At 42.4% G+C, this 68,008-nt stretch overlaps 2 protein-coding genes across 2 annotated transcripts; one reads left to right on the plus strand and one right to left on the minus strand.

Annotated features, from left to right (window-relative positions):
* Nucleotides 1–24,563: 24,563 nt before the first annotated feature.
* Nucleotides 24,564–49,959, plus strand: LOC149274424 (PHD finger protein 21A-like). Its single transcript, XM_089505526.1, has 18 exons — nt 24,564–24,617; nt 26,143–26,175; nt 26,948–27,013; nt 37,839–38,036; nt 38,522–38,770; nt 39,264–39,353; nt 39,639–39,923; nt 40,423–40,518; nt 40,924–40,975; nt 41,252–41,331; nt 41,617–41,677; nt 42,653–42,675; nt 45,288–45,443; nt 46,867–46,942; nt 47,387–47,490; nt 47,825–47,950; nt 48,841–48,900; nt 49,744–49,959. Exons 1-18 carry the CDS (start codon nt 24,564–24,566, stop codon nt 49,957–49,959), a joined length of 2,025 nt encoding a protein of 674 aa, XP_089361652.1.
* A 3,715-nt stretch (nt 49,960–53,674) lies between these two features.
* LOC149274425 (xylosyl- and glucuronyltransferase LARGE2s) lies at nt 53,675–59,281 on the minus strand. Its single transcript, XM_089505502.1, has 14 exons — nt 59,182–59,281; nt 58,687–58,901; nt 57,876–57,958; nt 57,015–57,138; nt 56,682–56,853; nt 56,488–56,592; nt 56,217–56,329; nt 55,999–56,124; nt 55,633–55,785; nt 55,045–55,199; nt 54,645–54,923; nt 54,303–54,449; nt 53,959–54,154; nt 53,675–53,872 (listed from the first exon to the last, which is right to left on the minus strand). Exons 1-14 carry the CDS (start codon nt 59,279–59,281, stop codon nt 53,675–53,677), a joined length of 2,166 nt encoding a protein of 721 aa, XP_089361628.1.
* Nucleotides 59,282–68,008: the final 8,727 nt, after the last annotated feature.

A 68,008-nucleotide genomic window follows, 5' to 3' on the forward strand; every position in this document is an offset into this window, starting at 1 on the left:
AACCAAAATCCCACGTGTGTATATGAAATAAATATAAATACTTCCCACAACGACACTCTTCCTCAAAGTGTATACAGAAGCAAACCAGGAATAATGGAGCGCATATACATAGGGGAAGAAAAAACAAAAACAACAGTGTAATATTGTCAAAAAATATATATATTCATAAGGTGTAGGTTCCACTCACAAAAGGACTGGAGAAAGCAGGCTCATTAAATGTCAAGCTTCTAAAACTGTATTCTGTAAAAGCAAACATAAGCATCCGGTGTATGGTAGTAAAATTTCTCCAATTTATTTTCTCTATACACCGGATGCTTTATTTCTACATGCTTTTGCACAATACTCTTTGAGTTGTGCCACATCTCCATTGTAAGTGCATTTTGATCTTTTAAGATCAGTTCATTGAGGATACTGCACCATCCTGGTTTATGTTTGCTTTTACAGAATACAGTTTTAGAAGCTTGACATTTGATGAGCCTGCTTTCTCCAGTCCTTTTGTGAGTGGAACCTACACCTTATGAATATATATTTTTTTTGACAATATTACACTATTGTTTTTGTTTTTTCTTCCCCTATGTATATGCGCTCCATTATTCCTGGGATTTTTGGAAGGACTGAAGTCAGGGGGAAAGACGTATAAGCCGGGGAGGGCATTCCAGAGAATGGGGCAGCCCTTGAGAATTCTTGCAAGCGTGCATGAGAGCGAGAAACCACAGTAGAGGTTTGACGGAGATCCTCGAATGAGCGGAGAGACCGGCTAGACCATCCGGTAGACTTGCTCTGGGCTTCTTAGATCCTTGATACTTGGGGGGAAGGTCCTAACCATGGCGATAGAACCTTAGTTCTTAAACCAGTCCTCTAGACCCACCAATGATCCAGGTTTTATGAATCATGCCCTGTTGGACTGGGAGCCACTGGTTTAGGAGCCATATAAATTCCGATTAGCCATAACTACCAACTAGCAACCCACCCTCTCCATCCAGCTTCCTCATGTCCCGCTGCGCATGCAGTCTATCAGGCCTGGTATGGATTGCAGCTCCAAGAAAAAATATATATTCTGGGAAAACTTTCCGCCCTCAATTTTCTTTACCTTTGGTCACAGGTGTGCGTATATGCTACTGCCTAAGAACAGAAACCTTGTTTCATATCAAGTAAATCTGCAAATATATAATTAATTAGTGCTCTACCTACATTCAACCCCTTCAGTGCCAAAGGCAAAGCACTTCAATATTTTATAAAACCCCTCTGGCAGTCAAAGGGTTACAGCAGTTCGCGAACTATGCACATCTTATTGTAACATGTCAAGACAAAATGCGGCGTGAAGGATCCAGAAAGAGGCAAAACCTTCTCTCCGCTTCTTTCTCTCCCCTTTCTTTCTGCCCACCTGCCTGACAATCTCCTTTTCTCTAGTTCTTTCTTTTCGTATTTGGTTTAATACTTGTGGCTGGCCTGGGCTTGCTTCTTCTGTATTAAAAGAGTGCGGAGACGGCAATCCCGCAGGGTGAGAGAGGGAGGAGGGAGAATGTGCGAGAGCAATGGGAGTCACAGGATGCAGTGGAGAATGAATTTATCATATAATGATTGATAAAACTAAGCGTTCGCAGACAGTTTCCAATCAGGCCAAGACATACAAAAAGATTTGTCGTTCTTTATTATCTGCGTCTTGTTTATTTCACATGAATGTGCATCTTACTCATTTCATGGAAACAAGAAAACCTATTGAGATTGGAAATTCCAAAAAAAGGAATTTTGACTCTTTGTGCGCCAGATGGTTCATATTGCTGAGCGGAGAACGCAACGGGGGAGACGTATGAAAGTTCGGGTCTGCCAAAACCAACGCAAGCGGGACAGAATTTGTGCCTGCATAAATGCATAAAATTGGGAATGCGGCGCCAACCTAGGAAAAGGCATTTGAGAATTGGGTGGCGCTTATTAAGGTATTTATTGGCAGACGACGTATACATTTTTTTATAAATGTTCAACATTTTTAGATTTCCTTATAAATCTGGAATTCCAGGCCAGCCTACCCATGTGCAGTGGTCTGGGCTACAGAAAAAAGTGAATTTTTTATGTCCACAGGTGTAAAACTAATTGAGATATCTTTATGCCAACTTTAAAAAACAGAAGCAAAAATAAGAATAAGGGATTTGTGTTAAAAGGGACCCGTGAACCAAATCATGAGCCTTTTTCGAGTCATAACTAATGGCATTAGAGAGGGTACAGCGGATGCTGAAGCTGTGCGTTCGGGGACCCCAGGAGCTTCGCAGCTTCTGCTGTACCATATCCTGGTGATCAACCAGCGTAACGAGGACATCCATCCATACGGCTGGCCAAATATCCGTACCTAGAAGTCTAAGAGACCGTCTCGCTGACTGGCAGGAGAGACGTATGATTCCATGACCTCATCCTCGTGTCTGCTGCCTCTTTTAATTAGGGTAACAGTCTAACCAGTGCTCCGGCATGTGATGGCCTTGTGGAAGGGAAGACATGGCTGGTGTTTGCCCCAGAAAAGTTCTTGGTATCCATTACATCGCACCTTATATTGATATATATTAACGTATTTTCACAGTATATATTTCCACAGACTACAAAAATATGCTAAATTTGTTCTAAATATTATTCTTTTATTCAAGGCAGGTTGGGCCCTCTGGCAACCACGTCATAACTATAGAAACTCAGCAACATCCAGACCCAAAGTCATAGGGGACTTTACACCGTGTGGAATTATCTTTTATGGTGTAAAGTGGATGAATGGGGAGACTTGTGCTGCTGCTGACTCGTCTCTCTTTCCCTGTTCTTCTACAGTCTGTATGTTGTTGGAGGCTCCTGTAACCTCTCCCAAGAGAGATCCGAGCTAAAGAAGGTCCAGGTCTCTGCTTTCCCAAAAGATCCCAAGGCATGACCACCCTTGGACACCCTTTCGATGGACAGTACAGACGTACGAAGTACCGTACCATAGTGAAAAGCCATTATTTTGCCTAGACTGGTTCCTTACTCATACATCTAGACTTTGCTAGTCTTCAGTTTTGTCTTCTAGAGCCCCATTTGTTCCATGCATAAGGCTTCAATACCAACATGCAACAGAGATATAAGAGGCAGCCCCGGCAAAGATACGTATCAAATCTTCACCCAACTCTAGCTGGTCGATTGGCAACTCTTTCTGCTAATGTCAGGGTCCCATTGACAGTAATGCGGGTGTCGATAGTATCTTGAATCTCGCAAACCCTCTATTGGGTGTAAGGAAGAAGTAAAATCACCTTGTGCTTAGAATTTATTCTTCCTCATTGAGATAAATTAAGCCGAGAAGAAATTCAAACTATGTTGGCTGCAAGCCTATGATAAATTAGAATACCGCTGCAGCTATAATATTATACGACAGATAGCTTCTTGGTTTCTAGAACTTGGTCTGTATTGTATTTATCTAACCCCTTTTATCCTTCTTGTATGGCTCATACTGTCTTGCTCTTCCTTCATTGTTTTTCGCACACTCCATTATTTTACATTTAATTATTTTATTTTTATCCCCCCCATATTCCTTTCCCTTTTTAGGCTAACCCATTGCGCTACTGATTTTTGTCCCTTCTCCTTTCTGATGTCTCTCTCTCTGTTGATCGTTCTTCGTATAGGGGTGATATATTCAGAGCGATCCTTTCTGGGTCAATCAGTCACTGGAAGCCTGGGGAGCAGCGTAATTCATCTCAGATCTGAGTTTGCAGCTGCCAAAAAATATAAAGAAAAGTAGCGAGAAAAAAAAGAAAAAAAAAGATCCTTCCACACTTTGCTCACATCTGGAGGAAAGATTGTAAGGAGGAGGGGGTAGGAAGGAGAAGAAAGGAAGATAAAAAGAGACGAAAGGGTGAACATAAACAGAGTGAGAAGGGAACGGGCTAATAGTGCAAAGAAATATATCTACTAACAAGGGCTTTTACAGTTACACAATGTTGCATCACACCAGCTTGTGTGATCTTTATCTCGCTGATGTATCTATAGGAAGATATGCAAGTAGATGGCCTAGTCCATGATATATATATTATAGCAGTCCTGGCCGTACAGCACATGCTCTGCACTCCTCAGAACAGACACAGACGTCATGATGGCTCCTACAGCAGATGTAGCCTATTAAGAACGCGTAATACAATGAGAAATAGTATTCTATGTCAAAGATCAATAAGATATTTGTTTTAAACTAGGAAGAGCAACCATGTGTGGCGTTAAGACAAAAAATGATCTAGATGCCTCATGTAGCGAATCAGGTGTTACTTTATGTTCCTTGACCGTTGGGACCTTTCTCCTCACTGAGGAGGCACGTGGGCCAAAGTGGGCAAAGTGTAGGGTGTGGACAGAAAAGAGTGGATGGAGTTATAACTAATCCAGTACACTTTTGTCTTCTTCAGTGCTTATAGAACATAGGGTTCTAGGCATGTCTAGGCTGTGTAATAGAGAATGTGATGCTACATCTATCTTCCACATCAAGCACCACTCCCAACAAAGAAGGCTGATAGGGAATATGAAAATGCAGAAGGTAGAACTCTGATCTGGTGCCCATCGCACTAGATTCTTGGTTGGCCTTCGATTTTCTAGTACCAATTTTTCTATGCTTCCAAAATTCTAAGGCAACGCTGCAAGGAAGATGAAACCAGTTACTGCTTCTGCTTGAACCAGCGAGGCATTAAGGTAAATTTGGGAAATCTTAATTAATTTAATGGTCATACAGGGTTAAAAAAAAGCCCCATAATGCACATCAGTCTATAGCTAATAATCACAATCCCACAAAAATCTGCAGTAGTACATTCCTAAATGATTACACGAGTTAACAAAACATATAAGAGCACATGAGATCATCAGCGAATGAAAGAACCATGGAAAGTGCATCTTGTGCAGGAACCGCAACAATTCGTAGGGTATATGGCGTACCATGTAATATAACATGCATGTGTGTTTGGTTCTCCTTATAGAGTAACCTTGGTTGGGGTTGGTTCCTCTCATGCCAACACTGATGGTAACAGGTATTGTCCATGACTTAGCTGTTGTGTTCCAAAGATTTGGACCTCCCCAGCCACCACTGGTTTTTAACCATCTTGTGTCGCATACCCATGGATGGGAGGCCATCTCTGGACACATCTTCTGCTGTAGCTGGTTTGTGTCCGTGGAGAGGACTCGGAGCATATATTTTATTTTTAGACACAAAGCAGACATTTTTAAACATATTTCTACAATCCCAGACTAAATTATAAAAAGATAAAAAGTATCAGTTGATGTGACACCATTTGCAGAAGAACTGACCCCCTGAAGGGGCGACTGGCTTCGCTGTTAACAGAACATGTTTCATCTTGTGCTGGTTTTTATATCTAGATAGCAGCGGTGCTCAGGGTGAAAAAGTCATTGTCTAATTGATTGCTAATGACAAAAAGTAATATACTGTATCAGCTGTCTAAGAATTTTTAGCCTGAAAGATTCTTTCACTGATATCACCTGTGGCTGCAGGGGCCGGTCCTGGTCTGCCGTAACACGCCTCGCTTGTTATCTCACAGTGACTGCAGGCTCCTGGTTCTCTACTTTGTGGGTTAGGAGAGCTTTCTGTGCTCCTTTCCTTTCATTTTCTCTTTTCTTTTTTTATCCTTCCAATTTTGCATTCTCTTATTCATACGATAACTATACCCAGGGTTCTCCTTATTACATGTTACACGCATCTAGTCTTAACATATATGTCCTGCTCTCCAAAAACACGGCTCCGTAAAATGCATGATTTACGTTCTCTGGCTGCGGACGCCCGGGACACACAAAGGAACCATGGTTAGATCTAATATAGACAGGCATATTCACTAAAGCTCTGATATCACTGTGAACTCTGATGGGGCAAAGCTAGTTCTCCATTCTCCATCTTCAGCCGTGTCCATTGTCACCTCTGGCTGCATCTCCGCTTGTGTTCTATGGGGTTTTCTCCCTATGCCCTACCTTTTCGGGCATTTTCAATGCCTGTGGCTGTAGCCGGCTGCAGTTGATACTTCTCTAGGAGCCTCAAGCGGCTATCCACGCAGACAGACAGATGTGTCCATGAGAGATATACCCTACGGACAGGGGTGCACAACTCCTCAAGACCTGCAAACAGCTCGGGGACTGGACAGCACTCCCCTAGACAGTTGCCTAATAGAGACTCCGGCCCTTTCAATGTCTAACCAACAAACCAGCAAATATATAGCAAAAGAATAAAAAAAGATCCCAGCTCCCTGATAGACCACAGGAACAGAGGTTCTTGTTACACCCCCAGCAACGTCTCCAGTTAAGAAAAGGCATTAGTTGCTTTCTCCAGATCTTGTTATCGCGCCGTTAAGACTAAATGTTTTAAAACTGGGCTCAGTGTTTTTTAAATCATACTCGATTTCTGTTGCTATGGCGTAACATATATTTTTCCTTCTGACCCCTTTTCCTAATGAAAGGTGATACAGGTCTCTGGAAGCACTTTGTCAATTACTCGGCACATTCCGCATGGAAATTCAGCCTGCATGATGCAGAGGCTGCCATATACCGACACATTTCACCGCACTTCACCGACCACACAATGTAAAGAATAAAACTAACCGCCCCTCCAACATTCTGCTGCATGAGATTTTTTCAAGTGGTCTGGATGGGATCCAGGGGGTTGGGAGACCCAGTTGGCATATGTTTCAACACAGTAAGGATTTGCATAGAGATCCTGATTTTGGACCATTTTTGTGGTACAGTTATATAGGATACCTAGGATTGTGTGCATGGGGGGTAGGTTCTAGTGCTTGGTGGCACCTACCTGATGTTTCCTATAGATGTCCTTATTTCGTAGGTCTGTATGCACAAGTTGCTGGATCTGATTTTGTTGCAATGCTCCGGCGTCGCCTATCCCAGCCAACCCTTTGATGGTGTCAGACACCCCATGTGTGAACCCGCATACGATAAGGTCACATTTTGTACCTTTTTTAGCAATATGCAGCTTCCATACAAGTTGTCGGACACCATTTGCCGCCTCTGCATTTGCTCGATGACATCTCAGGCTACATTGTGTGAGCCGTCATGGCGGCAACGTTCCAAGTGGAGACAATCACGGCTAGGGGAGTACTCGTGTTAAACATAAAGGTAAGATTTACGATTTCTAAACAATTTAAGATAAATGCCCGGTGGGCTGGTGGCCAATGGGCCCACACTTTACCTTTATTGCTGTTCCTCCGGCCCTGAGACCCAAGCAAAGGGAGGGGGCAATGCTGTGGGAAATGTCAAGTTGGGTTGCCATATCAGCTATTATTTCCAGGTATATAGAGTTTTTTACACATTGCTGATCACCACCTATAATGCTACCCAGCAGTATGTGGAGATGTATTAATCACTGTACTGATTACACATCCCCATAATCCAAGGAAGATATCTGGCTACTAAAAATCAAACAATGAAGAACTTTCTATTCACTCACGGGCTTTGCTGGATGATTGGAGTTTCTATTCAAGACAGATGATCTACTGGGTGGAATTTCTTCCCGGTGACCTGATGAAAAGCCTCATAACTTGAGACGACGGCTCCTGATTTCAGTTAAAGGGAAGGAGAAAGCAACTAGACAGAAGAAATAGTAAATGAAGATGAAGCCGATTCTAGAGTTTTTTAAATTAGACCTGGGGGGGGGTTGGCTTATTTTTTTACTCAGGGTCCCTCAAAGCCTTAATACAGCAAAAAAATTCTTTACATATTTTGAATTTTTAGAAACTGTTTTCCTATCTAAATAAAGGCCTTACCTTAGGTAGAAGCTGCAGCTCCACGATTTGCATAAAAATCTAAAACGCAACATATTTAAACAGGAAAATAATATCTTTGTAAAACTTTGTGACCCCCCCAACCCAAATATTGTAGATACTTTTTTTTTGCAGTAAAATTCAATGAACCCCAAATGCATTTAATGAACTTTTCTTTTTTTTATTGCTGCCGCTGCACTTTTTTTTTATGCATTTACTCAGATTTTTAAGCCTCAATAACGTCGTAGTCTGCATTCACAGGCCGGTGTGGGAGCCGTGACATCCGAAGGCGCAGACAGGTTTAGTACGATAATGAATAAAGAAAAATATGCTTATTTAATACTTTAATAAGAACAATTTACTAGAAGGAGCAACTCCAAAAGTTAATTGAAACAGGTCTTTCAGCGAGGAGCCGGGAACATGAAAGGACAGGCTGTCAGATATCAGCCAAAAGTGCAAGCTCATCCAAACGGGGTAGTTATAAAGCAGCCTCAAGAGACATCTGGCACGCAGAGTACCGTAAATCGCTCGATAAATAGTGGCCGTTCCTGACGAATGTCCAGCAAGACTCACCAAAAGGGAATGCCAAAAAATACATAGATGCCCCCGGTGGCCATGTTGGAATCTGTAAGTAAAAATGGTTATGGTGGTCCTTACCGGGGCAAGCGTCTCCCTCTCTTATTGCATGAGGGGTCTCTCTTCCAGTGGAACTGTCAGTTTGCAGGTTATCACCACAGTTGTAACACCTATAAATAAAAAATATTCTCTTAATTTAACATAAACAACAATAACTTGGGATAAGAATATTTGTGATAATAGCTTTATGGATATTCAGGTTAATCGCTAGCTCCGGAGGCTCGTATGCAGACTGCTAAACCCATTCAAGTAGAGAGCAAGAAGTGGGTTACAGCTTCCTACGAGACAATAAGACCCCATCTCCATTATTCTGGAGGAATCGTGGGAAATGAAGGAAGAATTGCATAAAATACCATGAAATATGTACTAAAATGTGCAAGCTTCTAATATGTTACCAAATGTTACCCATGTATGACCAGAGATCATAGCCATTTTTTTTTAGCTTTTTAGGATAATTTGGAATGGAATCTAGACACAAAATGTAAAGAATAGGCTATTAGAATAATTATTAAACGGACACTTTAAAAGCACCAGTTAATGCACAAGTAAACTAAAACTATACTCAAGCAGCAGCCGCATTACTTTACGGAGGTGCGTATTAAGTCAAATAAAATCATTTTCGAAGCTTGAAAGCAGAATACAGAAAACATTTCATTTTTTGGTTGGGATTCTCAAATTTCCCCCCCGGAATCAGAGCAATTGGTAGATATTTGCTGACATCTTTTGGTCAAAATAAAGAATTGCTAATTAAATGCGTGCTTTACTTTGTACATTGACCGTTTTTCTGTGCGTTAAAAATCTGCCCTTGACTTCTGTAGCTTCTCCCCAAACCCAATGACTCCGATTAAAAAGTTCTAGCCGAGGCTGTACAGGCGTCCTCATTACCCCTATATCCTTCCAAAACTAGAGGCATAAATGAAGAATATCGGCTGATTAAAATGCCTCTATTGTCCCTAACAAGAAATGGATATCTCTAGAGAGAAAATGGAGTCTTTAGTTGATGCCAATACTTTGTATTGGGCCAACATAGATGAAGATGCAAAGTTACATAGACTTTCAAGACCTCAGAGGTCTCTTCTTCCATCTGAAGGTCCCAAAAGCTGATGTGATATTACATTCGGTCCAATAAAAGGTCTACACTTTGACTACAGTCATTGATAATATATTATCGCATATGGCACAAAGATACAGATTAGCTTTAAAACATTTTCCCACTTTTTGTACCATTCTTTCGCTGACTGTAACAAAGCCGGGTGTAAGAAAATAGCCTCGACCGGACAGACGGAGGTAAAAACTCTGTTGTGGCAAAACACCAATGAAATATTTTCTGGACTGACATGCGGTTTGGTGAAATCCAGTGTCCTAAATGACATTAAGTGCATCTGATCCTCTACGGCAAGATCTGCAATCTAGACGGTTTAGAGATGAAATAATTTGCGGCCGCGGGATTTCCTAGAACTCTGAGCCACCGGTAAATTATTTCGCGGAGATTCTGATCCCGAGACGTTAGTCATTTAAATATCTCTGGAAAACAACTTTGCCGCGGAATATTTCCATCCATGCAAATTGGCCCAATCAGTCAGATATTATGAGGATTAATCATACTTTCCTAATCTTAATTTGAAACATTAAAATGTAAAAAAAAAAATGTTCCAATATGAAAGCATTTCTGACATTCAGAGACCCGCATGTCTAAACACTTTCAGTTAAATTGCACCTTATAACAGCTAAATTGTTAATTAACCGGGAAATGATGAGATCCCGTCATGTGTCTCAGGGGCGTAATTAAATGTTACTTTTTAATGGGATAAACGTCTGCTTTGGGCATAAATCGTCTTGTACTTTCAGGTACAGTTTCCAGAGGTTAAAGAATTTTTTCCCCTCTAGGCGAAAATTCATTGTGACCCATTATGTGCCCCACCCCGGGGTAACACCTATGCAGAACGCATACTCGCCATACCTGGGAACGCCCCAGGGCTGATTCTCCACTCCTCGCCTTTCCTGATGGATATGAAAGTTGGTGGAGTTGGGTCAGGGAGACAGGGGATGGGTGGAGGGCTAGCCTACAATAGGGGGAAAAGAGGCAGAAGTAGGGCATGGAGTGGGGGTAGCCCTACTCTACTTCTCATACCTGCAGAGGAAAAGCTCTCCTGGAGCCCTGTAATCAGCTCAGTAATAATATTCAATTAATTATGGCGGAAACACCATAGAATTTACTATAAATAACGCATTTCATTAATACTGTGAAAATATACATTATATACAGCAATTTCTACTCTTCGCCGTTACCGATCCATTTCATTTTCTTCTCTCAGAGTCCTCTCTGCCCCATTCTCCATCCCCTGCCCTCTATACCTTTACCATTTCAGTTGCCTCTCCCTGACATCCTTATCACTTCAATTACCCCCTGCAATACCCACGTCCCTTCACATTCCTCTCAGATGCCCCGCGCTTTTATCAATCAAAGGGCAGATATGTGCATTTTATTACAGGGCCAGGCTGTGTTTCCCCTTCACACGTTCCTTAACCCCAACTCCTTCCGTTCTTTTAAGATAAGTAAATAAAACAAAGTTACTTCTGGAAAGCAGCGATCCCATCAGTTACTGTATCGCACCCTTTTTGTAATACATTCTACGTGAATACTTCATTCGCAAACAATAATTTCTTAAAACATGATAGATTATCCGGGGCGGACGTCCAAGCGGAGTAACTCATGGGAATGCAAACACTGACCCGCCGAGTAGCTGCCGTGTGAACTGCGCTTAGTAGTGAGCGGCTCAACGCTTAGTGATTTACACTGATTGTACTTGGTGTAGGAGCTTAGATGTAATGTATAGATGTTTTATATTACAGTAGATTAGTGGAAGAGCCCCCCACAGATGTGGCTGCAGACAGGCACTTAAACACGCATGGGATCGGCATACGGCTCCTGAATCTAAGACGGGACCAGCGACTGATTAAGGTCTGAGTCTTTACAGCAAGAAACTTGGCCAGATCAGACGGGCCGAGGGCTCTTATCTGCCGTCACATCCTCTGTTTCTATGGTTAGCTGAGGACAGATGAAGAAGTGGCAGCAGGGTAACGGGGGGATGCTGTGCTTATCAGCACCACACTCCTTCTCTCCTGTCCCTGCCGGCGGATCACACGCTGCGTCTCTTAATAAAGATGCGATCTGCGACGATTCACTGGAATTGCGTCTCTCACTTTGATCCTGGAAACGGGAAACGTAACCCGCGTGAAGCATAAAATCCTCGCTCCCTGCTATATATTTTTTTAAGGCTTGGTGGGGATGATAGAGATTGTGCCAGTCCGAGTAGCGTGTATTAGGTTCAGTAAAGCTTTATGCCTACCCCATGCATGTTTAAACTCCCTTACTGTATTAGCCTCTGCCACTTCTGCTGGGAGTCTGTTCCATTTATCTACTACGCTCTCAGTAAAATAAAACTTTCTTACAAGAGAAAAAGTAGAATTTGACGTCAAATCAGATCCATTTGGCACATCTAGTCTGCTGTTTTTCCTGATCTTGCCCGAGTTAAAAAGAAGATCGGATCACTTTTCAAAAAGCAGCGCTTCAGATGATCGCACAAGCAGGAGCGCCGCTGCTTTTATTATTTATTTTTTTTGCTGACAAATCCTTCCTTGCGTTAGAAATGGGATTCTCCTGCTCTGCGCTGCCTTGTTACCCTCACGGTAACTCCACGAGGGGGCAGCATCGGCTTTACTAGTGAAACAGACACAAACGATTCACGGATGGGAGATCCTCGCATCACTTGCAGGTATTTTAGGCGTTTGTATTTTTAGCTCCCATAACACAGCATATCTTCCAGCATTTCCGAAAACAAACCCTCCGCCTGAATAGATGCTCCATCATCACACCGAACTTGTGACCTGGCTTTTAATTCACGCAGCGTCACAAAGGAAATGCAACGGATAAAAAGCCTACAGCATGAAAGGGTCGAGCAATGTCACAGGTTATTACACATGGTGGAGCGTGAATAGCACAAGCGGCAGGTAGTGCGGTCTCGGGAGCCGCCATAATGGCCAAAGAAGCCAAGGACGTGTTCACAGCCTTCCGGCGAACGGAGGAAGAGGTTTCCAAGACAATCTGCGGCCCCCGACTGGCACACCTTTAAAGGAGAATTTACCGCGAAACGTATAGTTTGTTAAGAATTTCCACCCCATTTCCCACGTCACAGCAGCTCCGCACTATTCTGACTATTTATTGCTTTATACAGCTTTCTAGGGTCCAACCTGGTGGTCCTCTACCCCGTGTCTCTTTGGATGAGAGTTAAAGGTCCCGTTCCCGGTTAGGCTGGACAGTAACAGAGAGCTGTAGTGTGTCAAGCAAATCCATTTTAGCCGGTCTGCCACTTAAACAATTCTTTTAAGGTTCTACGGCAATAACCTATCAGCGCCTGCTTTTGTGTTACATGATGATTAAGTATTCCGGTGTATGAGGTGGAGCTCAGCGGGGCTGCAGACCCGATTTAATTCCCCCGGTGTCTGGGACTAAGGCCTAACCCAACTTCCTCTGATAAACCGGACTGTGTTATATATCACTGGCTGATATTCCCGGCCTTCCGATCCGCCAGGAGGCTCCCCGCGTGTTATCTGTTTACCTGTTATCAGCTATTCATAGAAGGGAAAATATTGTCTTTTGAGATCAGTCTGATCTTGCCGGAGATTCTGCCGCTGCTGCCGAGACTCCGGTCCGAACACACTCAGACCCTGCTGGGGAAACACATGTTGTAAATATTTTATCACCGGGTACTTTGTGTTACCGCGCAGGGTTGAGAGGGAGCTCTGACAAGCATCGTGTATCTTCGCAGGCTTTAATAATGCCCCCCCCCCCAACAGCTCAGAATTGGGATTAACCCCTTGAGTTTAACAACCAGATTCTGATTGCGATTTGCGGTGTGTGTTTCAGCAAAAGGCACATTACAGACAGGGACGATGCTGCTTACTAATCGTCTTTGGTCGGTTACTTGCTTAGCTCTCATTGATGATTTCCCTCTCTGAAACCCAACACCAGGGAGCTTGAGAACTCGAGATCTCATACATAGTGCTGCTCCATCATTCAGTGTTCTGCTCGTAAACTCGTCAAAATATTCAAATGCTGTTGTATATCAAGAACAGTTCTAGGGCAAGACAATAAAAGTCAAGCTCTCAGACAGCAAGTTGCTATAGCGATTGCATGAATGTATCCGCTTTTATACGTAACCTGCATTATTTATTATTACTCGATTCTACGATTGACTAGATACAGTATTCTAATGTTAGTTGTATCATAAGGCGTGAAATGATTAGAGTTTAAAATCATACTTTTTGTGTTTTTGGAAAAATTGCGCTCCCTTTAATTTTTATTTGGTACCAAATATTGCGTTTCAGATTTTGGGGAGGAAAGATCTCAAACAGTGCAGGAAGGGTATTGTCCACGCACAAACATTACCTCCGAGGGATCAGATGTGCTGCAGATCCTCACCACCGCTTACTATAGCTTAAAATAAAGAATGATCGTATTAAGTGTAAGTAACCCTCATTTCAAAAGAGCAAAAACCTCTATGGTCACTTCTCCACATTTAAAAACTTCCAGAAATAGTCTTTATAAAGATGACCCCGGGCATTATAAATAACCTTTGTGGGGGGAAATTCTAAAGGTGCATCAGTCACCATGGAAACAAGCAGGATGCTCCTGTCGATTGTGCCACATTTAGCACAGTATGGCTGTTTTTCAAATACGGCTCACCTTGAACAGTTATAGACATGGTGGCGATACTTGATTGAAGTGGGAAGTGTAGGAATACTCCGCATATTGGACAGGATTCCATCCTCGTCGGCTGTTATTAGCACCGGTTCTCTATGTACAAAGTTTCCAATTGTGGTGTTCCCTTCATCAAGTGTTACTGGCAGACATGTAAAGCAAACATGGGGGGCAAGAACGCCAATGCCGGTGTGAACTCCAAAGTACCAAAGTTATCAATAATCATTTCTATCTGTAGCAATCAATAGCTAAGGGTGATGAGTATGGAATAAAGTTTTAAAGGTACTGGTGGGACTGCTGAAAATGGGCAGATTGTTTAAGAATGGCCACAGTACAGGGTAGGGATGGCCACAGTACAGGATAGAAATTACCAAGTATAGGATAGAAATTACCACAGTATAGGATAGAAATTACCACAGTATAGGGTAGGAATGGCCACAGTATAGGGATGGCCACAGTACAGGATAGAAATTACCACAGTATAGGGTAGGAATGGCCACAGTATAGGGCAGGAATGGCCACACTACAGGGTACAAATAAGCAGGGCTAATGTTATGTATGTATATATATATATATATATATATATATATATATATATATATATATATATATATATATATATATATATATATGGAAACCTAACAGGCTCGTTAGGAAATATAATAGAGGAAGGAAATAATTTAATTTCGTAGAACACAAGCAACACAAACAATAAATACATTTGCCTTCTCCCTATAGCACATTATTTTCCAAACAAAAGTTTGTAGAATATATAAAAATGAAATTCTCAGCTTTTCCTTTCTCTTGTACAATTCTTCTCTGTCCTTTCTCTGTAATTCTCACATTCACATCACTCCCCTCCATACTCGTGATTGAACATGAATTTTTGTTTGCATTTTGTTGCTTTTTAACTCACACTCCTACTCACACTCTCTCAATGTCTCCCTACCTTCTCTGCCAACCTCTTCGTGTCCCCATCTCGTTTTTCCGCAGCTCTGCTTCTTCTCTTGCCTCTTCTCGTTCTTCTTTCTTCTGTCTTCCTCTGATTCTCCCCAGTATGAGCTTTGTTAACCAGGCCTCCCAAAGCTCTTCTGCAAAAGGGTGGAGCCTCAGCTCATACACTCTCTCTGCCGATTGGAGGAACGGGTCAGGGGCTGTCCCCGTGCGGTGCGCCATGGCTCCGCCCTTTTGCAGAAGTACTCCAGGAAGCCAGAATATTGCAGACAGATCCGTGGAGAAAGAGAAACCTCTCTGCTCCGCTTTCTTTTTCAAAAGTGCTCCTGGAGGCCTGGTTAACAGGGCTGACACCGGAGCTGATGAAGAAAGAAGACACAAGAGAAGAAGCGGAGTTGCGGAAAAGGAAACATGGACATGGAAGTGGTTTCCGGAGAAGTTATGGAGACATTGAGAGTGAGTGAATGAGAGTGTGTGAGAGAATGAGTGAGGGTAAGTGATAATTTATTTTCCGAATGAAAAAGCCCTTCGTCCGAAATGAAAGAGCAGGAAAAAAAATTGTTGTCCGAAAACGAATGGACTAAAAATGAAATGAAAAATTCAGCCAAAAACGTTTTTTGGTCCAGGTGCAAGTCTTTTAGAAACATCAATCCTAATACTATTGCATTTAGAAATCCTGTACAATAAATAGTTACTTAATTGTGAACATTTCTGTCTTGTTTGTCATTTTTCAGGGAATGCCTAATTGTCGCTGGTGGTTTCCCTAGAAACTGAAAAAAAGAGTTCTTAAAACTTTTTGTGCTGTTGTTAGGGTTACAAACCTCCAGACAAAAGAAATGACATGTTTGTTAACGTGTAACATACTAGGGATGACAAGTAATATATAGGAGACTAAAGGGAACCGCACCTTTAAACCAATACCGTATTGATGAGTATGGGGACATATGGGGTTGTACCACGACCCTCTTCTGTCGCTGCACTTCATTGGCTTGCGTCACACAATGCACACTTTGGCGCACCTTGACCATCTTTTATCCTGCTAAGGTCCATGAAGATGTGATGCCAAATGAATGACAGACAATTTGTTGCATTCTTTTAATTCTCTTTATTCAAAACTCTTGTGGGTACACTCTATAAAACCCCTTGTTTTTATTTAACCAATGATGTCATCAGAAGTTTTATTTACAGAAAATGAAGCCAAATACTAACCTACAATATTAAGGTCGGATGCTCAGACCTTAAAATTATTAACAAAACAGAATGATGTGAGGAATAGTTATTATTTTTATTTAATATTCTGACGAGTATATGATGAATTGGGTGTTATTATTAACTTGGCTATATTATATATTATTATTTAAAAATGAAGATATATATTACATATAGTCATTATTAAGAACTAAATATGAAATTATCTCGAAAAGCATCTAAAGTGAAATAAAAAATACAATACGGTAATTTTAAAATATATGAATGAAAAAACCAAACTGTATAATTTATATACATATATGAAATACTTCAAATTATATAAATAATATGAAAATACAATTCTAAGTACAGTTTAAATTGAAACTAATTAAGCTACAGGATTGAGGAGCAATTAATTAAAACGACTCGTCCCAACTTATTTATCAAGTGCTGTGATTTATTTTGAAAGTTTCTCTAATTTTCCAGGGATACTATTATTTGCTATTTCTATTTGTTCAGCCAATTTATATTTAATATTTATTTTTCTGGCTAGCCATTCTTTAGATTTTACTTTTTTGGTTAAAAATTATGTATTTTCCCCCTTTCTCTCCCAACACCCAAATCTTTTTTCATAATCCCTCCTTTCTTTGTGTCTAATTTGCTTTCATCCCATCTTTTTCCCCTCCCTCTCTTCACCCTTCCAGTCTCCTTGCCTCCCCTCTCTCCACTTCTCTTTACTTTACTTTTCCTCACTTTACATCCGGGTTTTTTCCCTAGGCAATGGGTGCCGCATCACACCCCGTTCCTTAGGCAAAGTGAAATAAATTCGCTGCACCGACACATAAAATAGTCCCTTCTTTCTCTTGTCTTTTAAGCGCCCCTGCGGTAACCGATAACCTCCGTTTCGTCATAACTCGGGGGTTTTTGGCTACGGGGAGTTGTTCGGTCTGCTTTTCGGACAGCTATACCCTCCGCCTCCGCTTTCCATCGCACCCCCCCTCTCCCTCCGTTCTCCGGCCGCTCGAGCCCTCTTGCATCCTACGTCACAGGAGCTCGCGCACGATACTCCTCCCTGATTAGAGGATAGGACCCCTCGCGGATGCGCTTGGTAGAGAGGAGGGAGTTAGGCGGAAGGATCCGGCTCTACGTGCGTTACGGCTCGGGAGGGAGAGAGTTCTTCTTTTGCCATCACTTTCTCTTTATTTATTTATTTGACCCCTTTTACCCTAACGGGGGCAGATAATTCTCCCTGTCGCTTTTTTGGTGTTCGTTTACCCCGTTCCCGGCTTATTGCCTAAATTTTCACCTGATTTAGCCCTTCTTTTCCTGGAAGGGGAGAGGGCTTGTAGTGAAGGAAGGGGGGTACTCCCCCGTGTTATTTACCCCCAGCCTGTGGGGCTGGGGGGAGGCTGTGAGGGAAGATGTGGCGGTGACAGCCTCTCTCCCCTACCCCAACTGAAGAAAAGGAAGAACAGAGAGAAGAGAAGGAAGAGAAAGGGGCAGCGTGGCCCCTAGGAGCCCCCAGTGCAGCAGGTGTGAGGCGGGTAGGCCTGGGTACTGCTGGGGTTGAAGGTTGGTGGGAGGGCGGAGTGGGCCGGGTTTGGGGTGGAGGGGATGAGCTGGAAGTTGTGAGAGTGAAGTGAGGAGGATGAAGGCCTGGGAGCCGGCGAGTGTGCTGTCGGAGTGGGGGTAGTTCAACTGTATGTGTGGGGCAAAAACTGAGGGCCCTGGTACCAACGGTATGTGCTGGGAGCAAAAACTCGGGGTACTGGGAGCAACTGTGTGTGGGAGGGGCAGCTAGGGGTACTGGGAACAACTGTGAGTGTGATACTGCGATATGGTCTGTGTGTCGCTCTCAGACAAAGTGTCCCTCTCTGAAACACAAAAGATGTGTGCGTGTGTCACTTTGACTCAGCCAGGGACACTTTGTTTCCGTGTGAGAGGATGACACACACTTTTTCTCTCCTGGGGCACCGCACACGTCTGTTTAGGTATTTAAAAAGTGACTCTGGTGCAAAATATGAAATCTGCTCTTATCGCCATAGCAACCAGTGGGATATCTCTGGTCGTGGGACTATTTCAGAGGTTGCTAAGGTCACTTTTTAAACTTCTCCAGAAGCACTTTTTTTATACTTAACCCCCTATTATATAAACAGCAAATAATAATACTTATATTTTTGGGATAAAGTATTTACTAGATGCAGATGGAGTTATATAGGTAAAAAAGTTTTGAAAATTGCCTTATCTGTCAACCAGTGGGACGTCTGGTGATTGGACAGTTTAAGCGGTTGCTATGGGGATAAGGCCACTTTTTAAACATCACTAGGATCACTTTTTGGACCATTTTAGAGGTTGCTATGGCGATAAGGCCACTGTTTAAACCTTCCCATAATCTGTTTTATTTTTTGTTAAATACATTGCCCATACTTATGACACTTTGGGACAGAGTAGTTACTCTACACAAAAGGGTTATATATATTAAGTTTGAGAAATTGTCTTGTCTCCATAGCAACCAGTGAGATGTCTGGTGATTGGGCAGTTTAAATGATTACTATAGCGATAAGGCCATTTTAAATGTCACAAGACGATATGTATAAAAATAAAAACTTGTCTTGGGGCAGTTTAAAAAATGGTCTAATTCCCATAGCAACCATAAGACCGGTTCAGTCACCAGAACATCCTACTGATTGGACCACTTTTCAGACTGCACCAGATTTCCAACCAAAGAATGATTTACATGGTTGCCAAAAGAATGTGTGGGATACCAAAACAAGGTGTGTATGGAGTAAAAATGTATGACAGCTGGCGCTGTGTATTAAAACTTTCTGGTGCAGAGGTTGGAAATCGGTCATACCATTGTAGCCGTGGTTGCTATGGTGATAAGGCTAGTTTTTGTACTCTTCACTTGAATCCTATTTTGTACATAACCATTGCTTTGTGATGTAAGTAGGAACATCCTGGGAGCTGAACTACATAAGTTACATTACAGAAGGTGCGATAAAGCATGTATGGCAGCAGTTTCTTGGGTGTGTGAACTGGTGATAATATAGTTACAACTATTACTGATTAAAGTGCACTGATGCTGCACAGGACATTATTTAGTTTTCTAGTTATTCAGTTGGATATTTTAAAATCCAGAATTTACGACAGAGTTTTTTCTGGGGGTATGGGAATCAGGCCGTACAGGGATTTAAATAGTGATTACCTTTTTTATATCAACAAACGTGTCATTTCCGACCTAATGAGTGCACTCAATCTATATATATGTGTGTGCGTGTGTGTGTGTGTAAATTTAATGTTTTCTGCATTAATCTTGATTGGAGTTGGTTTTCTCACCTAATGTGCTAGTATGTGTTTTTTCTGGCTACCAGACAACAAATTCTGATGGTTATGTGTACGTATTTCACCTTAAACACCAAGCGGTTGCGTTATCTGCAATTTCATAGCCTTAATCACTGAACTTTTTTTTTAGAGGCTTCACCTCGATATATTCACCAGCTCACCACCCTAATGCCTGCTGCTTATAACTCAAGATAGTTTCTGCACGTGTTTAAGCGTTTGTTCGGCCACTTCTGCATCTCAGGTTTTTACTTTTTATATATGAGAGACGTACTCTGACGAAGGGGAACTTTTCAGTTCCAGATTATCAGAAATGCTTTTATCATTGCAGGCCCAAACTGGGCAAATGCCTTGTTGCCTTGATAGCACTTTTGACCCCTAGGCGAATGCGTTTGGATGGCAGCGTAGGTCCTGCAGCGTGCAGGCACACACTGGAACAGGAGTTGTGTGTGGCGGCAGGCGGTCATACGCCTTTGCTTTGGCTGCTGCTGGCCTTAAGGTGCCAGAGTCAATTTCAATCCCAGACCCGTACTGTATGGATATACTTCACATTAATACCAAGTCAAAAGTATTTCTATGAACAACCTGATTGTTTTTCTGTTTTCTGTTATGAAAGTTGTAAACAATCTCTAGCGTTACAGGTACACATGGCATAAAAAAATAAACAATCTGGGAAGCGCAATACTTCCTATGGAGGCTGAGTGGATTCCAGTGCAGTCTGGAACGAGGTTTCATGGGAGAGGAAAGACGGTTTGCATTGAATTAGTAATGTGTATGTCTTGCGCAGGTACAGTTTTGGAAATTGTAAATCTTTTCAGCACTGGATTTATTGTTTTTATGTTTGTGTGACGTTTTTCAACATAGAATCCTTTCTTTTAGCCACTTGATTTGGTTGGTGATGAACAACCCTCTCGCAAAGAAATGTGTCCGCTCCTATAGTGCTGTATAACGGCAATAATAATGCAATCAGAGCTTATACATTATGAGCAGAGTGACAAACGGTAACTTGTTTAAGGTCTAGTAAAGAGAGAATGGTGTCTGCCACCTGTGCTATTTCTTAGTGATGTGGTGATATATAGATCTAGGGTGTAACAGATTTGTATTTGCTATAGAATAGACATAATTGTGCGGTTTGTTACAATGTTACAGATTTGGTATGTTTGTCGGCTTTAATGTTTAGTCTTTGCAGTAAGATTGTTAAAGGTGGATTAGAGCGAGTGTAAAGCATTGATAAACCAGCATTCCCTCCCTACCTGTCTGATCCCGTTATTTGGTGTTTTTTCCACAGCCCTTGATTTCCTTCCCACTGCATGTTTTTCTCAGTGATCACAGCTGCCGTTCTCTCACTAAGGAATGTGCTTGATGCTCTCCCCACCCCCTAACACTTTGTAGGGGTTTGCTGTGAAGAATAACAGGCTCATCCTCTCCGTGGCTTTGTTTAGGGCCGACCCGGCAGCCTCCAATCTCTGTAAAGAAAACTTACGCTGGGGTCTATTGGAAAGCTTAGCTAAAAGTGGCTTTTCAATGGTGGGGAATCTCTTTGGCTAAAGCTAAAAATGTATACAAATGACAAAAAAATAAACACCTCTAAAAAAGTGATTTACATTATTTTATAGAAATTACATTTAATAATTGTTAGCATTTGTACATCTATAGGGTGCGGAAATTAGTCATTTTATTGTTTTTGTGAAATGTCCATTGTTTGTGTGTATTGTGTGTGATTTCTCTCCAAAGCGGCATCTGGTTGTGGTTGTGCAAGTAATTTAAAGGCCTGCACCACAACTCAGTGGAATCCAATCTGCTGGCTAATAGGTGGAGTTGTAGTCGTCACAAACATAGCTGCGTCCGTGTTATCTTTTGTCTTGTCCACACTTGATGTTTCTAGAAAGATGGTGTTTTCTGCCAGGTTGCTGTTCGGGACAATCTGTTATGTTAGCAGATTTCTTCGGATGAGGCTGAATGCTTTGCTGTTCCCCAAACGCGCTGAAAGTCGCTAAAGGCCTTGCATAACAGCACATAAAATGTGTTATTTGCACAAAAAAAACCCCACGGCTTGATTAATCCTCAGATAACTTGCAAGTTGCTTTTTGTTTCCTGTGTGGATCATATGAATTAAAACGTGCTTCAGTCCTCTGAAAGTTTTGGGGGAAAATCCTCTGGATTTGAGCTGGTAAAGCAGGCCGCGTATCCTGCGGTATTAATAAACGTAAAAGCTTGTGTGCGTTTTCACTGTATTATTCGTAACTGTACAGTGCTGCTGTTTAAAAATGGAGAATCGTTTTATAGCCCGTTCGGTTTTACAAATCTCTGCCAAAAAAGACCTCGGCGGACACACCTAGAGGGACTGCGTGCTTTGTGTTCAGATCGTGAGCTTTCTGCCTGGCTGCATATTTATTTTGTTGGTCGGTGGTACAGACCACTGCTAGCTTGTCTGGCACCCAGGGTGTTAAATGAATTAAGTGAGCGTTGATGCTGCTTCTCTTCTGAAGTGTAAGTGACTTTATGCTTACTGCCAGTTTGACGTGACCTTGAGCAAATCTCCATCTCTGTTTGCCTCTTGGCTTTAACAGCCGCTTGAAAACTTCTGAGTGATTCCCGTACATGAGCTTTGTGTTTAAGGTGCCGTCATTGTAACACCGTAAGTAAGATATGCAACATAGTTTTTTTTTTTTTTTTTTAATATGTGTGTACATAGAGACTCACATAAACACGCAGAAACTGAGAATGTTGGGAAAGCTGCCATGGGAAGGTTATAATTTATGAGGAGAAAGTCACCGCTCAACATATAGCAGCTCAACACCCTGGCGTCTTGTGAATAGATGAGTTGCTGTAAGGGTTGGCTTACTCAAACTTCACGTTAATGCTCCTGTCTACGTACCACCATGATCTGAATCCTTTCAAGCTGCTCGGCCGTGTTGGCTGACAATTCTGTTGAGTTGTGTGAATAGACTCCTTGATTTGCTTTTGCCAAATGACTCGAAAATTTGGTTAATCCAGCCGCCATGTTCGCTTAATAGTAAAAATAGATGAGCTGCTCGTTTGAGTTTGCAGCACTGGCAGCCAATAATGCGGTGAATTGACCCCAGATGGAGGCATAAAATGGGCAATGTAGTGGGACCCCTGATGGAGAGCATTATGGGCATTGTAGTAGGACCCCTGATGGAGGGCATTACGCTGGCTGCTGCTGTTTGCATCACTCGTTTATTTGGTTTTGCGCTCCTGGTTTCCGTTATGTTGCTCTATTGAGAAGCGAGTTCGTTTGGTAGAAATGAAGGCTGTCTGAACGGATTTTCTGCGGCTGCAGCAGAATAACATAAACCACGAGTAACCACTTGCTTGTAAAGATTGCACGGGGGTGCGAGTCGCGTCTGAATCGGATAGGCTGCATCTCTACCAAGCTTTCTCTCTCTCAAGCACTTCTCTGCGCGGACGAACTTGATGCCTGAGCTCAAAGTGTGCAGAGAAACGTCAGGGCTTTGGCAGCCGGTGTAAACATTGTGTTCTGCCCGGCTTTTGGAAATGGTTGTAAATGGTAGGATTTTGGATTTGACTTTAAAGTATTTGTTTACGTCTGAGAGAAATGAACGAAGGATGAAAGGGAAAGACAGGCCTGGCTTGGCGTATCAGTAGAATTTTCTTTTCTCGGCACTCTGTGGCCTCCAGAAACATCAATGAATGCAAAAGGTGTCATTTCTCCGGCAGTTTGCGGAGTTGTCGGCGTAACTCCCAACAAAGCTGCTTGTATCAGGGTGTTTGGTTTGCGGCTGAACAGAGGCTCTAAATGCTGTTTGGCTGCTTTTTCTGTTGTTCTCCAATAAATGTCTTTTAAATTGTGAGCTGCCAGGAAAAGTGTTTGAAAATTGGATTGCGCTAGTAATTATTTTCCACGCTAATAAAAATAGTGTGTAGATGAAAGCACCGACGAGACCTGCTATTGTGAAATCTTCCTCCTGACCAGGATTTAGAAACACTGTTTAAATTTAAAGTCCAAACGGTTTATTTTAAGAACTCGTTAACTGTGTCCTTGAATACCTATTTCCAAATGTCTATCATTTAGCAATAGTGATAAAACGCATATTATTTGTGAGCTTTTTCTTTTTTCTTTTATTGAGCTCGTTTCTTTGACCAGTTGTTGAGTCATTTTGACTTAGTAAGGCATGAAGGTCAATTTTAGTCGGTATAAATGTACAAGATGATCAAACCTTGAAATAAATTATTAGACATTAGCTTGTGTTCTGCGAATTTTGCATAAAACCAACATATTTTTATTTTTCTTATCTCTTTCTTGCTCTATATAATCTTTCTGAACTATAGTTTCTGGTCTTCTAGAACCATAACTCTCAGAATATTATACAGGTGAACAAAATTAATTAATGAGTGCTGTTAATTAACTAAGTTAAACAGAATTTGGCTGTCTATTGAAAAGCCAAAACGAGGATCGCCGTGTCATTCTGTGTATTTGTAAGCGTGTTAGACCCCTTAAATATAAGTATTATATTAAGTGCTGGGTAAATTGTTCCCGCTATATAAATAAAATAATAATAAATAAGGGGCAGTTTCACGTATATAGGGTAATCAGGTATTGCTACATGTGTTATATACTTACTGAACAAAATTCTATTTTGCCTGGCACTGCTTAATAAGAATTGTAGTTCACCAGCAATGGGAAATCTGTGTGGATCCTCCTATTGAGACGGGATTTGCTGGTTGCTAATGAGTACTGCAATACGGTTGCGCTATTAGTTTATTTATTGCACTATTATTTATTAAAAATAGACTTTCTCTTTATGCGTTTATTTTTTATTAATATTCATTCTAACTAACTGTTTGTTATTTGGTGAAACGTAGATCTTTAAGAAGGAAAACTTCTTTGAAGTTGCATAGAAAAACTGCAAGATTTGGGATTGGAAGAGTTAAGGAACCAGAAAAGGAGGATGGATCTACAGACTCTACAGGAGGCCCTAAAAGTGGAAATTCAAGTTCACCAGGTGAGAACGTCTTCATTAAATTAAGCAGACAAATCACATATACACACATATTAATAACAATATATAATAGCTGTACGTTAACAAACAAAACATTGCTATTAGCACTGGGAGAAATTTGCTTAAAAACCAGATGCGACTACAAAAATACTGACTTGTCATTTTTACAGCGGTACGTGTATTTTTTATGTTTTATAGAATCTTGGGACTTATTTATAAAGAGCTTAGTGCTCAAGAGCTGGTGTGTAGTTTGAAAGTGGTCTTTTTGCCTTGCTGGTTGAAACATTCTGTTTGCTATGGAGATTAGACCGCTTTTAAAACTTTGCACCAGGATATCTGCCTCCTAACTGGCGTGTTGTATTACTTTCTGACTTAACCCAGGGAGCCGTGGCTCCTACGGTGTAAATGGTTTCATCGAATACGTCTGATATTTCGTATAGAAATCTTTGTCTAAACCACAAAGTGCAAAAGTTAATATGAGGCACATGCATTTATCTAAAATGCAACATGTTGCCTAAAAGAACATGCTTTGCTTCAATTCTTTTACACTTGGGTGAAATTAAATCTAATCTCAAAAATCAGCAAATCATGATAGACGCATGAACCTTCTTAAGATGCAATAAAAATATTTTGAAATCTAGGTTAATCTGAGCTTAGTAACGGTCAGAGAAACTGCACATTGCATTTAGACATTTGTTCAGCACTAGTCATTTTTCTGTTTTGGGGACGTGTATATTTGCAACACGCTGAATGCAGCTTCCTGGTGGGCTTCGCTTGCATTCCCTCTCTCAAACCGTATGACGCAATGCACCTTGGACAACAACTGAGCACCAGCAGGCGTTGTGTATATCTTGTATGTGTTTTGCATGTAGGTAGCAAATGTATGGCACCTAGAAATTAATGGTTGCATGAAGTCACTAAACCAACTAACATGTGATATCATGCTAATTTGTCCTTGAGAAGGACAAATTACAAACAGAAATAATGGTATAATCACAGATTCATGCACATACTGGTAGTGTGAGACCCACCAAGAAATACTTTACTCAGTGATTTACCCTTAAACAGATATTAAAGCCAATTCATAGATATAACTAGCTGCACATCTGATCGCAATACTGCTTTATTTTAATGAAACCCTGACAATTTCAGGCTTGGGACTGGGGAGTTTTTTGGCTGTATGGTTTTTACACAATATAGGAACTTTTGTGTGTAATATGCATAAAATTAAAGTGTACGTTATCTCATTGGTTATGTCATATACACGCAATAGAGAGCACAGTTGGAGGATGCAGCCAAGGGCCTATAACTAAATTCCCCAGCTTTGGATAATTTGATTTCTCATGTATAATGTTCCTTTAACATAGTTTGTGCTGTGAATTATCTATAATAACATTGCGTGCGTTTTTCACTGTGCAATCATGTACTATTAACTAGTTTTCATGTGTTGCAGTATAGACTTAAATAAAAAAATTTTTAAAAAAGCCTTTAATTTTTTCTTTTTTTTTTCTTTCTTCTATCTCTATAGAAACTTGTCGCTCAAATGAAGCAAGACCCACAGGTAACAAGTGACTTATTTTATTACTGTGTTTGTTTTGACATGTACTAAACCAATTTTAAGTTGGTAAACATAAAGCGTAAATCCCTTATTAAACATGATCCATAGTGTGAAAAGAATAAAACACTGCATTGCACTATTATACCTTTTGATGAGTATACCGTGTAAGCTAGTACATTACGTGGTGTTTGTACTTTTCCTTAAATATGTTTTACTCTTATTCCCAAATTAAACACTTTAGAATTGGTGTTGAAACATTTTATGTGATGCTCTTTATATCGCTACCACTATTACAAACCCTTTGCTACCCCCCCCCCGAATAACCAGCTGATCAATTTACTGCTGAAGGATTATGGGAGTTATAGTCCAACAAAAATTCTGTACCGGTGAAAGTTGTCAATAATAAAAAAAAAAAAAATTAAAACCATTTTGTTTCTTTTCTACAAGCTGAGGTTATTTTTATGTAGACGGATATTTGCAGTAAACCGCATGTGCTTGTCAAAGTGCACACTGCTGTCTCACCTGTCATTGAAAATCACTGACAACGTGGAAACATCTGCTGTTCCATCTGAAATAAGATGGACAGAGATGGAAAAAAGTGTGTAAACTGAAAATTGAATGATACTATGTAAAAAAATAAAAATAAAAAATGAAGGCATCTTTTGTAAGCAAAGCAAATGTTACTGTGTGGTGTTTTAACTAACAGTATTTGTTATTTTTAGATGGATAAGACCTAAATACGTATCTTTATTTATTTATTTTTTTGTCTCGTTAGAATGCAGACCTGAAGAAACAGCTACATGAACTGCAAGCCAAAATCACATCTTTAAGCGAAAAACAGGTAGGATAAGAAGAGCTTCCAGATTAGATTGTACGCATGTCTGATTCTGTGCCACAGACGTGTCTTCACAATAAGGATTCACAACATTTACAGAAACAAATTTATTTCTGCATGTAGTAAACCACTGTGGTATTCCATAATCATCATAGAATATGGTAGTAATACGTTTACTGTTTACCATAAAGGAATAGAAAGTTATACTTTAATAATATTTGGGTCGCATTCATCGCTTGCAGAAAATGTTTGGCTTCTCCGGAGATGAAGCATGCAGTTTTATTCTGAAATGTATAAAAATATTTGTCATTAGATACATGGATTTCACCTTTAAGATACTGTAGTTGTGGTTCTTGCCTCGTTCATGCCTTCGTTTCTTTGGATGATATTTATGACACCTTTTTTTTTTTTTACGTGCATCTACAATTTTCCTGGAAGCAGAGTAACTTCATCACTTCTGGTTTTCCTGCTGTGTAATTAGCATTCATTCTGTATATAGAGATGGATCTCAACCAACACGCGATAAAAAACCCAAAAAACAGACAAACGAAACTTTGATATGTTGCTTGCGTGACTCAGTTTTAGTCTTAGTAACATGATTCCGTATGGTGTATTGAGACAGCAGTGCCTTTTATACCTCACATTTTATTCACTTGTCTGTAGTGTATACAGCCCTGGAAGGTGAAACTTGTCTGTTCACCTTAAATTAGTGAGAAAAAAAATAACATTGTGCATGATTTTAAGTAAACCTTTAATATTATTATTTCTAGTGATTTTTTTTTTTTTTTCTTGTACGCATTCAAATGAGTGAAAAATAATAGTTCTCTACTAATATTTAGTTGCAGCAACCAGAGAAGTTTCCCTTTATATGCATAGTGATGCTGTAGTTTTTATAAAAGTAGGCTATGTCAAGTTGTATAGCTTTCTCTGACAAGATACTCCATTCCCTTCATCTGACACATTTACTTGGCTTTTTTTCTCTTCACTTCACACCAATGAGCCACGATACATAAATAAGTATTCTGAATTCTTTTCAACTTATGTGCAAGGCGTCTTAAAAAATAATTCCTCCAGGGCGTTAAAGAAGTCAAGGCCGATTTAACCCTACTACTGCCACTAATGTGATTTTAGACAATGTTTTGCTTTATTTAAAGTGTGACAGTCTTACTAGGGTGAGAAACCCGAATCATGTACGATTACGTGCTGGATGAAGGTGTTGGGTGTAGTAGCTCCAGTAACAGTTGGGTTTTCTGGCATCGTAGGTTGTGGCTGTGTGTTCTAAGCTTCTACATAATATTATTATTAAATCTGTTATTAACTCATTAAGTAATACAGTTTGATTCTGTTGAACTAAGAACAAAGTCTGCTCCTTTTCTTATGAAAATGACTTATTTTTTTACCTAATGAAAATCAAAGCACTTTGAAGAAACTTTTTTTTTCTTTTTTCTTATGTTTGGACCTTGGGGGCTTCTAAGTAGGCTGCAGCGATGTTACCCAACTGCCGAGTTTATTATAATGGTTTAGGAATGGAAAGTCTTATTTTATTCAAGAGCAGCACGGCAGGACGCCAGCTTACACTTACAAATACATAGAAAGAGACGTCAAATATTTATATCTTAAGTCATCAGGGCTGCTGCTGCATTCGCTAGTGTTTTTTTGTTGTTGCTGTTTTTTTCCTTGTTTGATAATCTGCTAATTCTATTAAGGTTAATAATCTGAGGGTTTTAAAATGAGCGGAACGCTGCTTTCCTTACTTTCCATTAATGACAAAAGTAACGCCGTAGGCTGTGGCCTTTTCTAGTGAGGAAACGGGGAATTTAGTTAAGAGGTTTTGCAGGGTCTTGTCATACTGGCTTTCATTTTTGCGGGACCACCCAACTTTAAAGACATTGTGCGGTCACAGAGCGTTATTTACACCCTATACATATGTATATATGAGGATGGATTTAACAGCTGCACTGGTGGTATGGCTATAGTATGAAGCAGGATCAATATGTCAGCCATGCAGTTTAATGAGTCTCCTTCCCCGCTTGTGAACTGTACGCTCTGTAATTGAACGGAGGGAATGAACTGCCAGATGGGACCCGCAACAATCCGAAACCAGTTTACAACCGATCTTGAAGTTCGATCAGCTTGGCGGTTGCTTCTTCTCGACAAAAATGTAACCACATGCAGCAGTGTCCCCTTCACTGGAACTTTGTGGCGGAACTTTTGCTCTTGGAGTTGTTCAGCTTGTGCTTTTCGCATTTGTTTTTTGAATTGATGTTTGTGTCTCTAAAGCTGCCAGCAGGGGGCTTTCTGCAGCGAGCCGCTTTCCGTGACACGTTAACAAATAATTACGATGATTTATTCCCTGTGTGTTTTATTTGAAAAAGTAAGATAAGGATGTGATATATAAAAACACATTTTCCTTTCGTCAGTATGTACGTTGTGGCGTTGGGGATTGCTACAGTAACAAAGAAGTGGAATTCTAGTCCAAAATATGTTACAATTAATGCTCTGAGGACGGTAATTTCTGTGTTGGACGGCATAAAGGTCCCATTCTGATTACCAGATAGTTTTTGAAGTGTTCTTTTGATCACCAATAATGAAGGCGTCTGTTTTATTTATCATCTAACGAGAAGAGCCTCATGTCTGCTTCTAACATAGGTGAAGAGTCCATTTTGGGAAACTTTTCCATATTTATTTTGTTTCCATTCTCGCAGAGGAGAAAGTGCTTTAGAAAGCTTTCATCGGCAGTAGCGACCCCCTGCTGCCGGCCAGAAATCCCGCTCTCTGCTCACTCATGTGTATCAAGTGACTGGAGCGCTAACTCAGCCGAGGGAAAACAGAACACAACATGCACACCTCGCCTATTGTTCACTTCCATCATGTTGCAAATCACTCCTACATATAACGTGTTGGCTAGATTGGCAGTTTGGTAGTGCCAAGAATGCCGGCAGACATGGCTAGAAAACTCTGCGAGACCACTGGCTACTTTCCACTCACGCTTATCGCTACTTATCACTACTGCCGGAGACCACTAGTTACCTGCTGTCTCCAGACTGGCTTAACCTGTTCCGCAAACTGATTTTCTATCGGTGCAAAAACGCTCCCCCCTACGGCACAGGAAAGGCTGCTTATATAGACGTTATTATATAGATTTGTGATTAAGGTTTTTAAGTGGAAACAATATTTGTCTTTGAATGTGCCCTACGTGGTGTGGTCTATTAGTCCGTCTACTTTCTAATCCATCAGAGCCGATTGAAATGCTGACTGTACGGATTGGTGCGGATGCGTACATTCCCATGATCAGCATTCCTGTAGGCGCTTAAAAAAAATGTGTTCACGCAGCTTAGAGGAAAAACAGGCTGTGAATGCCAAAGTGTACTGTCCGTTATTTAGCATTCAGGAACAACACTAGTTAATGGGGGGGCTTCTTTAGGTTCTAAAAAAAAAAAAAAATAAGTGTCACGTTTTTTTTTTTGCATAGTCCATGTTTCAAAACACTAGAGTAGTGCGCGCTCTGCATCTCGACTCCCCGAAGGTTTACATCTCTAGCAGCACATCGAGTTGGTCCATAATAATTGTGCAGCTTGTCACTTTGTTTGTCGGCTGTGTCCGTCCAGACTCTTCGTGCTGGTAACCAGTATAAACCAAACCAGGGCTTCTGTGCTTTGATTTGAAGCAAGATTCTGGTAAATCAGATCGCTAAGACACCAGGGGCATTCCTCAAACAGTATGCGTAGTTTTTATCCTTGCAAGGCAGGACTCGCTAATAGAGGGGTTTACAGTATGTTCTGGTATAATGAAGCTCTATCAGATGTGTAACTAATTGAATTCCAGGTCTCAAGGTGCTCCCTGTATCCAAGTCCTGCTCTTTATTAACCATGTGAGTACCACATGACTGAGTGCACAATCTCATCTTTGGTACTCATTTTTTTCATATTGGTACAATAGGGGGCTGTAAATATCCCAAAAGCCCATTAGCCAGGACTACCTGGGGGGAAAAAAGTTTACATTTACAAATGTCTGACGCAAGCGATTCGGAAACACAGCAGAGTTAATACGTTTTGGTTGCACATTTTTATAGACCGTTCTCCAAACAGTTCTAACAGCGACACGTGGGTTTATTTTTTTGGAAGTTGGTAGAGAACGTAGCGGAGATTTAGAGCTAGCGCACTAATGCATGTCAGCGATGAGTATCCGATGTTCTGGAGACTGAGGATACAGGTCCTGACGTGAGCTGCATTACAATCAAGCTCTTCAAACCTGGCGTGACGGCGCTTTAAATACCAGCACACGGAGCTAAAGAGACAGGTGCCTGATTACTTGTAACGGGACAATTAAACCTCTGCTATCATTATAAAGATGTTATGCCCAAGTAATATGCTGTGCAATCAAACAAATGACACCGAGAAACCTAACATATGATAAGATGGCTTATCGTTTAAACGCCGTCTTCCCGTAGCTCTGCTTGTTGAAAGGCCTCAAATAGAGTGATAAATATCTTACTTTGAAGCGTTGACTTGAATTCTGTGTAAAAACTGTATGTTACATGGAATCATCTGACTACAATGTGTAGTTACACGCAAATAATACCTATTTCAATAGCTTTAAAAACCAAGATCCCAAAAGAGCATTACTCTCCCCGCTTCAGACCCTTGGAAAGAAATTTTAGTAATTTTTCAATGTGAAATTGATCTGGTTTTTACTTCATCATTTGCCAGTCAGATTGCTGCTAATTACTACTTGGGTATGCAACTTGTTTATTATTTCTAGAACCAGGCCCTTCTTAATCATGTTACCTTTTTGAGTGTTACCCTTTAGTCTAAGTCGTTTTAGACAAACCGTGATCTCGCAAGATAAGATTTTCTAAACTAAAATTATATATTGTGGGTAGGATTTAAAAGTTTCTGCTGGTTTAAATCAATGACCCCCCCCCCCGTCACGTGTGCGGCACATCTTCCACTGAGAATATAACTGCTGATAATCTTATCCACTAAACGCCCATCTGTGAGACTCTCCCGCTGTGTAATGCCCATCGCAGCAAGTCCCGTGCCAACCAAAGGTAGATCCACGGGGCGTTTAGGAGCAGGGGGTCTGTGTGTTTAATTGTGAACATATAATTCTCTCTTGTGTTCAGTATCACAGCACGGTAACTGGAAAATAGTCTACCATCGGAGAGGAAAAAGTGTTTTTGCTCAAAACAAAAAAGTTCTGACGACTCTGATCACTTAGTAGTTACATGTAAACATTGAGCGGCTTCTGCATCCTTACATGTAGGGATATGTTTGTGTTTCACCCGGGAGGGGGTCCTGCGGTTTTCAGTCGGCTGATCCGTGTTATTTGCCTCTAGGCTTACACCGCAGACGCCCCACCACTATAGAGTCTGCTCGTTGTGTCTTTCTGGAATTAAGGCAGTTTTTCCTATCATTCTAAAATGTGGAGATTTCTAGAGACGTTGCTCCATAACCCCGTTTGCTCGTACATAGGATGACGTGAATGCACGCTCGCTCCCCGCAGCAGACGGGCTCTGTCCATGGTTGGTTAGCTGTGTCGAGCTTCCGTTAACGTTTACCTTGCCAAATCCATCTTTAAATTACGGGATGGAACCCGATGTGTCATTTTTCAAACGGGGCGTAAAGCTACCATGTGTTAATCATTTAAACGTCTGAAAAACCCATTTCCCAGCATGCACCTCCCCAACAATATTTGATAAGCTTTTATTGTATCTTTAGAGGTTTCTTGCATCTTATGCTATGACTGGTACAGAAACGGCATGTGAAAGAGCCGTGTGTACGTGTCCAAACTATCCCCGGTAACGCTTGGTCGCAGACATGCTATCGACTTCATTGACATCCACACTATGAGAAGCTGGAAATGAAGAGCAAAACATAGGGTTAAGCAGAAGTAAGACCGGGGTTTCTTACTACGAGCGAGGCAAAATCTAGCGTTTCATTACAGAGAATAATTCTCTCTAGGTAACCGGCGCCACGTGCGGCAAAATGGGATAATAAAGTCTGATTCTTGGCTAAGAAAACCAGGCCCATCAGAAAGGCTCGGGTGTACTCTTTGTTTTGTTAAAGGAGACCTTACTCTAACCCAGTGAATTGCAGCATAAAATCTCCAAAATATGGTACGGCGGGGAAAAGGGATTTAAAGAACACCATCGGGGAAGCTGCGGTTCCAAAATATTACTAAACTACCATGACATAGAACGGGTGGGGGATGGAAAGCAACCTTTGTTCTTAAATCTTAATTGTAAAATCATGTTTGATATTCCCTCTTTCATGTAAAAATACTGTTTTGACCCCTAGAATGTAACCGTGTGACAGTTTACTTTTAGTGCTTTCCTAATGTTACTTGCATTTTATTTTTTTTATTTTTTTACCAAGCTCCCTTGTTTTGTAGATTTTCAGTTTCTTTGAAATGTGAGAAAAGAGAATTGAAAGTGAACCTCCCGATCCAGCCAAGTCGAAATTATTGGTTTTCCAAACAGATTTAGTGGCAGCTTTGTATATGTTCATTATTCTGCGCTTCTAGGAAGCCCAGCGGTGAGGTTTTGTCAGGTGCACTTATATATTTTTCTATGTTATTTTGCCAAACCACTGCTTTTTTTTTGTGTGTGTTTGTGAAAGAAGTGATATTTTCGGTGCAATCACATAAGTGCATTTGGGCCACGTGCTGCCTCGATCTAAGAGGGGCAATCAAATCCCTCCGCTGTAGGAGTATAATTGTAGAAATGGCTTTCCTTGTGTTAATGCCGAGAGACAATAGTTTGGTGCTAATGTAGGCTTTTTTTCTGTTTGGGGGAAAAAAAAAAAAAATAGGTCCTCTTATTTTCAAAACAGAAACACGCACAATACTCAAGGATGGAGCGAATATACGACAATAGAGGGGCCTTTACTCGTTGACCCTCGTGCCTTTTGAATATGTAATGTGTCGCTGAATGCAGATAAGGGAGGGCTATGCGGGCTTTTTGATTTCTGCTTCTTTTGTGTTGTGTTACCAGTTGGGGGCTTCAGCCTACATTCGGCTTTTTGTATCACTGTGTACTGATTTCTAACATAGAAAATGAGGGCCGCACCGAGAGACGGGAGAATTACAGACAAACTCTGTATTTCTCAATAAACGCCACTCCTCCCGTGTGAAAACAAAAAAAAATTATATTCGTACAAAATGGACAAAAATCTCTGTTAGAAGCAATGCTTGGCTTCCAGGTGCATCTTGGCAGGGAGAATTTGTGTTTGTGGATGAGATTACACATCACACGTCACACGGCATGCGCGTCTTTCCTGATCACTTCCAGCTATTAACAAGAATGGATTTATCTGCCCTTGGTTTCGGATTAAAATTGAATTCTAAAAACACCTTAAAATTTAACAAATCTGAAAGTGATCATTACAGTCTAGAAAAGAGCCTTTACTGTTCACTGTTGCGACATGTATAGCAACACGACACGCGACACGTGACACGTGACTTTCTCTCCTGCTCTCTACCTGCTAATAAACCCGACGTGTTTACTCTTGTTATTTATAGGCGCTGATAACGTTGTGGATACACACGGTGCGGTTTTATATCTGTGTTTCTCGTATATCTGAAAGGTTTGGAAGGGAGCTTTTATCAGGACACAGAATTGTGGGAAGACTTAGAGACGCTGGTAGCGGTGCCACACGTAACACGCCACATAACTACCCTTAATATGTTGGAACAGTCCGTGGCTGTAGTCCAGGCATCTGGCCGTTCACTGGCAGAAACCATCACTGGTTTGTTTACCTTAATTAAAAAAAATAACATATATATATATATATATATATATATATATATATATATAATTTATTTGTTTTATATAGTGCTATCATATTCCGCAGCGCGGTACAATGGGTAACCAGACATAAGTAGCAATGCGACTCTCTACCTTGTATGTGTTTTTCTCTAATTATTCATCACATATCTCGCTCATACATGACGGCGCTTATCTTGCAAAAAGCTTGAAAGCTGCTGTAATATATATGTAGCAGACGTCCAGATTCTGGGGTTCATCCACATTCAAGATTGCTAGATCTACAAAGAAATGTATTTTATTATGAAAACCCTTATTTTTTCTTATGAAACCTCATTTTAAGCTATTTTGCTTTGTAGCATAACGTGGGGTTTAAGTATACATTTTCGAACTTTAGCCTCGCATTACGGAGGCTTTTGAGAAACCCCTTCTTAATGTACGAGCGTCTCCCCTCCGCAGTTTGCATAAGGTCACTGAATACTTCTAGCCTGAAGTCCTTTGCATTGATAAGTGTCTTTGTAGAGTGACCCGTCTGCGTTGCCATGGAAACCTATGCTTTCCATACCCTCTCCTGTTGTTGATGTTGGCAGTAATGTGTGTGTGGAGAGGGTTATAGGGAAGTCTTGTATTATGAGTGACATGCAGCGGGGGGCTTATGATGAATTCTACGCTTCTGTTTCTAAGGTCGTTATTAATGTCTTCACTGCTAGGTTCTGGTGACAACTACAAAGCAGCGGCTTCCAGCTCCGTGCTGTTATACAGGGATAAAATCCATACAACCCAATTCCACTGCCATTTAAACGGAATAAAATGTTATGCCCTGATAGCACAAGATTGATTCTCGAATAGCTTAGTTTCCCCTGATTTCTGTTTTGGTTTCTCAAACATATGGGATCCAAGACATTAAGGTTTCTTTCCTCTTTCCAGCGAGAAGCTCTTCGTGTTGCTTTTATTATTTCTTAAGTATTGTGAATGCTTAAAATGCTTCTAAATCATGATGAATTATCTCTGTTTGCAGCCGTCAAGCACTTTGCTTTGGTAATGAAAGCAAAGGCTCTGATAGCTAGAGCTCCCTTACTAGCTACTATCACTTATCATTGTTCTACTGTTAACACACACGCACACCTATATATATATATATATATATATATATATATATATATATATATTATATATATATTTAGATATATATGTCACAGAGCTTATGTGTAATGTTATTGAGGTTTCTCTAAAATATGTTAAAAGCTCTGACTATGCCTTGTTAGATTATTTTGAAGGGTGACGTTTCCTTCTCTGATTGTTGAGACTTTTTACTGTCTTTTTTTTTTTCTGTAGCCGCTGTGTTTAGAACTTGTGTATCAAAAGAGAATGTTACCATCTGCGCATGTACATTGGCCCTGTGACTATGCTGATACACATACCTTATAGAGGGCCGCTTACTATCATCTAATGTTTTTTTGTCACTGATAAGAAAGTGTTTTCCTGCAGTCGTTGGAGTGATGAAGCAGTGCTGTGTTTTAAGTACGGTGTATTTCATAGTGCGAGGCCTCCGCTCTACATGTATTTCTCTCTCTCCTCCTTGTGTTCATATATAATTGAAGTGAACGTGTCTGCTGTCTGGTAACAGAGCTGCGTTACATTTTGGTTTACCGCGCGGCATTGGATTGTTGTGGACTCCGGAAAGACCTTATCATATGCAGCCAGTTGGTGCTGCTGGTGTAAGCGTGCCGGGGAGCTCTCACGTGGAAGGTTAATGGAGTGTAATTATAAAGGAAGATGAACTGTTAATGCACTCTGTTCCTTTCTACCTGCATTGTGATTGGCAGGAGGACTGCATCTCCCTCTCTGTACATCCGACCCTTTGTCTGTAACATGCATAAGAATTGCTGTCATTTCACGGCCTAGAAACAGCAAATGAAGCCTTCAGAAAGGACATCACTTTTAAGCTTTATTTGTCCAAAAGGCATAGAAATGTTCTTCCTGTGGTGTTGGAGTGTGTTTGTGTAATATATTATGTATATATATATATATATATATATGTGTGTGTGTGTAACAGTATATATATATTTTTTAATCATTAATTCACACAGTTTACGATATTATTCTGGGATAACAAGGTAAAGAAAGATCTTTTTTTTTCTTACGTGCTTTGATCGCTGCCCCTGCTCATTAGGAAAGTCCTTAGAATTCAGGCATATTCCGGGCTCAGCCTTCTGCTTGCGGATCAAGTTTTCTGTTGTTCATCATAGATCCACAAGGAAGTTTGTTGCATCCAAAAAGCTTGATGATGGAAGTGACTGCATAAATAATTTTCTTTTATTCTAATAGTTTTTATTTTATTTAATATTAATAAATTCATAATTGATTTCCCAGCACGCTCTCGTCGTTTAATTATTTTTTTTGCTGCCTCCCCCCCATCAACTATTCTAAATGTCTCCGAACAAATGTACATTTTGCGGAGTAATGTAGGCAAGAAAGCCAGCTGCCGAAGTCAGCTGACCGCACTCTGTAAATATCAAAGCCTGAGCCTACAAGCCTACTTGCATTCATTATCTCTGCTGCACGCATTCAAATGTAAGATTTGTTTTTCACTTTGGGACTGATAAATATTTGCTGGCGTGTTTGTTCTTTTTTGGGTAGGTTTTGTTTCATCTCTCTGTGGAGGGGGGGTGGTGGCAGGAAAATGTGATGCAGCTCACTTTTTTAACTCCTGCAATCTCCATTCTTATTTTGATTGGGCTTCTCTTGTTACAACCATCTGGCTTCGGAATCCTCATAGCAGCCTGTTTCCCCCTACTGTTCCCTTCTGTTGAGCGTAAATGAGCGCTTGCATTGTTGTATTGTTACTTGGGTGTGATGTCCCAATCAGTTCAGGAAGGATGAGTATTAGGCTTGTATTAAAAAGTCAGTGGAGAGTCCATTCATTCTCTTTAGCCTGTCCAGGTGTTGCATACCTTTTTGTATTCACACATTTATTGCAGCATTGTTGTACTTCCAACCATTACAATTAAGTTGGAGTTAAGTTGTGTGCATATACATAAATTTGAAATGTAATATTGCTTTCAGAAACTCGTAGTGGAGCAGCTTCGGAAAAATCTGATGGTTAAGCAGGAACTCCCGGACAATAAACTTCTTATCCAGCCTTTGCTTCAGCTAGAAAGCAAATCGCCAACACCACAAGTGCAGCAGCAGCCACAGCAAATACAGCTGCAGCATGTGTCCCCGGCATCCGCAACACCTCTTCCAGGCCTGAGCGGGTCACAGGTGAGTGCCGGATCTAATGCACACCTACAGGAGCATGGTAGAGATTGCAAGCAAACAAAGAACAGCAAAAGCTTAATAACTACCCCCTGTTTATAATGTTAACTTGTGTGGATGTTCCAATCGGAGGCGCCATCTGCTGGAGACACAATATTTCAATCTCTGGGATGTTTAATTGGGATCTGTGAAGTTATGTAAAGTTTCTGGAATTTAAAGTCCTTGATCAGGTGTTGTGCAGGTATCCAGCAAAACGCTTGTCTGCATTGAATCAACAACCCGATGGAAACAAATGTACTTTTAATGGTAAGGCAGGGTTTAAAAAAAAACCAAAATACAACAAACAGGCAAAAAATGTGTTAGCTCCTGTAAGCTGGTTAGTTGTATACCTCATGAGGAACACAGCGTAAAATGTTTTGAAAGCAAAGTCTGCTTTTAATAACATATGTAATCTGTTTTTTTCTCTTTTTCATTCTCATTTGTCTTGAAAGACTGTGGCCACAGCATCTATGATCACAGCAAAGACTCTACCTCTTGTGTTGAAAGCTGCAGCAGCATCCATGCCTCCCTCTGTCATCGGGCAAAGACCAACCATTACCATGGTGACCGCCATCAACAGCCAGAAACCAGTCATTGGCACCGAAACCCAGAATGCCGCAGTAAACCTGCAGACCACCAACAAGGTCACCGGTCAGGCAGGGGAAACCTTTCAAATTGTGGCAAAAAATGCTGTTACTCTGGTGAGCGGCCACTGAAGCCATTTAGTTATATTATTACTGTAATTACATACTATTTGCTTAGGTCAGCCTGCGACACACGTGTTTTGACATGATGTACAGAGTGTTGGCTTATTGGGCTAGTCAACTGGAAAAAAGTGTTTAAATTGAGTAAGAAATCATTAATATGGTGGGTAGCTTGACCCCTATGTGACCTTATTTAGCTGACCTCTTATACAGATGAGTTACTCTGCCCATCTTATTTGCATTAAACTGCCTCGCTTATTACGTGGGGGAAGGGCCCACTTTTGAGGCCGCTTGGTAACGCACTTTATATGCTCCTGTTCACTATGTTACATTTTGCCGGATTTGAGGGATTTGTTCTCCGTGTCATGAAACTTTGACAATGTTCGAAACATAGTCGTTTTGTAGAAAAAAAATGTGAGCCTGTTCTGTGCAGTTAGGTGGCTTCAGTTTCACTTTTGTTCACTCTGCCTTTTGTGTTTTTTGGGAACAGCAGGTTCAGGCGACCACTTCTCAGCCTATCAAAGTTCCACAGTTCATCCCTCCTCCTCGTCTTACTCCACGGCCAACCTTTCTTCCACAAGTAAGTTTAAAAGTCAATTCTGCTCTATAGCCTGACCATTTTATAGGTCTTTTAATGTTAATGTCTGTGTTGTCCAGTTTTTGTAATGCCATGTGTAACAATGAGGGATATGTAAACAATTACAGTTTAATACATAATACAACAGAGCAAGGTTATCGAAAGCCGGGTATGAGGGGCCTAACTCTTGTCTCTGAGTTTGCAATTTTATCAATGTATTGTACGTGTATATTTGTCTCATATTTGTTTAATCTATTTTAGTGATCCTCATACTATTTTCTCTCACAGGTGCGTCCAAAACCAGCAGCACAAAATAACATTCCCATTGCTCCTGCTCCTCCGCCTATGCTAGCGGCACCGCAGCTCATTCAGCGGCCAGTCATGCTAACAACTAAACTAACACCGAACTCTCAGAATTCCATCCATCCTGTGCGCATTGTAAACGGGCAGCCCGCGGCAATCTCCAAAGCCTTCCCTACGGCACAGCTCACCAGTATTGTGATTGCCGCACCGGGGACCAGGCTTGCTGCCCCTCAGACTCTTCAGATTCCCAAACCAAACCCGGAGAAGCAGGTAACTGAGGCTTGTCACAGGATTAGACGGGGCGGTCAAGTCATAGAACCGAAACCCAATTTATCAATGTACACGACCACACATTATCATGCCTCTCATAGGATTCAAAAAATGTATAAGAAACAAAGTTTTGTTCACAAAAATGTCACTGCAAGAATAGTTATGGTAAGTTAGGGATATGAGTTTGGTTTAAGAGATGGAAGACCAGAACATAGCACGGTGGAATCGTAGGAAAAAGTATTCTGTATAGTTTTTGCCGCATAGGGTATAAGTAAGGAACATACAGTTCAGGACAGCCAGTTCTTGTCTTTTTAGTAAATAACCTCTTGCTAGATGAATTTGTAGCGTACGTGTGACTTAACTGTGAAGGAGCTGTAACTGTCATGTTTACTTATGATGGTTTGGCTCTATAGACAAATATTTATCTGCTAGCTTTTGGGTGAATAAACTGTTAAAGGTTGAAAACAGCAACGTAACATCTTCATGTTTGCCCCTCCAGACAGTTAAAACTCAGGTGGAAACATCAGAGAAGCCAACTGAAAGCAATGTGACGGTGCCACCTGTCCCCAAGCCAAAAAAGGAGGAAAATCCACAGGTACATAAATTATTAATAAACCCCAAAAGATATCTAGAAACTGTAAATATCCTGCTATCTTGTTGATAAGATGTACGTTCTAAGTGTAGGTGTTACAGGCCACTGTACATACGCAATGCAGGGTTCCCTGGTTTAGCTGAACTCCATATGAACCTGCAGACGCTTTTCTATAAGCTTCATAGAGAAAATTAGTTCCTATTGAAGCCGCCTGGAATTCAACTGGCAAAAGTTTGGCTAGTTGGAGAAATGGCCAATTTTATGTTATGTATACTTCAGCGTATTCAGTTTTCTCACAAAGGGCTCACAATGTTTAACCCGGCTGTTGAATGTTTGAACTTTTGTTTATAATGGTCCCTTTTGTCAATACAGACTCTATATAATTTGTTTTCCTCTTCAATCTTGTAGAAACTTGCCTTCATGGTTTCACTAGGACTGGTCACTCATGATCATCTAGAAGGTAAGAAAAGTTGTATGATAAAGCAGCTTTGTCTTAGTTTTTGAATTTTTTAATTTCATTTGATCTTTTGAAGTATGTCTTTTTGCATTTTCTCTTGATTTTAGACGGTGACGCTGTTGCTTTTTTCATGTCAATCAATGTTCCTCACCTGCATTAGACTGTAGATTACACCGCATTTAAATATCCTGTTAATTACTGTTTAAGTGATTGAGCCCCTTTATAGTGTCCTTACGGAAGCCTCTTCTAATCGATCCACGCGCCTTTTTTTATTACCAGAAATACAAAGTAAACGTCAAGAGCGTAAACGACGAACAACAGCTAACCCGGTGTACAGTGGTGCAGTTTTTGAACCTGAGGTGAGTTTCAAAAACCTCTTCAATACCAAATAGACGCCATTAAGATTTCTTGCCCCAATTGGGTTTCGCGACCACCATTGAATTAGACTGGAATAATCTGGATGTTTTTATAGATCTGTAGACTGTAATTTGAAATGTTGCCAGTAGACATGTCGGGGTTACGCTTTCTTATGTTTCAGTGTGTAAGTGTAACTTGTCATAGTGAATGCTGTCATTTTTTACACTGTGTGGCAAGAGTTTCCTCCAAGACCAGCGAGTGATTAAAAGCTATTGTTACTGTTGTAGCGTAAGAAAACCGCTGTGACATACCTGAACAGCACACCGCATCCCGGAACTCGAAAGCGAGGTAAGCATCTTAAGGTTTTGCGCATCCACCTTCTGTCTTCTACCTGCGCTTTCTTCCTGCTTTGTCTGTTACTTTCTCTCGCAGCGCTACAGGCTTTGAACTCTCAGCATCATTGAGGCCTGAATAACTCCACATTGTATAAATAACTGCTTGCCTTTTGTTACTGTGCTGGGTAGCGGCCTTCAAACCAACTGCGGGTGTTGCTGTTAAGTATTTTATTGTCTATTTTTGGAGCACCTGCTTTATAACTGGTGCATACCACATAGAATTACCACTGTGATAACCAGTTCCACAACACATAGATTGAAGTCTATTACTGCAAACAAATCTTGCATGACTCATACATCTCAGTAAATATCTTAAATACACTGAGAAGGTTCATCATTTATGAAAACAGAAGAGTTTAGCATGTAGAGTAAACATTTCCCTATAAAACATTCACACAAACACACAGTAGTGTCTGTGGAGGAAAATGAGAGAAACTTGATCCTTGGTTGATTTCACTTTAATTTGCTACCTTTCTTCCACTTCTTCATAAGTTTTACGTCAATATTTCCCTTCTTGTCTCGCATGTACTTTTTCTGATCCTGGTTTTATACTGACCTCATGTTTTTACCTCTCTTTCCATCCTAACATAAATCTGTTATAAACATTGCTTAATTATATCTTGGGGACAAATGCACATCGCTTTAACAGTAATCTGTTATCATGTGCTACATTCTTATATTCACCTCTGTCTCTGCCTACCAGCCATACTGAGCTTTTACATCCCAAGCCTGTAGAAGGCAGCCGCCTTGTAACTCATGTAGTGCAAATGATCCACCGTACCTTTCCCAGTTCCTTATATCGCGGTTCTGTTTATCCCTGGTGTTTCTGTACTTCATTCTCCTTGTTATACTAACAATAACTAACTCTCCTTTGCTTTTTTATTATGACTATTTTTCATCTGCTGCATCATTTCCTTTTCCATGCTAGCCAATGAGGATCACTGGTCAAAGGTATGTAAATCCCCCATTTCGTTTTTTTTTGTTTTGTTTTGTTTATTAACCTATAGGTCGTCCTCCTAAATACAACACGGTCCTGGGTTTGGGTTCTCTGCCACCCATCTCCCCTCCATCCAGTCATCCTGACTCCCCTGAAAGTGAAAAGGCACAGATCTCATGTAATTTCCCTGCGAGTGTCCTGCCTAATCCATTTTCCACGGATGTAAGTAATGCCATGTGTGTGGGCCCTAATACCGTGAGATTTCCGTCACGCGCAGGCCTGGCAAAGTGTGATATGTTACATGCTATCTGTGCTCTTGCCATATTGGGCAACAATTGAGAAAAAAAACAACTTGTGTCATGGAGTCATCTGTTGGATGTACTGCGACATATTTAATGTATATAAAAATGGTAAAAAGAAACCTCTATATGCTTTATTTAAATAGTAGTGCACTAGTCTATGTACCTCTTATGTTGATTTTCTGTGGCTTACCGCATGTGGTGTTTGATTTACTGTACGCTACGTGTAGGTAACTGTCTGCAGAAACAAAAACCTTGCGATATCTTATAATATTACATGTAGATATTTCTGTAAATGTGGTCTACACATAACTGTACAAAGTCATGCATGTTACAGGGCAGGTTTTCTGTACTTTTTCCCAGTCGTTCCCACTTTATGTGTTTTTCCTTTTTAATACTCATATCGCTTAAAATAGTTTTACATTTTCTAGTGTAATGGTCTGTTTGAACAACAGGTTTTTTTTTCCTGTGTGCGTAATCTTTATACAGTGGCCCTTTGCCACTTAGTTCTTATAATACTGCCTTGGGGTAAACAAAAGAATGCCTCTGTCTTAATCACCAATGCAGAAAATGTGGGGATGGATTTTAACCCCTTTAGACCCAGCAGTTTTTGGTGAGCTATTTTGCCACTTTTCATGAAGTTTCATTAAGATTCCCCTTTTTTGTGTTTAATGTACCCATACAAATTACATGTCCAAATAGATCTTTCATTTGAAACCGTAGAAACATGCAAAAATAATTGCAAAAGCCTCTAGGGACCTCTAGACGTGTTATGCCAGTGCTGTCACTGGTGGAAAGAGGAGAAACATTACTGCTCCCTTCCCTGCGATTCCCCTGCCCTGATCACTAAGCAAGTCTCCATAGCCTTGATTGCAATGTGTGTGATCGGCTGGTAGGGAGAGCGATTGGATGTCCTCCTATGACAGTGATGTCTCCTGGAAGCGAGTGCCTGATCATGTGATCGGGCATTGCTTATGTTATGGGGAGCCAGTGATGCCGTGGCTTCTGCTGACAACAGGACCCCGTTCTGTTAAAAGACAGCCTGATCTCCCGTGTAGCGGCAGGGAGATGGCACTGCCGATGCAAGAAAGTCAGGACCTACCTCTACGTCCTATAGGGCTTTTAGGCAGAGCTTTTTAGGAGCTACATGTGTGTCCATAAGGGACAGAAGAGGTTTACAATGTATTATAGGGTTTATTAGCATACCTTGGTGGTTAGTTGCTATTGATGTGTGACCATCCATAGCCTTGATGTTATAATACCTTTAGTGTCCTTACAGTCCTTTACATGTCTAGGAAGCGCACATATTTAAGGCTTAGAGGCAGTTCCAGCCCATGTTCTGAGACTCTTTCTATCTGTATATATTGCAGTGTTACAGTGTATCCAGTGTTTTAGAAAACATAAATTAAATGGATACTACTATTGCATGGCTACTGTTTGGCAACACCTAAGTAATGCAGTGATTCAGTATTTTGGCTCTATGAGGGATACATCATGCCTGATTATTTTCTGTGGCTGTGTGAAATTACTGTTGTTGGCGATGTAACTATTTTAAATACTGTGTGCCGTATGGAATCTTAATAGCAGATGCACACGTACGTCCCTGTCTGTTCTTCCCCGATGTTAAACCTTCTCTACTGTCCAGTTGGCTGGATCAGGGGTAGGAAGCCGAGGTTCTTTATGTAAGTGGAGCCGGTTGAGTCAAGGTAGACTGGCCTTGCTTTTGTGTGCGGTTCTGTCTAGGATTTAGGGCACGGTTAGCTTTACTGCCCATGATATTCCTACTCATTGCAGATCAATGTATTGACCCCCTTCTAGAAGAGCACAGCTAGAATTGTCTGTAGTGCAGCTGCTATTTCCAAAGTTAGAGTTTCTTTTTTTAGAGCTTCAGCATCAGTAAAGAGAAATGGCTTTGTCTGTATTATCCAATAAGCAAAACACACTATGAGTTGACATGAAGTAGTCATCAGTACCACTTTGTTGATCGGTTTGACCATCTTTAGGGTTACACATATATATAGAGCACTTTGGAGCAAAGAGGTAAATGTAGGCAATAACTATTGTAGCGTTCTGTCTATTGTGCCTCCGTTTTTACCACTTTCCATGAAAATTGCTCTTTATGCATTTGTATGGAATTATTTTGTGGGCCTGATATCCCAGTTAGTGATGTTTGTCTCGGTGTCTCTGGAGTGAAATGCTTCTTTGTGAGCACACGGTGTCTGTGGTGGGATGTGTGTACAGCTCCAAAAACACTGAAGAGTGCTGGATGTCAGAGGCGCAGGCTGACCCCTTCTTATTTCGCCTCCTCTCTCCTGTGACTTCTACAGGCTGATATCCATGAGGATTTTTGCAGCGTCTGCAGAAAGAGCGGACAGTTACTGATGTGCGACACATGTTCACGTGTTTACCACCTGGACTGTTTGGAGCCTCCTCTGAAATCCATTCCCAAGGGCATGTGGATATGCCCCAAATGTCAAGACCAGGTACTGTGACGGAGAGATGAAGAGTAGGCAATATGGTGTCAGGCTGCAAACTCAGCCCTCACCTTATGATGTCTACTTTACGAGCCGGGCCCTGGATTTTCTTCTTCTTCTACAGTATCTCGTTTAAGTGCTTTGGAAGCAAAAAACTGAAGGAATGTGTAGAACACATTCTAGGTCACAAAAATCCTCGTATGCTCTGTAACGAGCCCACCTTACTTTCTTAGTTTAGGATAATCCTGAACTCGGGAACTCGCAGACCCCAGACATTGCAGCTCTGGGTTACACGTCTCTTGTAGTGCTAGTGATAAATGGGGAGAAACCTATAAAAATACTATGTGCAATGCCCTTACGTTGGTTTGGGCTCATTAATCCATGTGATCCAATGCTGATTCCGTAACCCTATATATTATAAAACGCTATCAGTTACCATAGTGACTTTATGTATTTAAACACGTCTCCTAACAGCGATCACCCAATATCCAGACTACCTGCCGTTAGGTATTGGGACCATGAACAATCTGTACTCGCTGTGATACTTTTTGACACATCAACCTGAACCTTTTCTCTATGGTGTGTCGTCGGCTTTCCTGGCTGCAAGTGTTAATTTAGATTTAGAAGTTTATTAACGTTTCTCTACCGAATTAACCTGGTGGCTTCTGAGCTCTCATGTGCTGTGTTCTGTATCATACTATTTGTGAATAATTATGTAACGAGGGCAAGTGGGCCGCTGCTTATGGTGTTTATTATATACGTACAGCACGATAACCGGGATATCTGTCGCGCTTTAACAAAGAACACACGTTTTAGAGGGAGAGCTCGCGCTGGGAATTGTTTTGTGTGAATTTTTCGGCATGTGCTGTTTTGGGACCTTTTTTTCTGGAACATCTGTAGAAAATAAACGAGTTTGCATTTTACCGTGTGGATGATAACATGAAGTCGTCTCCTGCTCTGTACTGATTCACAACAGCTGTAATCTTTATTCAGAAGGGAGTTTTTTAATCTCCCGCACTGTGTATTAGTACAGAATATGGCTACTCGGACACCAGTTGCATGATGGTTTAATAGGTTTTAGCTAAGCTTTTGGGCATCAAGTATTGGTTTCATGCAACGTGCAGACATTAAAACATTTAAAATGATTTTTAAACCCTGCCCAGAATAGATGTATTTAATTCCAGTTATACCTTGGGCGTTTGCGTACGTCTGCCCGTGTAATATGCCGTTAGTTCTGTTTTGTCAGAGTTTTTCGGGAGCGTTGCAGCGTGATATGCCGATTCCGTGTAACAATGCGAATGGCACACGTTTTTATCATATCATCGGTCTACAGATTGATCGTGTAGTTACCGCCCAAGATAAGTGCATTAAACACCAGTCACTTTTTTGTTCACTTTGTTTTAACGTTTATTACCCTTTAATATTTCACCAGATGATGAAGAAGGAAGATGCAATACCGTGGCCTGGAACATTAGCCATTGTTCACTCATACATTGCGTACAAAGCAGGTGAGTTACATGCGCTGTGTTGGTCTGTCTCGTCCTGATGACCATATGTCGGACAGCCGCGTTTATGTGTACGTATCGTCTGTAATGTGTTTAGATCGTCCAAGTGACACGTAGTGACTTCAACCGCAAAGGCAGCTGGTTTGAGTTCTGAATTCACTGCCCCTATATAAATGCAATTGGGGTTAAAGAAAAAAGTTGTTGCTGATGGGGCATGTGGTGAAGAAAACCAAGTTGTTATATGTGAGGGAAAATAGAATCGGTGATTTTCTTAATCTTTAGTGATTACGTTGGCACGAGCGCGTGGACGGCTCTTGTCAGGATCAGCCGCATTGTTACAAAGTTAAAGGAAAAAGCTGCTGACGCTGAAATAATACAAACTCATGCCCGACAACAACAAATCTCCCCAAAAATCTCCCAGTAATGAAATGATTTCTTGATTTTCAGCTAAAGAGGAGGAAAAGCAAAAACTACTCAAGTGGAGCACAGACCTAAAACAGGAGCGAGAGCAATTGGAGCAGAAAGTGGAGCAGTTAAGCAGTTCCATCAAGGTGAGCGAAACGGAAACCGTACGAAATTAGAATAAGCTAAATGTGTGCAGCTCTTTTGGGTTCAAGTAAGGGGGGGTTATGCTTGTGCTACAATGTTGGGTAACTGAAGCTGCCCAGAGGGGGGGGGGGGGGGTGTTGGCAATAGTCTGGTCAAGCCTGGCTCTCGACACTCATTGCTTTCCATTGAACTGTTTCGTACACCGACTACTCCATTAGTGCTCATTAACCCTACACGTACCTGTTGGGTGAAAAAACAATGTTGTACATACCAGAGGTATTAACTTGCCATCTTGCAGTAATCTTATCTTCCGACTGGGTCTCTGTTATGTTTCAGAAATGCAAGGAGAGGAGGAGCAGCATATTGTCTCGGCAGAAGGACATGTTCTGCTCTCTGGACAAAGTGAGGAAACTTGTCCGGCTCGTTAAGGACATTGAACTCACCAAATCCAACAACTCAGAGGTGACTTCTAACCACAGCATGGACTGGGAAGCTACTGCCAACAACCCCTCGCCTGTTCCCAACACAACTCTTTCTTCACCCAGTCCTGTCCAGAACTGCGCCCAGGCAGAAGAGACTATGTAAGAGGCCGCGCAGGACCAAGCAAGCGTTTCCTGGGAGAGACTGGAATATATGACCTTCCCGGGACAGAGACTTAGCACTGGAATTTTGCCAATAAACCTTTTATTCTGTGTTCCACGTGTGAGCTGGGTTGTTGTGCCAGCACCATGCCAAGTGAGAAATAGAAACAAATATTTAACTTTTGCTCTCTTTCTATCTTACACCAGTGTGTGCCTGCAGATTCTTCCACAACAACCAGAAATATCATTATTTTTTTTCTGTTCCCTTATAAGTGGGGAATGTGGACAGGGTGTGCTTCGGAAACCCTTCCTCTCCGCAGAGTTTGCTGGAGGTAGGGCGAGGGGAAGGCATACTACGTCCAAAGAGTAGGAGGTTTCCCCGTCTACGAGACTCCGTGAACCAAAAAAAAAAGAAAAGAAATGCAAAAATGTACATTTCAATTTCAGTGCCCGACAGACATTGGGGGATGTGTGTCAAGTCAGTATTTCAGGGTGAATGATTATTCATTTCTCATGTTTTTCCTTATGCACTGTTTGCTTTGGGAGAGTTTAAGTATGGTACACATGCTTTACAAAATGCCAGCACCTGGAGCTGAGAAGGAAGGGGTTTTTTTGTTTTTTTTATTAACGCTGGTTGGTGTGAAAGTCAGGGTATTTAATCTGAAAGTATTCGAAAAGCAGATTATGCTCTTCTGATTTTTCTTCTGTTGTAATGTTAACGGAGGCTTTGAAATCCACATAAAAATATGTACTTTTTTTCACCTGCTTTAGATTTTCAGCAGCAGCAGTGCTGAAGTGGACGCCATGAATTTAACCCTTCAGTATAAGAGGGTGAGCAATGCTTTATGTGCCCTGCTGATACTGAAAGGGTTAACGCCCCCCCCGGCTTGATTATGCATCGTGCTTTTCCAGAACGCCACTGGAATCGGTTATCTCCTTTAAATTTGAAAGAACGGCGCAAGGTGTTGGGTCTGGGAATACTCAGTTACAGGGATGTCTGGACTTCGCCAACAATTAAGATGTGTATTTTGTATTTTTATAGATTATAAATATATATTCTGATGCCCTGGTACAAAATCAAGAAACGGCATAAATATGTCTTCCTCCTGTTACTAGAATGGCAGGGCGGTACGGGAAGCAGTGCTTTGTGTTATTTCATCTGAAACTTGGCTCTCGGCTGAACCGGTTCAAACGCGTTGCTCTTGATTATTGTCATGCATGTTCCGCCATTCTTTCTCTCCCCATTTGAAGTTGTTGAGTGGTCTGTATTAAATTCGAGAACAAGTAACGTCCCCGTTTACCCACCAGTATGTGCAGTATGTGCCCCCTCCGGCCAAGAGGTTAGAATGTGTTTCTCTGGAGCACCCAGTATGAATTTTTTCCTCCAATCTCTGATTTCTCTGCACCCTTGGTGTTGAGTCCAGTTAGTGAATCTCGAGCCGCGGCGTCTGCGCTCGCAGGAGGTGACGACTCGTTGTTTTGGGCATCTCGTGCCGTTAGCAGCTGAATGGGTTTTAGAAGTTATTCTCTTCACTGGAGAATAGATGTTGTTTGATCTCCCACTCCTGCGGAGGGGAAACCTGCACCCCCATCTGTCGTGTCTTTGGACTTTAGCGATGCCCCGCTATCTACTCAATCTTTGGATTTTTCTTCCCCCTAAAGCTTTCCTTTCAGGGAGTCACCATAGTGGAGCAACTTGCAGTAGAAACTTTGCATGGATGCAGTGAGCACGGTCTGAAAGTGCCTTATTGCATTTACCCCGTCCCTGCAAACGCCGGCTGCTCTGTGCTTACACCGACTCGACATCTTTCTACCTGCAAGCAGCTGCGGCCAGGCAGGAAAAAGCTCCGGTGGGAGACGGCTGTCATTGTGAAAGCCGAGCCGGTGTAACGGCAGAGACCCCCATCATGGCAGTTTAGTGTCTTACCCCTTTATAGTGAGCAGCTGTCTCTTGCAAATCAGATTGGACCCCGTTCTTCTTTTAAGGGTTTGCAGTGGTTATTTGCATGCCTGCTTGGCATTGTAAGAGTTAATCAAATGTGTAACACATTCAGTGCCAGACAAGTTTTGAGGGCTACTATTATCCCAATTACTGCTTTGTACCTGATCTCTGTATCCACCCCACCCAGGGGACTCGGGGCAGAAATGAATACCTGCTCGATCATATCATTTTCTTTTCAGTGGGCTCCTACTGTTTAGCCTCCTTGGCTGTGATAGCAGGTAAAAAGAAATTGGCAGCGCATGCGCAAACTAGGATGAATCTTAAAGGTTATTTTACGAGGGATTTGCCTTTAGATAAGATTTCTTATGTTTTAAATCACATGGCCTATACGCTAATATTTACCAAACCTGTGAACACAGATCCTTTTAAAAGTCCTCCTTTTAAGTCGTAAGATATATACCTGTATACAATGTGATAATGGAAACATGCATTTTTATTATGTCTGCCCCCCTAGCACCGGCGGTACCCCCAAAAATTATTTAACCTCTAATTCTTAACCCCTTAAGGACAACAGATCGTCCTTAAACCCATTAATGACAATGTGTTGTGAGCCCATACAGGTAGAGGCTTTGCTGTGAAGGGGTCAATATTCCAAGGGGGGGGGGGGCGCTAGATAAATGCACAATTTATCTATTTTCTGCAATCATGTGACTCAGTGTGACCTTCCTAGATGAACTATTTGTACACGCAGTGTTAGTAATGGCAAGAAGGCAACTCTTGCTTTGGTCTTTAATTTCTTGCTGCGCATGGGCACAGCCTGGGTGAGGAAGCTTGCTCTCTACAAAGCCAGGGTAGGGATTAACCCCGTACTACTCCGCGTTACCCCACCTGTACCCGCTAACCCCTCTTTTGCCCCCTCTGTTTACACGTCAGTAGGCCTGCGTTCTCAGCCTAGGAGCAATAGATAAAAATACTGAAAACTTCCAGATAGTCTCTGGTGTACATCCACTCACACTCAGCTCTGTGAGGGAATACTCACGTCTCTTGTGCTGCATTTTAGGGTTAAAAAAACAAAAAAATCTGTCAAATGTCAATATCATACAATTATTGTAACATACCTTTTTTCTATAGAAAAACAATTGTATAATTACGTTTTCGTATGGACTCGAGAGGCGTAACTTATCTATTGTACTGGGTTTTGTTTGTTTTTTTAATACATTATATATTTTTTTTTTTCCAGGCCCAGCGGTAGTGAATTGCAAATATTCTGCCTTCTCTCTCTCTGTAAAATTGGAAGTCTGTGTTTTCAGTTTTGGTAAAACTGTGCTTAGAGTTTAGGGACATGATGGGGAATGGGGCGGGCGGGGGAGGGGTGACACAGAGCGTCTGATCAATTTGTATCTATTTATTTTAACATTTTTGTTAAATAAACCAGAATGAAAACTTGGCTTTTTATATATATTTTTTTACGGAGTTATTACAAAAAAAACAAACCTGTATTATGTTGGGTTAAATGTTCTTGACTTTAAAATGGGACAGAAACACACAAAAAAGTGACTTAACATTTAAAGGTCACATTCCTTTGAGGATAATGGGGGGGGGAGGGGGGTGAATTACAGTTTAATGTAGATTACCGTACTTAGCTCCATTTAGTTTGTGTGACCGTGGACTACTCCATGAGTGTAATTCGCACCCCATAGCATTTCCAATCATTCAAAACGCAGACGCAGAATCGGCCTGAAAGTGAAAAGTTTTCCAAAGTGCATTTGGTGCCTTTTGTACAGCGCTGTGGAATAGGACGGTGCTATATAAAAATGAACATAAACCCCAACCAGGGCAAATGAACTGTAAGGCTACATACAGCAGCTTTCAGGAAACCTAGAAACAGAATTCGCTGACAGATTGGCTCCATTCGGCCCCCCGTTTTTCCTGCTGTAACTACCTTAATCAGTCGTTGGTCTCTTCTTAGATTCAGGAGCCGTATGTCTATCCCATGCATGTTTAAATCCCCTCGCTGTATTAACCTCTACCACTTCTGCTGGGAGGCTGTTCTACATCTACCACCCTCTCAGTAAACTAAAATGAAAGCATATTTGGGAGACTTGTGCTATTCCGTATAGGACCAAGTCTTAAAGTCACATAATTCACATAAATCAACAGATAGAAAATGTGTTATGTGCCAAATGTGTTTTCAGTTGGAAACCCCGCTGGTCGGCGGATGCCACTCCAGAGATTTGCAGTACATGTAAAAAGTGGAGATTTACAAAATGTACAACCAACGCTAAATAAAAATAGTTTATTTAATACAGTTTTTGGCATAAGCCACCAATAAATATAAACGGTGTGCAAAATTAAAGGTAGGTTATAAAAAGTGAAACCGTCACCTCATAGCCCGCCGTTAATTCATTATTTTATTAATAATAACCACATCTTTGTGAATAAACTGGGGATTTACTCCGTTTAAAATAAACCCTTTGAATGCTGAGATCAGGACACACCAGGTAAGGCTGGGGAAATTTTTGTATATTTGCCATAATTGGATAAAGGGGACAAAAACAGACTTAGATCAGACCCAAAGGTGACCGTACACAACATATCTCCGGGAAGGCACACACAGGAAAGGGTTAAATTCCATTATGGCGTTAAATAAATGAGCAAAGTATACAATACACATCCACAGGTGTGTGAAACTTCTTGCTGTTTGGTGCACCCCCATTTCAGGAATATAAATCCCATCAGCCTCTTTCTAATTCTGCCTGAGGTTAATGGGAGTCATAGACCCAAAATGCTCACCAGCTTTTTTTCTTTTATTTTTAAGGAAAATGTGTTAAGGATTTTGTAATTTTTTGGTTAATTTTATGGTTAATTGTGACATCACACTCACCGATTCCTGCATGTTAGCGGACTGCGACTCGGCAAGAGGAAGACTTAGCGCTTAACCGTACACTTAAGGCTTTCTTCTTTAACCAGAGTCTTGGGTGTGCAGTTTAAACTTGGCACTGAAAGGGTTATGAAGCAGGGTTCAATAGAAAACCGTGGCAAGCCCTTAATCCTCAAAGCAGCAGATTAACATCCCTGCTCTATACATTACTGAGTAAAGCACCAGTACATGGGGTAGTCTATATCGTAAAGAAATGCCCCGAAATAAAACTGCAGAAAAATATATACAATATGTATAAAAAGTCTGGTACAAAAAGGATGGCATCGCGCTGTAAGAAAATGAGCATTTAAAAAAAACAAAAAATAGAATTAAGCAGGAATCCGGTCCTGATTGCTTCATTATTGATATTAAATAATTTAAATACAGATCTCTAAAAAGAGGCATGAAAAAAAAAAACGGCTATTAAAAAGGGAAGAGTCCCGTCCAGTGATTGTGACTAAAAATATCTCGATTGTCAGAAGTTCCCCTAAAAGAATAAAAAGCGAAAATCAAAACATGCTCTCAAGATTTGGTCGCTTTGGTTTCCCTCGATAAGAAAGACAAAGATTTCTTAAGGTTTTTCACTTTGATCCGGAGGCAGAAGCGCCAGAGCGTTCTCGGAGCCTCTCCACGGCCTTCACGTTAAAAGCAATGTTTGAACAACCAAAGTGACTACGACTCGGAGGGCCATCCGTTTCTTTTCTCTCTCGGAGTACAGAACGCTCGGCTTCATCGGTCTGAGGTCACCTGCTTCGTTCCACCGCGAGGTATTTCAAGGCCGCGGATCCGTAGCGTCGGGACAGGTCTTGGTGGAACTCCTCTTTAAGGGTCTGGACGCACAGACGGTAGTTTTCGCTCGATCGAAACTTCGAGATGTCAAAGCTGGGGGCGTGGGGCATGTGGATGATGAAAGCGTTGGGCAGAACCACGAGTTCGTATTCCTGGGAAGAGAGCGCAGGACGGTTATTACACAGAAGTCTCCTCCATGCCGAGCTTATGGTGATCCGCAGCGGTCGATCTGGAATACCTTTGCATCCAGCTCCATGATATGGGATACTTTGTTCCAGCCGAAGCCTAGGAACCGCTGGTCGTATTCCGGACAGTCCCGGCTGACAACCACGTACGGTTCAAAGTCTGGAGCCCAGTCTACGTGGTAGGGAGTCGTCGCTGTCCTCCACTTTGCATAGTTGGTGGGCGCGTGTCCTTTCTCCCACACATGATACCTAGAAGAAGCCACAGAACAATAATTATCTAACAATGTCTTCTGAAAAGATTCAAAAAGGATGTAAATATAGATAGAATTTGAGACAGGAAGATACGTTTGACACAGAAGTATAAAAAGGTAACCATAACCCCCAAAAAACATCTCACCTGAAGGTGTAGAGCGCCCCCATATCAAGCATGGATAGCAGCTCCGCTTTAGATTTTGGAAAAGATAAACGGTAACGTAGGGTTTCAAAGGCAGGAACTATAAGCGCCTTTTGAGTGTTGCCCGTATCCTGCTCTGCTATGGATTTCCTACGGATAGAAGGTCCAAGAGTGAGTGCGAGCGACCACAAATGGGATTAAGAAAAGATCAGGTGGCCCAAGGAGACTTTCTCGAGAAGGTATGTTTGGAGATAAAGTCCATGTTGATATTCGTGATAAGGAAGAAGAAGAAGAAGGTGGCCTGGACAAGGATGTAAAGGTTTAGTAGACAAGGTGCCCACTCACCTCAGGTACTCATAAAGTCCATACATGGGCAGGAAGTCTATGTCTGACAAAAAGACGTAGGGGGTCTGCGCGTTCTTCAGCGCCACGTTCCTCAAGAGGTTGACCGGGTAAAGCTGGCCCTCCTTGTACACTACGTGATAACCGATGTTGGTCCGAGACTGCAGCACCTCTGAGGCTTGAGCGTAGCGCAGGAACTGCTGCGCCTCGGCGTCGGACAGGTATAGAGCCAAACTCATGGGACCTTCCCAGTGCCGGCAGATCAGCTCCAGCATCTGCAGTCTATAAGAAAAAAGCGTTATATTACATTCCAGATATCACCAAACCTTCACCTCGAGGTACCTCGAGTATCTAAATCTGTTGTTTCCACCTTCAATTCTACGACTTCCAAGCCCGTCTTTACCTATCCATAGACAGCTGGGCCACCAGCGTGACATCATAGGCATCTGTCGGTGTTGTCTGGTGGGGAAGGAAGGAGAGGTGAACGCGGTGAGACGCCACGCTTTCCCGACGGAAGTCATAGCAGGGGTCTTCCTCGTTTAATTGTGCCAAAGCTGCCTGCAACAGCAGCAGAAGGGAACAGAGTTAAAGTTTGTTTTGGATGCCAGTTTAATAGAAAACAGATCAGATCACAAAAAAAAACAAAAAAACCGATTGCAGGATCCTGACTAACTAGATATTAACCCTCTTTTTAAGCCAGTTTTTTAATCCAATTTAGTGTCTTCATAACCAACGCAATTACTTAGTATTCTGTCCTATTTAAGATGACATTTTACTCTACAATGGCAAACAGTAACATTTATAGATATTTTATATCTGGAAATTGCCAGGCCGATGTCTATGGAATCGGTTCAGAAACAAAATATTATAATCTGACCCAAGGAACCAATAGGAAACACAATAAACGTGTCCCTTATAATACCCTACACACACGCAAACACACACGCAAACACTATAACACGGAGAGAGAACATTCCGAATAGAATCAAACCTCATCTTGCTGTTCAGCATCAGTCGGACAGCCAATCAGCTCCCTACGTAGGAGGCTCCCGTCGTACTCCAAAAAGGTCAGGTACAGGGTTCGGAAAAGCTCAACGTGTTTGTTTTTGACCCGCAGTTTGTGGGGAGAATTCCAGTGGATCACCTGGGCAACGGGCAGAGAAGAAAAGCAGAAAAATATTTACAAATCAAACAGTGGTCAGGGTCAAACGGGGCCAAGTCAGGAGAAGGAACACATTCTCGTTATCAACATTTATACAACCCTATTAAAAAAATAAAATAAAAAAAAAAGGTAATAAAACCAACCCTAGACTATTTAAATGGTTGCATTGATTTCCCTTCTGGACAGGCGCCGTACCTTGAGATCGGCCAGCTCACTGTAACATTGCTCGGACCGCGTGTGGTCGGACAACTGAACGTTCCAGTAGCAGGGGAGCTGATACACCAGGGTGGGGGAGCTCTTTATAACCGCATTAAATATGTCCTAAGTGACAGAGAAAGGGGGAGGGGAAAGCTTGATATGGGACTTAAAAAAGCCAAACTCTGGCAAGCGTACAACTTCCTCGCCGTTATCACCTGGTCAGCTAAGGAGGTACTCAACATGTTCATCAGTTCTCGCTCAGCTGTCAGACGCCACATCTCCTCCCAGCCAATCAGACGCAGCCTGTCAAGGAGCAGTAGGATGACCCCTGATGGAGAAATGAAGGTATTACTAGCCAATTATGCCCAGGTTTTCAGCCCTGTGGTGTTGCCCAGGCGTACAGCTGAGGGTCTGTAGAGCAGGAGATGACCATCTCTGTTGGAGCCACAGGTGGACCTGAAAAGGGGGTAGTCCATTAGTGCTCACCTGTATTAAAACCACGACCCAGGGCTGGCCATGGTTTGTGGTTCTTCCAGAGGTTGCCCAAATACCAGTCACTCTGATTCTCCACCAAACCGAGAACCTGGTCGCCTAACGGAGATAAGACCAAAAGACGGACACGGTGAAGGAAGAACGACAAAGATGGAAAATTACGCGCCTTGCTGCCTAAAACAAGGTACCTGTGAATTTTCGGAAGATGGCCCACAGCTCAGCAATGTCGGTAGCGAAGGTAATGTCAGTGTCCAGCACAATGACCTTGGAGAGGTCAGACGGTAGCGCTTTAGTGAGGGTCAGCTTCATTAACCCATAAATTCCTGAGTAGTGTTTGTTGGGGATCCAAGAAACCTCTGGCTAGAATGAAACATGAAAAGGTGGTTGAGGAGGCTGAGACATTCAATCATAATTCAAAAATGATAAGAATTCAGTACTAACTGGAAAAATTAAGAAGAATCTGAAAATTATTTTTTTACATTTAACACAAAGCTGGTTGTGCTCCATAATCTGATATTTACTTTAAGCTCGCTGGCGTTATAGAAGCTGATCTTCAAGGACGGCACCATCCACGTCTTAAAAAGGTTTCCCAGAACATTCAAAGCCACGGCGTCGGCGATCAGGTGGAGATGCAGCGGGTTTCTCCTGCAAAGGGACAGCAATGTGTTAAACCGGCACACAACATGTCCTCACCAGTAAACGTGACTTAATAACACATCCAACGGGCCACCAACAGCCCAACTCTACTCCTGAGATCAAGATGAATTAAATGCTATGACCATTATAAAAAAAAACCGAAACTCAACACAATTTATTATATTAATATATCTTTTATTCCTTGTTTAAAGCAAATGCAATCCAACTTTATTCTATTGTTACTGCTGACATTACACAGCATGAAGGACTATGGGAGATGGAGTCCTAAAGCCCTTCACATCCCCCGAGAACTCTCTGGGATTGGCCTGGAGTCTCCGAGTGAAATGCGGCTTCTCTGGGGTCTCCAGGTCACCCCCCCCCCTTTTCTCTGGGCAGGAGGGTAGTTTTTGACCACACCTACTCCCTGCCCATTTAAAGCCATCTACGGCTAGCCCCACCCCTGTGTGCAGCTAGTTCCACCCCATATCTGGATAGCTCAGCCCCTTTGTGAAGCCGCTTCTGCCAAAGAGGGAGAGCTTGGGGTACCCAGGTACTCTAAATACCATATTCATGGAGTAACAGGAGATTGGTCAGTGTATGCGAAACACGTCAGCTGCCCATTAAGGCGTTCTTTTTAATATAATTCTACTTAATTAACATTTATTTATTAACACGGCTCTGGAATCTTAAAAGTTTTAATACATCAGCAATTATTTTAACCCCGGCGTCTCCCCCCTGTACTTTACCTGTGAAAGAGTATGGATTTCACCAGGGTCACCACGTCTCTGCTACTGTTATGTCCGGCACAGACGATCGCAACATGGATCAGCTGAGAGACAGACAGACAGAGAGACAGACAGAGAGAGAACATTAGGGAACGTGACTGCCGATGGAGGACGTCGAACTGAAAAGATCCGCGAGGCTGAGAGAGGGAAGCATTTCCGAATTTATGGAGAGACCAACAACTAGTCATGTGTGAGAGGTTAACAAGACTGAGGATCTCAGAGCCTGAGATTAAGGAGCTTACAAAAACTGTAGCAACCCCTTTCCTGATCAGAGGATCACATTTCTTAGGTAATGAACCCCCCCCCCCCCAGTCTTAAGGCGAAGGGGCAGATTCTCAAGGTCACAAGATGACTCCTTCCTATTCTACACCGCTGTGATCATGCAGGAGACAATCAGAGCTTTTACCTACCATTGATATTCCTGCTTGCATGCATGCCATTTGGGTAACACCTTCGGAGAGTCACTACATTAAATCTTCACGATGGTCTATTAAAGGGTTAATAGGTCAGCTCATTTAGAAAGTTCCCAGGTACGCCAGTGAAATCATTACCTAAAACACAGGCGACCTTACCGAGGGGCTCCATGATGTCCTCACAAGCGGGGGTTTTTATGTGCACCGCAATTAGAATGTTCCGGCTCCCACAGTTGGCGTTTTGTTGCATGAAACATACGTGACGGACTATTAAAGGATAATTATTTATCTCGGGATCAGCTCACGTGGAAAGAGTACAAAGTTCCTGGGCACAGACAGGTAAGAACGCCTCGCCTCACCTCGCACTTCTCCGTCAAACTCCTCTGCTCACAGCGGGTTCCGTTGTCTTTTGGGGTTTCCCTTTCATCTCTCGCATCCTCGTTCCGGAGCTCTGCCAGTTGGAGACGCAGCCTCCTGTTCTCCTCCACGGCTTCCCGCAGATGGACCTCCAGCTCCTGATGAGAGGGGGATCTGGGCGAGAAGTGCGGGCCTACGGGCTTCGGAGACTGTCCATCTGAGAAGAAGACAACCACGGAACATCAGCACAGACAGCGAGGTGGGAAACCTGACTCAACCGCCAACGTTCTCATAGGTTCTAGATTCCTCAACGCCAACTAATACATTTTAATTTAAAGTTTCTAGATTGTCTAGGACTATAAATTGGATTCTCTGACGCCATATTCAGAGGCACTCCTTCGGAACTCGAGCCCGGAACCCACGCTGCTGCCTTTTAGTTATCGAGCCAGATCTCTGCATTCTAAACCTTCACCAAAATCACTTCTGGATTCACTCACATTCTGCGTCGCCCGCGAGAAGGAACAGCAAGGTCACAAACGAGAGCAGCATCAAGGTGGCCACCAGCAGCTTGGTCTTGCTCCGGCACAGGAGAAGCATGATGCGGACGCACAATCCTCCGACGCAGGTGGGTTTGTTGGGACCCTTCAGGTAGGAAAGTCCAGAATCAGAGCCGGCAACATCCTATAACCTGCGTGCGACGCCAAGGAAGAGGAGACCATCAGAACCCAACTCTGGCAAATCATTGACATTGTATCCACGGCAACCCGGAACGACAACGGGGTCTGCCGCGCACCGGTTATTTATTAATCAAATGAAAAACAGACGAGGCTGCGTCTAATTAGGATTATGAGGACACGCCGCGCATAAAACCCGGGCTCTGTCTTTTAATAAGAGAGCGGCAAAGCATAACTCCCCCTCCCCCGATAAAAGTTCCGCATTATTATAAAATAGTTTTTACTCGCGTCCGGAACTCCCCCGAAGCTCCAGCTTTTCAGCTTTCACCACGACTGTTTACTGAATGAAAGGAGATGAGAAAATTATGGAGCTGCGCATGATCATTAGATTTTTTCTTTAGGAATTTGTACTCATTCACCAATAAATGTTTATATAATAATAAATAATAATAATAAATAAAGGGATGTAACAAAGCGCAGGAGGGGAGTTTTAGTTCAAAGAAGGAGAAACGTTAGAACGAGAGACCGGAATCTAACACTAGAGGGTCAGAGGATTAGAGATATGAAAGGAAGTTTCACTTTTCTGAGAGAGTGGTAGATAAGTGGAACAGCCTCCCAGCATCTTTATGCATGACGTATGCGCAAACAGACACAGACAAAACACAAGATAAGAAGAAGAGTCTCTCGAGAAAGAGGGAAGGTCAAAAATGTTTGCAATAAGCGGCTAAAAGCAAATGTAATTTCCGTAAATCATCCTGGACTCGCTTAAAAAAGCAAAGATTAAGAAATACTTATTCCTAAAACATTTACGTTCAAGTGAAAACCCCCTCTCCCCGCCGTACCCCTCGGAGACCTTCTCCTGGCGAAAAACGGCTGAATTTGGTTCTTTAAAGCAATAAAGAAAAAAGAAAAAAAAGAAAAAAAAATGTATTTGATGTATTCTGTGTTTATCTTTTTCTGCTGAGCCCCCCCCCCCTCCGTTACATATTTTGGATCAATTATTATTATTGTTATTTTTTTAAAGGTTAAAAAAAAAAAAAATCCAAATCTAGATATACGCACAAATAATAAAAATAAATAAAAAAATGTAAATAATAAATAAAATTGTCCTATTTTGGTTATATTCCTTTCGGCGCCAGAAAGCGGTTGTTACAGATCAGTAGAAATGATACTTTTAGCGCAGATTATATATATATATATATATATAATATATACATAAACAGGGCACAGCGATAATTACACAGCGCAGGGAAAAGCGAATTAAGAGAAGGGAAGTCTGGCGACGAACGTGTAATTAAAGGCAATTTACGGAGCGGATGATCCGGGCTCTTCCCGTCTCTGGAATGTTATCACGCAGGCGGATATCTCGCATGAAATCCCGGGGTGCGTTACAGGTAGGACTCACAAAGACAATTTCAGGCATGTCTCGGAGCTCCGCAATCCCCGAATCCGCCACCCAGCCCTGCGGGTGTTCGGATAACGAGGCTTGTAACTAAATAAATACACAAAAGGCCGGCTCGGTACTAAAGATTAATGAGGTTTTTTTTTTTTAGATATATATTTTAGAATGCTGTTTAATAAAAATTCCTTGGAGTTAATGCAAAAAAATAAATACATTTAGAAAAAAAATCATCCCTAAAAAATGAAATCTTCTCGGTTTTTTTGTAATATTCAGTTTTTTATGAGAGAGAATGTAGCGTTTTTTTCCCTGTTGCATGAACTATTAGCGTAACTTTTAATCTCTTTACGCAGATAACGCTCACGTTTTGCCTTTTGAGGTTAAATTGTATCGTTTCCTCGCGTTGCGGATCTGCTGGTTACAAAGTGTTCTGTATAGCTGAAGAGTTCTGCGGGGAAGATTACGCCGAGCGGAGTTGTTCTGAGATTAAGCGAAACACCGGATTTAGTAGAAAAAAGCGAAAGATATCTTTCATACAAAGGGAACCGTTACAGGCTTCATGTTCTTAGACCGTCCCACGCGGAGCGTGAATTGGCTGCAGTCATTTGGGGTACAGCTCTGACCCCCGGCCCCCCTCCCTTCTCTCCCCATCATCCAGTCTTCACCCCACGGGCCCCGTCAGCGGCCCCGTCACGCACCAATCAGCGGCGAGCGGAGGGAAGGGGTCCGTTTGCTGCCACGTCCCACACCTGTACACAGCGCAAGCTGGCGGATAATCCCGCGTCAGCAGGTCACGGCGCGGAGCGAGAGATCGCAACGGTGCGAAAATCTCTCATGTTTAAGAATTTCTACAAACCGTCACGGCGCGCAGAGGACTTCAGGAAACGAGTGAAAGTCCGCCGGCTTACGGCCGCATCTAGAACACGATGGGAAAGAATAAAAGGTTCTAGATACACGTTATAAGGTGCAGCTCTGTTCTGCTCCTTCCAGAAGACAAAGGGTTACAAGGTGTCTGCCTGGCGGCGGCTCCACGCTCCTTGGAATGAAGTGTTTGAGAGGAGGTGTGTGAAGCGGGGGAGAGGGAGCCGCACAGATCTGTGCTCAAGGTCACAACTACCCCGGCGGGGGCACAAAAACTACTGTGCTCTGAAAAAGACGTGGCCTCCGGCAACAAAATCCTGTCACCGCCGGCCCCGACACGCACCCCTGCGGCTACGGGATTCTACACGGATTTGCCCATTTCTGCATCCTCCGGATTAATAATCAGCCCCGCAAAAACTCTGCGCCAAAAACAAAAAAAAAACGCACTTCGGTGACATAATCGCCCTTTTGTCTTTTTTTGGCATAAAAGCCGAGCGCGGCTCATACAGGATCCTCTCCACCACCCACTTTATATAAAGCCGATTGTTCATTGTAGTCTCACCTCTGAGCGGATAACCCGCCGCTCACACTCAGAACTTGGACCCCGCCGGCAGATCGGCCCCATTCGGCCCCCATCCAGTCGCCCGTTTCTCTTACTTTAAAGACCTCGTTGGTCTCGTCTTAGATTCAGGAGCCATATGTCTATCCCATGCATGTTTAAATCCCCTCACTGCATTAGCCTCTACCACTTCTGCTGGGAGGAAGTTCCACTTATCTACCACCCTCTCAGTAAAGTTAAAACTTTCGTTCCCATTTAGCCCCTGACCCCCTAGTTTTAGATTATGTTTTTTTCTCCTGCACGCTTACGCTTGAGCGTTCCGGGGGTTCTCTTCGCCATGGAAAGCATTACTCTAAGAGCGTTTGGGGTATTTAAATCACATTTTTTTTAGCGACAGACGCAGAGCTCGCACTCTTCCAGCACAGAGAGTTGGCAGCCGTAATAAGTCCTCTTATCCGGTTTCGGGAAGGATACGCGTTCTCTACACAATCAGAAGGAGGCCGCCAGATTTATTTTGGTCTTCGAGGGGATCGTCCCGGCACCAAACAGGCACAGAAGCTTCATCCAGCAAACAGCTGGTTAAATAATTGCCCCTCTAACGTACCCCCCCCCCGCCATAAAATCAGTACCTGCTCCCAGTGCAACGGTTTGGCCCAGATGAGGACACGCGGTGACCTTTCACTGCCGGAGTCAGAGGTACAAGGAACGCCGCCATACACCGGGGGGTTAAAGCTTTGTGTGAATGGGGGAGGAATAAGCTTTGAGTTCTTTCCTCTGTCTGGGGTACTCACCTTCCTCGAGTGTCCTCTCCGGCCCGTCGGAGGCAGAGGGGATCGAGGGGCATCCAGCGGCCGCAGGTAACTTCAGCCCGACTTCTCTCCTGACTGCCGGGGAGATTCAAAGTGCAGCCTCCTGATCCCAGAGACAAAAAGGATGAGGGGAGGGCAACGTGCGAAGCTCCCGCCCCCTACCTGCAACCTTAAACCGCCCCCTTTATCAACGTCTCCTCCCCCAACACAGCCGGCCAATCAGCTGCAGGTCCCGGGCAAAGGGGCGGATCGGATTAACAGGCTGATATGATCCAGGTTGGCGAATGACTCCAGGAGGTAAAGAATCTCCATTAACGGCAAACGGCAGAGCCTGAAAGGGACGCAAAACCAAGAAAAAAAACAATAAAAGCCACTGCCGGCCGACCAGCACAACCTACCAACACAGCCGGCCGGCGGATCGGCCCCAACCGGCCCCGGCTAGTCACCCAATGCTTCTGCTGTAAAGACTCAAACCTTAATCAGTCGTTGGTCTCATCTTAGATTCAGGAGCTGTATGCCTATCCGATGCCTCACTGTATTAGACTCTACCACTTCTGCTGGGAGGCTCTTCTATGTATTCACCACCTTCTCACTAAAGTCAAAGTACTGCTCAGACCCTTTCCCTGCCGCTCTGAATGTTCTGTCCACGTAGAAAACACCGTACCCCCCCCCCGCTTTATTCTCCGTCAGATAGCGGTTTTCGATTAGCAGAAAATAAAGAGCGTGATAATCGGGCTCTGAAGGAGTTAAGGGGAAGGGGAGATTAATTTCTGCCCCTGACAGCCCCATTTATATCTGCGGGGGGGGGGGCACCACGGATGGTTACATATGTGACGGCGTATAATTAAAAACATGGTTATATTAGGGAGGAGAAGGCAAAGATAGGGACTTTCCAGGAAACCCGAGACAGTTGGCGAGTGTGACGAGCCGCTTACACCAGACAGAGGACGAGCCGCAGAGAGATCGAGGAATGTAACATTTACCCCTCACACCAAAATACCCCCCACCCTACATTCCGGGAAATGCCGTTTGAACGCGCGTGCGAGAACCCCTAAGGGGTGCGAGGAATGTGTGACGGGGTGGAATAAATACACACATCACGGGGGGGCAAAAAGAAAAAATAGCCCCCAACTGGCCCAGCCCGTTCTACCAGCCACACAAAATCCACGTAACTTTCTGTGATAATTCAATACTTGTGCTTGACCCCAACCCCTCTACTGCACGGCTATTCTAGGCATCTACTACTCCTGTGCAGCGATCCCTCTTTTTCACGCCCGGTTGTCATTCTATCCCATTTATTACACCTCCTGGAAACACCTGGCCGGCGGGTTGTGGGGGGGTCCAGGTACCTGGCTGGGGGAGGGTCCCTAGAGAAATCTTTGCTCTTGGTTTCATTAAAAGAACGGATAGAATGAACGGATGCGCTGAGGAGGTGTCTGCAGGGCGTCACGCTTCGCTGGAGAGGCCGGACCTCTTCTACCCCCCCCCCCCGGGGCAAACAATTCTGGGCAACTCTCATATACATAAGCAAAGCAAACACCCCCCGGGGTTACTCGCTCACCGTGCAGCTGGCGGCTCTAATGAATCCGCAAACCTCCCGCGGCTTCCGCCGTTTACCTCGTTCGTCTCTTTTTACTTTCTAAGCGAGTGCGACGGCAGCCGATACCACGGAGAAACTTTCAATATCACGACTTTCTATAAATAATCGGTATTTTACTTTATGGAGAGGGTGGTAGATAAGTAGACCAGCCTTCCAGCAGAGGTGGTAGAGGCTAATACAGCAATGGGACTTAAACATGCGTGGGATAGACGTGCGGCTCCTGAATCTAAGACGAGACCGACGAGGTTGAGTCTTTACAATAGGAGAAACGGGCGACTAGACAGGGGCCGAGAGGGGCCGATCTGCTGGCGGGATCTATTTCTAGTCTAGTACTTGGAACGACGTTCCGGACGCTGCGTTAAGTTACCGATTGGGTGGATTGTGGAACATATTGTTATTATTTATTGGTTTATATAGCGCCATCATATTCCGGAGCGGCGTACAAAGGGGAGACGCGACATAACAAGCAGCATATAGAATAACAATTTGAGGAGGGCCCAGGAGCTTACAATCTAGAGACCGCATCCGGCGCCACCCATCAGCGCTTCAAACGTTTCATCCGAGTCCAGCCGGCCCCTGCCAGATTATCCCGGCTCCCCGGAGTCTGCGCAGGTACAAAGCGCTTCCCAGGCCGGAGAGATTAAAGCCCCGGCGGAGATCAGACGGGGGCTCGGAGTCCGAACAAAACTCTGCCTCCTGCCTCCGATCCCCAGATAATCCTCACGCCAACAATAATAATAACCGGACGTGCCGGGGGCAGCCGCCGGGGGCCACTCCGGCCCTCAAACAGAAAGCGGCCACTTAATTAGAAGCCATTCCTAGCCCTATTTTTTGGGTAAATGTTGCATTCCGGAAATAAATGGGGGGAGAAAAGTCGGTTTATGGGAATTTTTTGCACCAGCAACATAATCTGAAACGCGAGGAAGTTTCTCTTTGCCAAGAGCATGGATGTGTATGTGTGAGTGTGTGTTAGCAGGGATGCGTGTGTGTGTGTGTGTGTGATAGCATGGATGCGTGTGTGTGTGATAGCATGGATGCGTGTGTGTGTGCGTGAGAGCATGGATGTGTATGTGTGAGTGTGTGAGAGCATGGATGTGTATGTGTGTGAGAGCATGGATGTGTATGTGTGTGTGTGTGAGAGCATGGATGTGTATGTGTGTGTGTGTGATAGCATGGATGCGTGTGTGTGTGAGCATGGATGTGTATGTGTGTGTGTGTGCGTGAGAGCATGGATGTGTATGTGTGAGTGTGTGTTAGCATGGATGCGTGTGTGTGTGTGTGATAGCATGGATGCGTGTGTGTGTGTGTGATAGCATGGATGCGTGTGTGTGTGTGTGTGATAGCATGGATGCGTGTGTGTGATAGCATGGATGCGTGTGTGTGATAGCATGGATGCGTGTGTGTGATAGCATGGATGCGTGTGTGTGTGTGATAGCATGGATGCGTGTGTGTGTGTGTGATAGCATGGATGCGTGTGTGTGTGTGTGATAGCATGGATGCGTGTGTGTGTGTGTTAGCATGGATGTGTATGTGTGAGTGTGTGTGAGCATGGATGTGTATGTGTGAGTGTGTGTGAGCATGGATGTGTATGTGTGAGTGTGTGTTAGCATGGATGTGTATGTGTGAGTGTGTGTTAGCAGGGATGCGTGTGTGTGTGTGATAGCATGGATGCGTGTGTGTGTGATAGCATGGATGCGTGTGTGTGTGTTAGCATGGATGTGTATGTGTGTGTGTGTGAGAGCATGGATGTGTATGTGTGTGTGTGTGATAGCATGGATGCGTGTGTGTGTGTGATAGCATGGATGTGTGTGTGTGTGAGCATGGATGTGTATGTGTGTGTGTGTGCGTGAGAGCATGGATGTGTATGTGTGAGTGTGTGTTAGCATGGATGCGTGTGTGTGTGATAGCATGGATGCGTGTGTGTGTGTGTGATAGCATGGATGCGTGTGTGTGTGTGTGATAGCATGGATGCGTGTGTGTGATAGCATGGATGCGTGTGTGTGTGTGATAGCATGGATGCGTGTGTGTGTGTGATAGCATGGATGCGTGTGTGTGTGTGTGATAGCATGGATGCGTGTGTGTGTGTGATAGCATGGATGCGTGTGTGTGTGTGATAGCATGGATGCGTGTGTGTGTGTGATAGCATGGATGCGTGTGTGTGTGTTAGCATGGATGTGTATGTGTGAGTGTGTAGGAGCATGGATGTGTATGTGTGAGTGTGTAGGAGCATGGATGTGTATGTGTGAGTGTGTAGGAGCATGGATGTGTGTGTGTGTGTGTGAGCATGGATGTGTGTGTGTGTGGGAGCATGGATGTGTATGTGTAAGTGTGTGTTAGCATGGATGTGTATGTGTGGATGTGTGTGAGCGTGGATGTGTGTGAGCGTGGATGTGTGTGAGCGTGGATGTGTGTGTGTGGATGTGTGTGAGCGTGGATGTGTGTGTGTGTGTGTGTGTGTGTGTGAGCGTGTGCGTGTTAATGGCGGGTTTTTGCATGTGTGTGTGAAACATTCCAAACCGTGCAGGGAGGGGCGAGCAGACTCGCTTTATAGTCTGGTCTGCGTAATTTTGACGTTTTTTTGCAATTATTTCCCTTTTAATGAATTACAGCACAATTTGTAAATTAATCTTTAACCCTTTCAATTCTCTTACAGTGCGTTGAACCCCCCCCCCCTCTCATTATCCCACATCTAGTCTGCCCATTTTTCCTGATAAAAACCCAAATCTTAATCAATCCTCGAATTAGAAAGTGGGTATGAGCAAAAAACAGCAAAACCCCCCAAAAGAAATGATTTAAAAAGAAAAATATATCATTTAATAACATATAAAAAAATCGATTTAAAAAAAATTCCGATATACAAAGTACTAAACTTTCTAATAGATCGACACATTCCTGAGATAACGTGATAAAAATGTTCAGTACGATAAAATGTGCGTTTCACTGAATTCTGGGGTTATTTACCGAATTCCAGGCTTAAACACGAAACGCGGTTATTTATTTAATTTCCCCGAAGTCGTGAAACGCGTCGGCCTGCGAATGATCTGGTGTTGCCCAGAATCGTCAGAAATACGGGGGGGTTTGATGGAATTTGGTTAATGACCTCGGAGACGCTGCACAGAAAATTATTTTCACGTTAGGAATGTTCCAACTTATTTAAAAAAATATTTTATTATATAAAATGTATTTTTTTTATTATTTTGCATTATATATGTTTACCAATAAATAAATATTCCGAAAATTTATATTTTATTTTATGAAGGTGCATTTTTTTGGCTTTTGCTTAATCAGTCGTTGGTCTCGTCTTAGATTCAGGAGCCGTATGCCGATCCCATACATGTTTAATACCCTCACTGTATTACCCTCTACCACTTCTGCTGGGAGGCTCTTCCAGTTATCTACCATCCTCTTCTAAAACCTTCATT

The sequence above is a fragment of the Sceloporus occidentalis genome, unplaced genomic scaffold, assembly GCF_023333645.1.
Source record: "Sceloporus occidentalis isolate IW3139 unplaced genomic scaffold, rSceOcc1.0.p SCAF_331, whole genome shotgun sequence".
In the NCBI taxonomy this organism is placed as follows: domain Eukaryota; kingdom Metazoa; phylum Chordata; class Lepidosauria; order Squamata; family Phrynosomatidae; genus Sceloporus; species Sceloporus occidentalis.

Coding starts and splice junctions, on each gene's coding strand:
- LOC149274424 (XM_089505526.1), top strand. CDS start 24,564: ATGGATCTACAGACTCTACAGGAGGCCCTAAAAGTGGAAATTCAAGTT. Junction 47,491..47,824: donor AGTTAAGCAGTTCCATCAAG/GTGAGCGAAACG, acceptor GTTATGTTTCAG/AAATGCAAGGAGAGGAGGAG. Junction 48,901..49,743: donor TAACCCTTCAGTATAAGAGG/GTGAGCAATGCT, acceptor CTTTCCTTTCAG/GGAGTCACCATAGTGGAGCA.
- LOC149274425 (XM_089505502.1), bottom strand. CDS start 59,281: ATGCTTCTCCTGTGCCGGAGCAAGACCAAGCTGCTGGTGGCCACCTTG. Junction 57,959..58,686: donor GTTTGACGGAGAAGTGCGAG/GTGAGGCGAGGC, acceptor TCTGTCTCTCAG/CTGATCCATGTTGCGATCGT. Junction 56,330..56,487: donor GGGTCGTGGTTTTAATACAG/GTGAGCACTAAT, acceptor TTTCTCCATCAG/GGGTCATCCTACTGCTCCTT.